At 39.0% G+C, this 72089-nt stretch overlaps 2 pseudogenes; one reads left to right on the top strand and one right to left on the bottom strand.

Moving 5' to 3' along the window:
* Positions 1-21471: 21471 nt before the first annotated feature.
* LOC138847550 (DDB1- and CUL4-associated factor 12 pseudogene) lies at positions 21472-42177 on the bottom strand (annotated as a pseudogene).
* LOC127485077 (U2 spliceosomal RNA) lies at positions 31830-31943 on the top strand (annotated as a pseudogene).
* Positions 42178-72089: the final 29912 nt, after the last annotated feature.

The raw sequence follows: 72089 nt of genomic DNA, 5'->3' as shown, positions 1-72089 counted from the left end.
TCATGTCCAGAATGTCTCTACGAAGAGTAATTGTTAGGAAAATTCATACTTTTAAGAACATTTTGTCCCCCAAGGAATTCTGCATATTTTACTCTCTATATTCAGAACAAGTAAGTTTAAACATCATTTGAGGATACCTTTGTTTCTCCTTACAAGAAAGGAGGTTCATAAAATGAGTTTATTGTGAAGGTGGACTGAAGAATGAGGGAGACGTGCTTTGAGCTCTTCATTAAAATATACAAATACAGGTTTAAAGCACTTAGGTTGTTGGCACACTTATTACAAACCTGGACAGGCTGTTCAGTTCAAGTGGTGAAAAAATACACTGCCCTAAAAATGTGGTGACAAGTATTCTTTGGGTTGAGTCCTAAGCTTATTAAACTGTCAGTGCTGAATTATCAGTAAATCAAGAAAGATGTTAATGAGCATCTGTGCTTCAGCTTTCAATGCCATTTGGCAAACAGTAGCACAAAAAGAAAATGGTAATTAGCAATAAAGGTGTGTTTATTGGTTTGTGCAATTGACAGAGGCTGTATGTCTTGCGCACAGTATGTGTCCTTTATAAAACCTGCCAAAGAATGGATGCAAAACCTATTCTTTTTTCCCTTGAGCTAGAGCTTCATGACCTTGAAGTGCCACTAAAGGAAAACTGATTAATGTGAGAATGAGAGTTCATTCTTTTCATAGAGAAATAAAACAAAGAAATCTAAGAGTAAAATCTGATCTGGGTAATCTTCAATAACTATTTCCTCCAAGGGCCTTCTACAAAGTCTTTTTTTCTCACATGCATACTCCATATTGAATTCTGTGATCTTTCCAAAGGGAAAATTTGATCATGACATTGTATTTATGAAGACCCTTCAATAGGCACTCAAGATAGAATCAAAGTACCCTAGTATGTTCTGCAAATCACTGACTGGTCAAACCCTCACCCACTCTCTAACCTTTTCTTAGCTCTCTATCCACAATGCTTTCATGAACAACACTCTAATGTTTTAAAGTATTGGTAAGGATAGGGAGAAACAGGAATATTTATACACATCAGGAGACAGTACACATTATTGGGATTGAGAACAATGTAGCAATCTGTAGTAAAATATGAGTTGAAAATGTTCATTTCATATAATCCTACTTTTGGGTATACCATTGAAAAGTTTCATATTGCATGTACCTTTAGAGATGTACTGATATTTTCATTACAATATTGCTTAAGACTGTAAAAATTGAGGTGATACGAATGAAAAAATCAGTAAGACAATGCATAAATTAATTGTGGCCTATATCCACATAATGGATATAACTAGTACTCAAACAGTATTTTTCACTTTATGTTTCTGTGTGGGAGCAAACTGTTGAAATCTTTACTTAATGTATGCTAAACTGATCTTCTGTATATAAAGAGAAACGAAAATGAATCTTGATGTGAATGGAAGGGGAGAGGGACTGGGAAAGGGGAGGGTTGCGGGTGGGAGGGACGTTATGGGGGGGGGGAGTCATTGTAATCAATATTCTGTACTTTGGAAATTTATATTCATTAAAGTTTAAAAAATAAAAAAAGAGGTAGTGGTATACTACATGGATAAATATTAAAAGCCAATGCATAATTTAAAAATATGCTAACAACTGATAAATATGTCATTATAAAAAGTTTTTAAATGAATAAAAATGTTATATATTGCAATGAGCACATATATATTTGTGGGGAGCAACTCGGACTAGACTAAGTTACTGGAATTAAGACTTATTCTATGCATCTGCTCTCCCACAATATGGCGCTGGGAGAGGAGGAAACAGCTTCTACGCAGCTGCCTCCAGTTCGACCAATAACCTGCAGGAGCTGATCCTGCTCCTGATTGGAGGAGAGCAGCGTGCTCAGCGTGTGGGTAGCAGAGTTGGGATTGGTGGAAGAGGACTATAAAGGAGGAGAGAGACAACATGCACCAGGAACATACGGATAACATCTGAGCAGCCCCCGAGAGAGCCGGCCAGCGGTGTGCCACTCCCCCGCGGAAGTGGGGAAAGTGGCAGGGGGAACCGCCCCTCCACGGAGGTGGAGGGGTTGCCAGCCAACCTGGGAAGGACCAGCAGCAAACCAGGGAAGGGCCGAGCAGACAAAAGAACAGTGCAGGGTCCTGTGTCGTTCCTCCACGAAGAGGGGGAGCAACATATATTTGCCATTAGGGCCAGCGCCGTGGCTCACTAGGCTAATCCTCCACCTTGCGGCGCCGGCACCCCGGGTTCTAGTCCCAGTTGGGGCCCTGGATTCTGTACCGGTTGCCCCTCTTCCAGGCCAGCTCTCTGCTGTGGCCAGGGAGTGCAGTGGAGGATGGCCCAGGTGCTTGGGCCCTGCACCCCATGGGAGACCAAGATAAGTACCTGGCTCCTGCCATCGGGTCAGTGCAGTGCGCAGACCACAGTGCGCCAGCCGCGGCGGCCATTGGAGGGTGAACCAACGGCAAAGGAAGACCTTTCTCTCTGTCTCTCTCTCTCACTGTCCACTCTGCCTGTCAAAAAAAAAAAAAAACAAAACAAACAAACAAACAAGAAACAAGGAGGATACACAGCAGCTTCAGGAGAGAGATTACTTCCAGGGAGAAAGACTGGAGGATAATGGGATCAGAGAAGATTAAAAGGGTCTTCATTTTTACCTGTAATATTTTTGTAATATTTTATGCCATACATATATGTGTATATATATGATATATTATCATGTTTATGTTTTTCATTCTGAGGCAAAATTTTTATGTGTAAATGATGATTTTAACAAAATTTTCACATAAATTTTACTGCAAAAAAATAGCTTGATTTAATTTTTTTATGACTGAGTAGTGTGCGTATATCACATTTCAACAAAATGGATGCCATGGGAAACCGTTGTATTCAGTGAAATAAGCCAGTCCTAGAAACCAAATATCATATGTTTTCCATGATATATGGTAATTAATATAAAGAGCACAAAAAAGTGTAATGTATATGAGTAGAATTGATATTTTGAGATTTGATTAATATTTACAGCCATGTATATACTTTTGAGGAACAGTGGTTTTTCTACTTACTACTTGTTAAATTCTTTATTTGGTGCAGTGTTAAGCTTGTGATTATATGATAAACTGAAAGTATGTCATTATAAAAATTAAAAGAAAAAATAATCAAGGAAGGACGAGAGATGGTGGGAGCATGGGCAGGAGAGAGAATGGGGTGGAAATATCATTATGCTCTTAAATCTGTATATGTGAAATACATGAAACTGTTTCACCTTCTATAAATAAAAAAACTAAAAACAAAACAAATAAATAAATAACAATGCACAGTTTAAAATAAATTTTGCATTTTTAAAAATCAAATTGGTTACTATTTAATTCAATGTCATTAGTCATAAAGTGGCATAAATTTAACCCTGAACTGGATTATTCAGTTGCCTAAATGTTGCTTGAACATAAATCTCTTTATAAATTGATGCTAATGTACAATTTATTCCAATCTTATTTTTGAACCTTTCATGGCCTCTGGCCTTTGCCTGATGCAAATGGCAATTCATTTTTCCTGTCCACTTATTTACCTGCTGACTGATATAGGTCAACCAGTGTTAAATTATTTACTATATGTCTTTCCAATGAAAATTAAATTGTATTTCTGAATAATTATAAAATTCTATACATTTACATTACAGATATTATATACATATTAAAATTTTATAAATATTTTAAAGTTATAGTTTTTAGTATTATTTCACTCTTTTAGTGAATTCATTTAAAATTTGTTCAAAAAGTAATTTTTGAATGGCAATTAAGAAACACTATGATAGTTCTCACTGTGTGATAGATGAACAGAAATAGAATTCTTGGTTATAAAGAGAATCAGGAGACTTAAAATATAGAATAAGAGTGGAATCTTATTCCTTTTAAAAGATCCCAAAGTACGTGAAACGTTTTGATTTTCTTTTCAAATTTGAACTTGCAAAAAATGCATTTAAGCATGATCTGTTTTACATTAGACAAACATATCAATAAACATGTAGGAAGAGGAAGGTTCATGGGATTGTCAAAAATGTGGAAAAGTGATGTTATTAAGATGAAATTTACCTGGAAGGGAAATTACAGAAAATTCTGGAAAAATAAATTGATGTCTTTAATGCAAAAACAATAAAAAAACAAAAAACAATAGCTAACAAAAATTGAAAGGATTTTGCACGTTTACAGGTATGTACTAGCTTTCTAGTCCTGGCAGAACACCGAGATTAGGAGGGCCTTTCTACCATATATGTACATTGTGTAACTAAAACCAGTTATGTGCTGGCTTAATCTGGATAAGTAATACAGGATCAATATGAAAAGGAAACAGGTTAGTAAGAATGATTGATGAGCTGGAGATTGAGTGAGGAACAAAAATACTTGGGTTAATGAAAGGAAGAAATCTCAAATTATGGGAAATCATCAGCAGGGGAAACCCTAAAAAACAATGGCAACAACAAATATTATTGAAGTGTATGGTATTAACCACTCAGAAGCACATTAGGGTGGAAGACAATCATTGTGCTCTCCTGCCTCTGTTGTTGCTATTTGGAATACCTGCATGAACATTCAGACAAAAATCTGCTATTATTTATTCAATAGTAAAGTTAACTCCAGAGCCTCAGACAATAGGCCCAGTCATCACCTGTTTCTGAGACAGACAAGGCTACGGATAGTATTTTCAGGTCTGGCATACAGGCTTGCATAAAAATCTAAGGGCCAAGTTTGGCAAAATCAAATTCAGTTGTGTTAATTGTCATGCAGCTGGGTTAAAACTGCTTGTTATTGATGCTATTAGCCTTTCAACTAATTATAATTGTTTGAGAAAGGTATAAAGTCATGAAGATACACTAGTGAATCATTAAATTTGACTCATTTAAATTTCAAAATGTAGTTCCTGGCACACAGTAGGCACTCAATAAATGTTTGTTGAACGGAATTTAAAGTAGAAGAGATTTTGCAGCTTCCCAATAGTTATTAAATTGAGTACACCATTTCTCAAGCTGCAAGGAAGCTAAATGAAAGGGAATGAGTTTGATTGTCAGAGACACACAATGAAATGAAATAATATGGAAATTATTCAGCTTATTCATCTCCAGTTCTTTATTATGTTAACAGGTGAGTAAAGCTTTTGTTTATTTAATTTTGCATTACTTGGTGAATACCTTCAATCATCTTTTTCTTTTATAAGTTAAAAAACAAAATGCTCTAAAACAAAGCCTGGATCTGTAAATACAGTTTGCAATCTATTTGGTTATACTTCCTCTGAGAAGGTAAATATGAAATCATTACACAAGACTCGGGAAGGAACTATGACAATCTAAGATGCTAACTGATGTTTCAACACCTGCTCATGTGCCTATTTCTGATTTAGCCAATGATATTCTGGGTATTCTTTAAAAAAAAGAGAGAGACAAAGCTCAGCATTGTTTCCAGCCACTGCACTGTACTTTGGTGGCCCATGTGCTAATTTCCATCAGAATAAAACAAATAAATTGGCCTTATAATTATATTGCTCTATTGCACAGTAAGGAACTATAGATAATGATGATGTACTTATATTTCAAAAACACCAGGAGAAATAAGTTTAAATATTTCAGTCATAAAGAAATATTTATTTATTTATTTATTTATTTTTTGACAGGCAGAGTGGACAGTGAGAGAGAGAGAGACAGAGAGAAAGGTCTTCTTTTGCCGTTGGTTCACCCCCCAATGGCACCTGCGGCTGGTGCACCACGCTGATCCGAAGCCAGGAGCCAGGTGCTTCTCCTGGTCTCCCATGCAGGTGCAGTGCCCAAGCATTTGGGCCATCCTCCACTGCACTCCTGGGCCACAGAAGAGAGCTGGACAGGAAGAGGAGCGACCAGGACAGAATCCGGCGCCCCAACCAGGACTAGAACCTGGTGTGCCGGCGCCACAGACGGAGGATTAGCTTATTGAGCTGCGGCGCCAGCCAAGAAATATTTATTTCAGTATATATATATTTACTCTAATTTGACATATACAATATGTACGTGTATTGAAGCATCACATGGTATTCCATAAGAATGAACAATTTTTATGTCAATATAATTTTTAATATTAAAAATTAAATATTGACCTGAGAAAGTATCATGTCCAGGGTATAAATGGGATTGCCTCACAGTAAATTATTTGAGGAGAAAGGGAAGATAACTAGGCATGGTGTCTTAGAACCATCTGAGATCAAGTGACTACTTCAGCCTCTCAGAGTGTATTTCCCCCAAAACAGCTTGATCCACACGTATCTTGAAGGAATATATGGAAGATGATTGAATACCCAAAATAATTGAATGTGTCTACCAAAATGCTTTTTTTGCAGAAAACTGCTGCTCAAAGTGTATTCTGCTTCTGAATTGAAATGACATAGTTTATCTTCAGTTGCAGATCAGCCATTTGTTTTCACAGGAGTTTTTCAGTATCAAAGGTTTACCTGCATGTAGAGTGTCCATGTTAGGTACATAAGCAAGCACATGCACACACACATCAGAATTCTCATATTCAAGTCATACAACACAAATAAAATTCTCTTCCTGGGGTTGGTGTTTGCCTAGTAGTTAAGGTACTACTTGGATGCCCACAGCTCATATCAGAGTGCTTGGGTTAGAGTCCAGATTGGCTCCTGATTCCAGATTCCCACTTAATGTTCATCCTGGGAAGCATCAGGTTATGGCTCAAGTGGTTAGTTCCCTGCTATCCATATGGATTGGGTTCTTAGCTCCTAGCTTCAAGTTGGCCCAGTTCCAGTCATTGTAGGCATTTGGGGAGTGATCCAGTTGATAAGAGCTCCCTCTCTCTGTCTCTGTCTCTGTCTCTCTGACTCTAAAATAAATAAAATTATCCTCCTTGTGATGAAGAAAAAAATATACACACTTGCAATTAACTTAATATTCCCCAAGATTTGTGGAATACTTACTGTACAACACATTGTATTATTGTATTATAAATTGTGTGCCTTTAAGAAACTTATAATAAAGGCAGGCACACAAATTCAACAAATACAACATGTATGAAATATCAATACCAAAAAGATTTGGGGAAGTTTTAGAGTTTGTGACATATGACCTATATTTTGTGGGTACAGTCAGAAAAAATTTGCTAGTCATCAAAGAGGTACAAGTACATTGTATACAAAGCGCATATGATAGGCAAAAGCATGGGATGACAAAGGGGCATGAAGCCTTCAGAAAGTGGTGGGACACTTACTGCAGATAAATCATTTGATATATGGTAGGGGGAGAAAGAAGGTGAGGCTTGAAGGATAGGTAGGGAACAGATTCTAAAAGGCCTTGAATTTGTAGCTAAGGAGTTAGACTTTATACAATAGGTAGTTGGGAGCCAAAAGAGGTTTATAAACACGGTTTTAATGTTACAAGAGTTGCCCTTTATAAGATGGTCTTGGTTTCAGTATCTCAGCGGTCAGCTGCAGCTACATTTAGAGATCATTGTCAACTTAGGTACCATGGAAGTGTCTAACAGACTTTAGAGTCTATGAGAAACATAAACCTTCTAATTTGTGATAATTATATTTCTGGGCTTATTCCTACACATGTTAAGAGACAAATAGGAGGTATAAAATAAAATTCAAAAATCTTGTTAAATACACAAATTGATCTTGTCTATGTGACCAAAGCCCTCAATTCATTCTCTCTCTTTCTCTCTCTCTCTCTCACTCACTCACTCATTCCAAACCACAGATATCCTGGAAGAATCTGGTCTCAATCAAACAGCAAAAGATAATATAAAGTTAATGTTTTATTTCTTTTTCTACCTGTAACTAATATCCTCAAATTTCATTTTTTATCATCCTGGTTCCTAGGTCTTATTATAGGGATATGTTAGAAGTATGCAGGGATATGAACACACAACAGACTGTAACAGAAACGAAGAGACTTACATGTGAACACCCAGTGTTTGCTTTTGCATCTATCTCTTGCTCTACATGAAATATGGTCAGATTTATGATACAGCAAGATAATAATTGTCAATGTGACTATTCATTAAAAGTGGAAATCACCATCAAAAGACCAGTTGAGAGGTGCCTTTCTTAGTTGAACCAAGAGTTGAGAATGTTTTGGACTATTCTAAGTGGTAGTGGAAATTAAAATCAATGTACACTGAGGGAAATTCCTACCTCTGGGGTAGAATCAGAAGAATTGCATGGATAATCATTTGAAATGGAAAAGGGTTGGAGGAGAAGGAGGAGTCTAATATGACCATTACATTTCATATCGGAGGGTGGACCAAACAGCACTGTCAGTTGAGAACATAAACAACCGAAAGGCTGGTGTGCAAGAAAGACAGGTGTCTAAATTTGGACTGAGTTCAGAGTGCTAGTAGGGCACACAGATGGATATAGTCAATGACAACACAAGGAACTATGTTCCCTTAAAAACCCTATATGGTACATTTTAACACTTCTGAATTTGAAATATGTTTTATAATAAATATGAATTTAATGTTGATTAGCATAGAGTTCTCTCTTGGAAGGCTGGCATCTCAATAGTTCATCTTACCCACAGCTAATATCATACTCCAAGGTGAAAGACTCAAAGTATTTTCTAAAATCAGGAACAAAGCAAGGATTTTCACTTTTACCACACCTATCCAGCCTAGTACCAAACGTTATAGCCAGAGCAATTGCACAATGAAATGAAATGAAAGACATCCAAATTATAAAGGAATAAGCAGAGTAATCTCTATTCAAAAGCTACATGATCTTATAGGCAGAAAAACCCTACACAATACCACCACACATCCCAAAATACACACAAACTATTAAAACTCATAATGGATCAGAGATCTAAACCCAAGACCTGAAACCATAAGATTATTAGAGAAAAACATGGGGGAAACACTGCATGACACTGACATAGGCAAATACTTAGATAAGACCTCAGAATCACAGGAAATAAAAGCAAAAGCAGACATTTGGCATTATATAAAACTAAGCTTCTGTACAGCAATGGAAACACTCAACAAAAAAGAGGCAAGCAAAAGAATGAGAAAAATATTGGCAGGCTATACATCTGATAAAGGATTAATATCCAGGATACATAAGGAGCTCAAAAAACCTCAACAAAATAAGCAATCCACTTAACACATGAGTAAAGGATATAAAAAGGCCATTATCAAAGGATAAAATACAAATTGCCAATAGACACATGAATAAATGCTCAGGATAATTAATCATCAGGAAATTGCAAATAAAAACCACAATGAGGTTTCACCTCAACCCAGTTAGAATGGCTGTCATACAAAAATAAAAAAAAAAAAAAGAAAAACAAATATTAGTGAGGATGTAGGGAAAAGGGTACCTTAATCCACTGTTGGTGGGAATGTAAACTAGTACAACCATTGTGGAAGACAGTATGGAGATTCCTCAAAAATCTGAAAATAGGTCTACCATATGACTCATTCATCCCACACCTGGGAATTTATCCAAAGGAAATGATATCAGCATATAAAAGAGTTATCTGTAACCCCATGTTTATAGAAGTACAACTCACAATAGCTAAGATGTGGGATCCATACAGATGTCCATCAACTGAAGACTGGATAAAGAAATTGTGGCATATACACACAATGGAATACTACTCAGCCATAAAAGAGGATGAAATCTTATCTTTTATAATAAAATAGATGCAATTAGAGAACATTATGCTTAGCGAAATAAGGCAGTCCCCAAATGAGAAATATCACATGTTTTCCCTGATGTGTGGTGGCTTTTCTACAGAGTACAAGAAAATGTAATGTATATGAGTGAAATTAACATCTTGAAATTTGATTATTTTTACATTCCTTGTCTATACTTCTGAGGAATAGTGATTTATTTCTACTTACTATTTGTTGAATTCTTCATTTAGTGGATGATTAAGTTTGTGATTATACAGTACATTAAAAGTATGCAATTGTGAAAGTTAAAATAATAAAAAGGAAGGAGAAGGGGAAGTGAGACTATAATTATGCTCTCAAAACTGTATATATGAAATTTGTTCCTTTTATTTAATAAAATTATTATTGGCAATTGTGACACAAAATCAATACATAAAAATCAATTGTGTTTCTAAACACTAACAATAAATAACCTAATAATAAATGAGGAAAAATAAATTTACAGTATCACCAAAAATAATAAAATATTTAGGTATTAATTTTAACCAAGGAGGTAAAATAACTTATACACTTAAAACTACAAACAACATTGAACAAAATTAAAAGCATAAATAAATGGAAAATTATGTTGTGCTGATGCATTGGAAGACTTAATAAGGCTGAGAAAGCAATACTCTACAAACGGATTTACAGATTCAATACAATCCCTAACAAAGAACTAATGATGGTTTTTGAAGAAATGAAAGAATCTAAACTAAAATTTATATAGATTATCAAGGGACATTGAATATCCCAAACACTCTTGTAAAAGAACAAAGCTTGAGGAGAACCCACATTTCATGATTTTTTAAAAGATTTTATTTATTTATTTGACAGGCAGAGTTACAGACAGTGAGAGAGAGAAACAGAGAGAAAGGTCTTCCTTCTGTTGGTTCACTCCCCAAGTGGCTGCAACGGCCGGAGCCACGTTGATCCGAAGTCAGGAGCTAGGTGTTTCCTCCTGGTCTCCCGTGCGGGTGCAGGGCCCAAGCACTTGGGCCATCCTCCACTGCACTCCCGGGCCACAGCAGAGAGCTGGACTGAAAGAGGAGCAACCGGGACTAGAACCAGTGCCCATATGGGATGCTGGCACCGCAGGCGGAGGATTAACCTAGTGTGCCATGGCGCCGGCCCCTCATGATTTTTTAAAATTATATATTTATTTATTGAAAAGCAGATTTACAGGAGGCAGGGAGAGAGAGAGAGAGAGAGAGAGATCCTCCATCCTCTGGTTCACTCCCCAAATGGCTGCAATGGCCGGAGCTGAGCTGATCCAAAGACAGGAGCCAGGAGCTTCTTCCAGAACTTCCACGTGGGTGCAGGGGCCCAAGGACTTGAGCTGTCTTCTACTGCTTTCCCAGGCGAAGCAGAGAGCTGCATCGGATGTGGAGCAGCCAGGAGTTGAACTGGCACCCATATGGGATGCCGGCACGGCAGGCGGGTGCTTTACCCACTAAGCCACAGCTCTAGCCCTACATTTCTTGATTCAAAACTTAGTGCAAAGCTACAGTAATCCAAAGGGCAAGTTACTGACTTAAAGAAAGACATACAGATCTAATGGAACAGAATACAGCATTCAGAAATAAACCCTCATCTCTATGGTCAAATTATTTTTGATAAGGCTGCCAAGAGCATTCAGTGAGGAAGGACAGTCTTCTCAACAAATGATGATAAGAAAACTAGATATCCACTTGTAAAAGCATAAAGTTTGACCTTTATCTTGCACCACAAAAAGTGTCACAAAAGTATAAAAAACAAATGTAGAAGCAAAAAGTATAAAATACTTAGAAGAAAATGGGGGAAGCTTTATGACATTAGATTAGGCAATGATTTCTTCAGTATGACACCAAAAGTGCAGGCAACAACAACAAAATTTGGATCTCGTTATGGATGCCACTGTTTCCCTCAAAATTCATATGTTGAAATTCTAACACCTAATGTAACTGTATTTAAGGGATAGGACTATGGCATAGTGGGTAAAGCCACCACCTGTAGCACCAGCATCACATATGGGCACCGGTTTGAGTCTCAGCTGCTCCACTTCCAATCCAACTCTCTGCTATGGCCTAGGAAAGCAGAAGATGGCCCAAGCCCTTGGGCCCCTGCACCTCTGTGTATGACCCGGAAGAAGATTCTGGCTCATGGCTTTGGATCAGCCCAGCTCCGGACGTTGCAGCCATCTGGGGAGTGAACTAGCAGATGCAAGAACTCTCTCAGTCTCTGTCTCTGCCTCTCTGTAACTCTGCCTTTCCAATAATAAATAAATTAAAAAAAATGAAATGTCTCTAAAAGTTAAAAAGAGGGCCATTAAGGAAGTAATTCATACTCAGTAAATAATTAATAAGATCTAGTGCTGATACCTGCCATTCATTTTTTAAAAATCAACAAACAAATTCAATTACCCCATCACACAATTTTTGACCAAAATCTCAGAAAATTTTATCTCATTTTTGCCTTGATCTTGTTTCCATTGTTGAGTTCACCTAGAATCCTGATCTGTATTTCTTTCCTGGTTCCATGTATACATTTTCCATTCTGGCTCCCTTGTTTTTTTTTCTCCTTCTTTTCATTTTTTCTGAGTCAATGTGGGTGCTCAGAACCCCATGACACTCTTGCCCTAATTTCCATTGTTGCAACCTTCTGTGAATATGTGAATGTATCAAGTGTTCCTGTTTGGGGGTGCCTGTGAATGTTGTTTCTAATGCCTTATATGTTTGAGTAACTGCCTTCTCCAAAGGGAACACATACTTATTATCAGATCTCAGTTTAAATATAGATTCACAGAAAAGCTTTCCCTGACCTTCCTGGTCTCACTTAGACTGTTAAACGGTCTAAAAGTCATTTTTAAATTTAGAGTACATCACAGTTTGCATAGATGTGCTTCTGTGGTTGTTATAATGTTATCTGGATAATAAAATTTATAAGAGAAAGGCCAGGTCTCTCTTGTGTATCATTGTATCACTGGTCCCAGCACAAACTTAGGCTGAACAAATGAATAAAAAAAAAAAGAATCAATGTCGTTAGCTATCAATTAACTTAGCTGGAATTCTTCCATCTCCTGAGAAGACATGGACAGCCATTCTTTCCCTTGATTGTCCTGAGAGCCAAACACTGAGATAGGTCCTGATACTGCCAGAACGGGGGAGATACCCAGAAAAAGAGACAGTTAGATGATTCCCACTAGCTATTGCTAAAAATATCAGGAGGCTGAGATAGATAGACAGAAACAAATTGATCCAACAACCTTGCTCTGAATACCACCACTAAGGCAAAATGGTGAGACTAGCTTTCCATCTCCATGGTGCTCCTCACCCACTCCCCCAATGTATTCATTTCTTGCTTTATTCTCAAATCTGTATTAATATTAATTTTATTCTCACTTCACTGGCTTCCAGTACATGTTTTAGGGGTGATTGCTTGTAGTGATAAGTATATTTTTTTGTTTAGCATTCCTACATAAAGAACATGAGAGGGCGGTGCCATGGCTCAGTAGGCTAATCTGAGGTGTTTAAATTTAACTGAAAAGTGATCCCTATTAAATATAAGAGTGAGAATAAGAGAGGGAGGAGATGCACAGTTCGACACATGCTCAATCAGACTTGCCCCAAATGGTAGAGTTAGATACGTGCCTGGGGACTCCAATTCTATCCCATCAAGGTGGCATGTACCAATGCCATCTCACTAGTCAAAGTGATCAGTTTCAGTTCATACTTGATCATAATGATAGGATTAAATGTCAAAGGGATCACATAAACAAGACTATTGCCTGCTAATACTAACTGATAGAATTAAAAAGGAGAGAATGATCCAACATAGTAAGCAGGATATTCAGCAGACCCACAGAATGGCAGATATCCTAAACAGCACTCTGGCCTCAGAATCAGCCCTTAAGGTATTTGGATCTGGCTACAAAGCCCGTGAGAGTTTTGCAGGCATGGGAAGCCAAGACACTCTGGCAAAACAAACAAACAAACAAACAAACAAACACACACCTAAATGAAAGGTCTCTGTGAGTGAGATACCAGCAGAAAGAACAGGCCATCCAAGAAGGAGGTACCTTTCTCTAAGGGAGGAGAGAACTTCCACTTTGACTATGACCTTGTCTAAGTAAGATTGGAGTTGGCGAACTCAAAAGGCTTCCATAGCCTTGGCAGCTCATGACAAGAGCCTCGGGTGATTACTGATGCCATAAACAAGAGTGTCAATTGTTAAATCAACAACAGGAGTCACTGTGCACTTACTCCCCATGTAGGATCTCTTTCCTTAATGTGTTGTACTATGTGAATCAATGGTATAACTAGTACTCAAACAGTACTTTACACTTTGTGTTTCTTTGTCAGTGCAAACTGTTGAAATCTTTACTTAGTATATACTAAATTGATCTTCTGTATGTAAAGATAATTGAAAATGAATCTTGATATGAATGGGATGGGAGAGGGAGCAGGAGATGGGCGGGTTGCAGGTGGCAGGGAAGTTATAGGGGGGAAAAAGCCACTGTAATCCAAAAGTTGTACTTTGGACATTTATATTTAATAAATAAAGGTTTAAGAAACAAAAAAATAAATTTAGGTAGCATTCTAAGCCATTTGTCTTTCAATAATGTTCACTGCATCTTCAACAGTAGTGGATTCTATCTCATGAAACTCCTTTGTTTGCATATAAAACTCAAAATTGTGTTCACCAGGCCAGTAAGCTCCAGGAGACTTAATGTCTGTTATGTCCCTAGAACATCGCAGAGTGCTTTTCATATCACATATTAGGTAGTCAGTGAATTTTGGTGACCTGGTTGGATTAATGGGTGGATCAACAGCAGGATGTACTGTTACTGTTTTTTTTTTTTTCTATTGACAATGTAATATATGGTTAGGATATGCGTTCATTGCTATGGTAGTGCCACAATACTGATATTGGCTTATGATAACTTGTACAGTCATGAATTCATTGTCTCAGGAAGCGTTCTTGGGTTTCAAATAAAGGAGATTTTTATTAGTACCCATTAATCATATGTGTCCTGGAGAACCCAGCCAGTATCCTCTCTAAAGTCCAAATGCCCTCATGATCTCTCTCAAGGTCAAGTCACTCTAGGTTTTTTGTATCCTAGCAAAGTCATTTTCTGACAGCTATGGGTCCTCTTCCACATCTGTGCATAGAGTTGTTTTCAATCAAATTTGAAACAAGGCTAGTGACAGCTTAGGGTTTGGTACTTAATTACAGTGTCTAAAATCATCATGAAAATGACTTTGGTATGAAAAACGCCTGAAATTTTATGCTTGTGTTAAAATCAAAATGGTCAGATGTTAGGGCAGCATTATGGCTGGCCACAGGACTTCTGCAGAGCTTACTAAGGAACTGTAGCCTGCTCTGAGGAGTGATTAATTTTGTTCATAGCCCACTGCCACTGAGCATGTGTGTAGCTTTGGGAAAGAGTGAGGGTAAGACTACCATTGCTTTGCTTATATGGATTTTAGGTAGGAGAGAGTTGGGAGTTTGCAAAAGTTGGGGGGCAGTCAGAAATACACTCTTGAAGGAAATAAGTGGACATTTGTTGGACTATATGAGGAAGATGAGCTTTTTAAAGTAATGACAATGATAGCCATGGAAGATAATCTTCTGTGCTAATGGGATCTCAGTATTGCTTGTCCCAGAAAAAGTGTGTCATTGTTATCTCTGTCTCTTCAACTGTAAAATAAAGGGATTGTAGTAGTGGCTATTTACAGTCCCTTGCGGCTCCAATATTCTGCAATTTTATGGTGGAAATGATGGTCCTGGCAAATTATAGATTGCCTGGTTCAAATTACAGATAGGATGGTAGCTTGGAACTTGGCAATCAACACAGCTTACTCACACAATTGAAGCACCATCATATTGTCTAAGATGACCAACTATATAACTGACCCCAAAAATGTAGAGGTGACTGCTTCACAGGGAAGCACCATATTTACAATAAGTTAATTCAGATATTAATGAACAGAACAGAGATTCATTATGAGTATATTTCCCAGAACACTGTTGTTTGAAATAATAGTAAATTTATTCTTGAATTAGTAAAATAAGACTCAAAATTTGAGCTCTTCTGATCTTCTGGTAGGTGAAGGCAAGAAAAGATTTCAGGGTAGTGTTGTGTGGCAGTGGGAAAAGTAGTAACTTTTTTTAACTTTTATTTCACAAATATAAATTTCCAAAGTACAACTTTTGGATTATAGCAGCTTTTCACCCCATAACTTCCCTGCCACCTGCAACCCGCCCATCTCCTGCTCCCTCTCCCATCCCATTCATATCAAGATTCATTTTCAATTATCTTTACATACAGAAGATCAATTTAGTATATACTAAGTAAAGATTTCAACAGTTTGCACTGACAAAGAAACACAAAGTGTAAAGTACTGTTTGAGTACTAGTTATACCATTGATTCACATAGTACAACACATTAAGGAAAGAGATCCTACATGGGGAGTAAGTGCACAGTGACTCCTGTTGTTGATTTAACAATTGACACTCTTGTTTATGGCATCAGTAATCACCCGAGGCTCTTGTCATGAGCTGCCAAGGCTATGGAAGCCTTTTGAGTTCGCCAACTCCAATCTTACTTAGACAAGGTCATAGTCAAAGTGGAAGTTCTCTCCTCCCTTAGAGAAAGGTACCTCCTTCTTGGATGGCCTGTTCTTTCTGCTGGTATCTCACTCACAGAGACCTTTCATTTAGGTGTGTGTGTGTTTGTTTTGCCAGAGTGTCTTGGCTTCCCATGCTTGCAAAACTCTCAAGGGCTTTGTAGCCAGATCTGAATGCCTTAAGGGCTGATTCTGAGGCCAGAGTGCTGTTTAGGATATCTGCCATTCTGTGGGTCTGCTGTGTATCCAACTCCCCATGTAGTATCATTCTCTCCTTTTTAATTCTATCAATTATTATTTACAGACACTGGTTTTATTTATGTAATCCCTTTGACATTTAATCCTATCTTTTGATCAATTATTAATTTAACAAGTAAGGTGGTATTGGTACATGCCACCTTGATGGGATTGAATTGGAATCCCCTGGCATGTATCTAGCTCTACCATTAGCGGTAAGTCTGAGTGAGCATGTGCGGTACTGTACATCTCCTCCCTCTCTTATTCTCACTCTTATATTTAATAGGGATCACTTTTCAGTTAAATTTAAACACCTCAGAATAAATGTGTGTTAATTAAAGAGTTCAACCAATAGTATTAAGTCGAACAAAAAAATACTAAATGGGATAAAGTATTAAGTTGTTCCTCGACAGTCAGGACAAGGGCTGATCAAGACATTGTTTCTCATAGTGTACACTTCACTTCAACAGTTTTCCTTTTTGGTGCTCGGTTAGTTGTCACTGATCAGGGAGAACATATGATATTTGTCCCTTTGGGACTAGCTTATTTTACTCAGCATGATGTTTTCCAGATTCCTCTATTTTGTTGCAAATGACTGGATTTCATTTTTGTTTACTGCTGTATAGTATTCTATAGAGTACATATCCCATAATTTCTTTATCCAGTCTACTGTTGATGGACATTTAGGTTGATTCCAGGTGTTAGCTATTGTAAATTGAGCTGCAATAAACACTAAGGTGCAGACAGCTTTTTTATTTGCCAATTTAATTTCCTTTTGGTAAATTCCAAGGAGTGGAATGGCTGGGTTGTATGGTAGGGTTATATTCAAGTTTCTGAGGAATCTCCAAATTGACTTCCATAGTGGCTTTAACAGTTTGCTTTCCCACCAACAGTGGGTTAGTGTCCCTTTTTCTCCACATCCTCGCCAACATATGTTGTTGGTAGATTTCTTAATGTGAGCCATTCTAACCAGGGTGAGGTGAAACCTCATTGTGGTTTTGATTTGCATTCCCCTGATTGCTAGTGATCCTGAACATTTTTTTCATGTGCCTGTTGGCCATTTGGATTTCCTCTTTTGAAAAATGTGTTTGATAAAGCAGCAGCAGGATTTGAATGGATTAACTCCAATATTGAAAGTAGTTCTACTGTGCATAAATGCTATTAAACACCTCACATACTGCATAGAAATCTTCCATGAAAGAAGAATCAATAGATGTGGCAAACTTCAGTGTTCTTATTTTAAGAAATTGTCATAGCCACCCCAATCTTCAGCAGACACCATTCTAATCTTTCAGCAGCCATCAACATTAAATCAAGGAGATTATAATTCATTGAAGGCTCTGTTGATCATTAGCCGTTTTTAGAAATAAAGTATTTCTTCTTTTTTAAAAATATTCTGTAGGGTTTATGCCTTTTAATTTATTTTAGTTATTAGAAAGGCAGAAAGATATATAGAGAGAATATCCATGATCTTCTGCTTCACTCCCTAAATGGCTGCAATGGGTTTTGGTCAGGCTGGCGCCAGAAGCCAGGAACACCATCCAGGTCCAATCACCTGGACCATCCTCCGCTGCTCTCCCAGGCACATTAGCAGAGTGCTGGATCAGAAGTAGAGCAGCCAAAACTCTAAAAGGTAGTCTGATATGAAATGCCAGCATCTCCAGCAGTGGCTTAACACACTGTGCCACAACACTAGCTCCCAGAAAGTATTTTTAATTAAGGTATGTACATTATTTTTGACACATATGTTATTGCACATGTTATAAACTACTGAATGATCAAACAACTTCATATTCACTGGGAAACCAAAATAATCATGAGAGTTACTTTATTGCAAAATATGATTTACTGTCCTGGTTTTAAACTGAACTCACAATATCTTGAACACATTCCTGCACTTCTGTTCGCACAATTTTCTACGAAAAAAATATAATAAGATAGAAACTTTTAACTGTGGCCTGAAGACTCTGCATTAGATTGGCACTTATTTACCTCAGATGGATGAGGAAACTTTTTCTGCCAAGGGTCATGTGGATATTTATAACACGATTTACAGGCCATACTAAATTATCAACTCAAAACTTAGCCTGCTATAGATTCATTGAATTTTGGGTCCCACCTGTGCTTGTCTTGGCAGGGCTAGACCATATGGTTTTGCAAGTCTTATATGGCCTGTGACCAAGACATTTCTCACCCCTGCAAAATCTCATGGCATTTTATCCTTCTTGAATTACATTCTAGTCATATTGGTCACATTTGTGATTCTTAAAAAGTCATTTTCAATTTCTGGACCTTTATTTACCTCTTATTATCACAATTTTAATTAAGGGAAAATAGTGTTGCATTTGACATAATACTCACATTTACTCCATACTTTAAGAAATAAAACAACAGAAAGTTGAATTGTACTATGTAGTCTGAAACTTAAAAAGTCCCTTCCTCCTTTCATTAATTTGCTTTAATTGCAGCTCATGTTTTCTTAATTTTTTTTAAAAAAAGATTTATTTTATTTATTTGAAAGTTAGAGTTACACAGAGAGAAGGAGAGGCAGAGAGAGAGAGATATATCTGCTGGTTCACTCCCCAACTGACCGCAATGGCCAGAGCTGCCACAATCCAAAGCCAGGAGCCAGGAGCCAGCAGCCAGCAGCTTCTTCTGTGTCTCCCACACGGGTGTAGGGGTCCAAGGACTTGGGCCATCTTCTACTGCTTTCCAAGGCCATAGCAGAGAGCTGGATCAAAAGTGGAACAGCCAGGACTTGAACTGGAGTCCATATGGGATGCCAGCACTGCAGGTGGTGGCTTTACCCACTATACCATAGCACTGGCCCCTGTTTTCTTAGTCTTCAACATGTGTGTGATATGTTCACTTCTAAATTATTAAGAATGATTTCATAGTGTATATGAAGTTCTGGAACTTTCTCTTCTCATGCATTATTAGGGTTATGTTGTTCATGTTTGCAAGTGTAAATTTAGTTCATTCACTTTTACTACTGTATTGCATTCCATTATTTTAATATACCACAATTAATTAATTCTCTAGATCACAAGCATCTGATTTTTCATAATTTAATACCACATTTCAATAAATATACTTGGATAAATTATCTTTAGAACAAGTGCTAGATTTCTCTGCTTCTTTCCTGATATTTACTAGTGACACTGATACCACAGACATTAAAAATAGTTTTTCAAAAACAGCAACACAATATTAAAAATATTGTTATGCTGAGACCAGCTTTGTGGTACAGCTGGTTAAGCCTTGCCCTGTCCCCCACCTCAGGACCCTATGCTTTCCCACTCCCCTGAATCCCAAATTAGTGCTAGTTCAAATCCTGGCTGCTCTGCTTACAATAGAGCTCCCTGCTAATGTGCCTGGGAAGGCAGCAAAAGATGACCTAAGTTCCTGGGTCCCTGTTACCCATGGGGGAGACCCGGATGGAGTTCTTGGCTCCTGGCTTTGGTCTGAACCAAACTTGGCTATTGCAGCCCTTTGGAGTGTGAACCAGCAGATGGAAGATCTCTCTCTCCCCCTTCCCAGTGTCTCTTCATTTCTCTCTCTCCCTCTTTCTCTCTTTGTTCTGTCTTTAAAATAAATAAATACATATTTAATAAAATTTATTTTTGATAATAATTTCTAAAATCTAGATGGAATAGCCAAATACTTAGAATAACATAATGTGTTGATTTACTGAAAATAAAATATTTGTGAATATTGCTATAATTCCACTAAACAAATAAAATTATTAAGTAAAAAAATTCTATACGGATTAACAAAAACAAATCATGGTATGATTTTATGAGGAAGTCATTTGACTTGGAGGTAATATATGATATATTTTAGAATATATGTTTAGAATATAGAAAAGAAAGAAATAATACCAAATAATTTTATGATGCTTACAGAAGCTTAATACCAAAAGCTGACAGGGAGCATATGTGAAAGAGAAATTACCTACAAATCTCATAAGTATACATGCAAAACTTCTAAACAAAACATTAATAAACCAGATTCATCAATGTATAAAGGGGATCATTACTAACGTGAGTTCATTTCCACTGATTTACAATGTCATTTACCAAGTTTTCATATATACATGAATTCTAATTCTTTGATCATAAATTTGACAAATAACACTTAAGAGTTCAATAGAAGGTATGTGAAAAATTATTTTCTTTGTGGCTTTCTGACTTTGTGGCTAAAATTATACCTCTTAATAATTGGTCTCTTATCAATATTCACCATTCTGCTGCAAAGTATTTAGCTATGCCAGTTACAAATGGCACTGTGTTTAGCACTAGAACTGGTTTATCTCAGGACCAGAAGCAGAAACAAATACTAACTCTATACAATACAAGAGAATGTAGAGATGACCATAGTATTTCAGTCATTCCAACTAACTGCCTACATCTGAGAAACAGGTCATCAGGATGTTGAAGAAAAACCTAGAGATATAATGTTGATTCACTTAATGCAATTATATAGTCACAAGCACGGAGTATTCTATCATTATCCAAAGGCATTCCTAGGATGAAACCCTAACATTTTGTTGTGTTACATTGTTCCTAAAAATGGATCTGAAATGGTATCAGTAATTATGCTATACAACATTAATGAATTAATATCAGATCCTATTAAACATATGGATTTATTTTATTCATACTAAGCATTAAAAAATTCTAAGCCATGTTACCTTGATGCTTTGGTTTATTGCTTATTCAGTGTCATCATTGCAAGCAGTACTATTTTCATGTCCAGGATAGAGGACTTCCTGTATATGTAAGTGAAATTATTAGAAGAAATGCTGTAATAGTCAACTGTGGTCCAATTGACTGAAGTACTATATTATGATGAGTACTTAATAGTTCAGGTACTTAGTGTTACACTGCATTCTTTTTAGTGTTAATTTTTGCATTTTAGGAAAATTAGTTGTCATTAATCATTAACTCCAGAGCCCAGCATAGTTTCCATGGATCCCTGAGGAGAAGGAAGCTCCTGTCACAAAGAGTTTTATTCCAGTTGTACAGAGTTTTGTCCCAGTGAGCGTACAGAGTATTAGGGAAGAAATAGTGTCCAAAAAAGTAATTCTTCCAGGTTTCATCATGATTCAGGCTGCCTTTGGCAGTGGTTAATTTCAGATTTTCCCCTGCTAGTCTGGGCTTGGAGCCATAACAAGCTGAGAGCCTCTCTTCCAGAAATCTCTGAGCTCGGATGTCATAGAACAGGGAGCCCTGCCCTCTGCCCACAATGATGATATGTTTGTTGAAGCTCACTGACCAGACTGGTGACCTGGAACAGACTTGATGTATGATGGTTGCAGCAGTTCCAAGGAGACATGGGCTTGGGAGCCCACTGCATAGACTGACCATTCACTCTTATAGGCTAGACCCACATTCTCATCACAATATGGCAGTTTGGTGGAGAGGTGCCTAGATGGTGTATTTTCAATATTGCAGAGATGAAAATAGACACCCAGAGATATTGCTCCCAATTCCTAATTCTTTTCACTGCAGGTCAAGGTCAGAACATGCACCTTGCAGTTGTCAGAGTTTGTGTTCTCCTTGGGGATGCCCTCTAAGGCTTTGTGAGTGATGTGAGCATACAAAAGGACTTGTGACACTTGTGCCTTGCATCACTTTTTGTCAACACATCATCTGTCACCTCCCAGAGTCCCATAGAACTCCTGATTCATGCAATGGTAAAGATCCGGCCCATCATCCCTCCCTCCAAAAACAGTATCTGCTGTGATAGTCTGAACAGTTGATAGATGGCAAGACAGTTGGGGTTGCCTGCAGTGGCTAATAGTATTCTACAGTAGGATTCAGCTGGATGTCCCTGCTGGGTCACATTTCCAGCCTCCTGGTCTTTCAGAATGGGGAATCTCAGGGATTTGGCTTGTCTGGACATCCACTACAAACAGGGTGTTGCATTTTGTGCTGCACACCACTTGCCTATGATTCATCCACTGAAATGCACAGCACTTTATTAAGCGTCTCAAAGTGAAACTCCCCTCAAGGAGGCTGGAAGTCACTGTGCTGTATTACCCATACAACATGACAGTCGTTGGTTTCATTCTGTAGCCTGACTTCTGAGTTCTTCAGGTAACATACTAAGGACATCTTCCTAAGGGGAGTCTTACTCTTTTGTGAAGCCAGTAGTCTTAGCTAAACTTCGGACACTGAGTGTTGCTCCTAGCCCCAGGCAGTGAGACAGCCGCTTTCCACTTCTTGCTAACTGCTTTCGTGGCCCTTAGTTGGCTGCCCTGATTAGACCCTACAGCCACAACAAGGCGGTGGTAGAGGGGATAGCTGGACCACGACGCTGAGTGTATCTGGCTGCAAAATGGCCATGAATCTGGGGCAACAGCAATGAAAAGGGAGAAGGTCTGAAAGGAAGGAGTGGAGAGGTTGGGGGCAGTACACAGAACGGGAAAGGGCAAACTGCATTCTTGATGTCAAGAGTCTTCATTATTCTGCTGTGGCCAGGGAGTGCAGTGGAGGATGGCCCAGGTGCTTGGGCCCTGCACCCCATGGGAGACCAGGAAAAGCACCTGGCTCCTGGCTCCTGCCATCGGATCAGCGCGGTGCGCCGGCCGCAGCGTGCCGGCCGCGGCGGCCATTGGAGGGTGAACCAACGGCAAAGGAAGACCTTTCTCTCTGTCTCTCTCTCTCACTGTCCACTCTGCCTGTCAAAAAAAAAATAAATAAAAGAGTCTTCATTATTGAGATCTGCGTTGTGGCCTATGCAGCAAACTGCTACCTGCAACACCAGGAGTTCGTATCCCAGCTGCTCCACTTGGATTCAGTTCCCTATTAACTGCCTGAGAAGAGCAGTGGAAGATGGCCCAGTTGTTTGGATTCCTGCTCCAGATTGGGAGACCATGTGTGGCCCAGTCTTGGCTGTAGCAACCATCTGAGAGTGAACCAGGGGTTAGAATATTGATCTCTGTCTCTGTCTCTCTCTCTTTCTGTAACTCTGCCTTCCAGGAAAATAAATAAATCTTAAAAAAAGAAGCTTTATCAGTTGAGCCACTATTTTTAAAAAAGATTTGCTTTATTTGAAGGGTAGAGTTACACACACACACACACAGAGAGAGAGAGAGAGAGAGAGAGATCTTCCATCCACTGGTTCACTCTCCAAATGGCCACAACAGCCAGGGCTGGCCCAGGCTGAATCTAGGAGCCAGCAACTCCATCCAGGTTTCTTTTGTGGGTCCAGAGCCCCAACCACTTGGGCCATCCTCTGCTACTTTTTCAGATACATTAGCTGGGAGCTGGATCAGAAGTGAGGCATCTGGATCTCAAACCAGTGATATATGCTGTAGCTTTACCTGCTAAGCCACAGCACTGGCCCTAGTTGAGCCACTTGTAATTAGTGCTCCCCAGAACCTAACCCCATGAAAGCAGACTTCTGGCCAGACCTACTGACACACTGTGGGACTATTATGTGAAGTTATTTGAGCCAATGTGAAGCATGTTGAAAGAAAAGCATAAATTCACAACCAAAGTATCCCTTAGGCCACCTAAATCAGTAAATTATATACTAGAATCAGCCTGAAGTTGCTCCAGCTCTGAGTAATCATACTGATACAGTAAAGTGTTTCATTAGGTAATTCAATTTTATCTAAATAAAACCATCTAAACCTTTGTTATTTCTCTTCCCACTTCAATGGCTATTATTTATCATACACTTGCATGTTATTGTGAATAAAATTCCATTAAATTGTTCATTTTGTCATTCATTCTTTAAACATTTTATGGATGATTTATGCATTGCAAAAATGAAGATAAATAGGATGGTTACCCTTCCTCCAGTGATAAAAACAGTGATGTAAACAGACAGATGTTCTATAACATGTTGCACATTAGATATATGTAAGCACCAGGTGCTGTAGTAGTTTGGGAAAAGGAAACCAATTCTATCTTTGTGGTACATTGACTAGGTCTTAAAACACTATTAAGAATTATTCAGTTCAATAATTAAGGATACCACAGACAGTGGGAATAAAAAAAGACTAAAAGCCAAAAACTATATGAAATATGCATAGAGCTATGAGCAAGACTGTGTAACTGTGTTGACATGAAGTGTCGAGGCAGTCAGGACATAAACAACAGTGTAAGTTGTGCTAAGACCTTTGGACTTTTATCACCCCAGGAGAGAGAGTCACCTAATGATTTAAAAACAGGCCATTACATTGTGAGAAATGTACTTTAATGCCATATTTGAATGCTATGTAATGAATGCAGCTGAAAGAAGGAGTTGACACAAGTAGAACAGTTATGGAGTGAATACAAAGTAAGTAGTTTGTTCTGGGGTGGTAGCAGATGGTAGGGGGTAATAGAGTAAAGTAGATGGGTTTAAGACACATTTAGAAGGTAAAAGTAGCTAGGCTAGGTGACTGAACTTAGAAATGAGGTAAATGAAGAAGAAAAGGAAAAAATATTCTATGAATGTTGGTGCCATTAATTAAATAACAAATACTGAATAACAAGCAGATCATGAGGACTTGGGATACAAGGGAAATGAGTGAAGATGAGGCTGCTCAAAGGGGTGATGTTCTCCCTTAGGCAGTACCAATGCATCCTAATTCAATTTTCTAAATTGAAAATAACCCACTATGAACCTAGGGAATCAGTACTGAGCCAGCAGCGCTTTGAAATTTGCTACTCAAAGACAAAGGACAATATTCTTTTGAGGACTGTTTTGCCAAATACAACCTTTGGTCCACAGAGAAGCTGAAGCCAGAATATTATAAAGGTTTAATTCAATTGACAGGAAGAGAAAAAATTACTTTGTGGAAGGCCAGAACTGCTTCAGGAAATGTTGAGGATATATGGGGGTGGTTCAAAAAGTCTGTGAAGGAGCTGGCATGAGCATAGTGGTTAAGGTGTCATTTGGGATGACTGCCTTCTATATGGAAATGCCTGAGTACAAGTCTTGGCTCTACTTCCAATCCAGCTGCCTGCTAATATGTACTGTGGGAGGCTTGGCTTCCTGGATCTCAGCTTCACAAGCTATTTATTTATTTATTTAATGAAATGAGACTCCTTTTAATTTTATTTTTTGAAGATTTTATTTAATTTAAAGGCAGAGCAACAGAGAAAGAGGAAGAGACAGATTGTCAATGAGAGAGCAATTATCCACCCTCTAATTCACTTCCTAAATGACCACAGAAGACAGGGCTGGGACAGTTTGAAGCCAGGATTCAGGAACTCTATCTGGGTCTCCCAGGTGGTGGCAGGAACCCAAACACTTGGGCCATGATCAGCTTCTTTCCCAGGTGCATCAGAGGAAGCTAAATCTGAAGCAGAGTGTCCGGGGCTTGAACTGGTACTCAGATATGAAATGTGGGTGTCCCAAGTCATGGCTTAACCTGCTGAGCAACAATACCTACCCCCCCCCCAAATAGACTTCTGCTTGTTTGAAATGCAGAGAGATGGAGAGAGACACGAATAGACAGAAATATCTCCCATCTGCTTGCTCACTCCCCAGTTGTCCACAATGGCTGGAGCTGGGCCAGAGCAAATGTCAAAAGTTGAGAACTCAATTCATGTCTCCCATGTACTTTGGCTACCACCTACTGCCTTCCAGGGTGTTCATTAGCAGGCAGCTGGAATTGAAAACAGAGTCAGGACTAGAACACAGATACTACAAAATGGGATGGGGGGATCACAAGGGGTGATTAAACCACTGGGCCAAATGCCACTCCTTCATAAACTTTTTAAGAACCTTTATATTCTACCCCATTACATCTTTGGACCTCAATTTCAGCAACAGAAGTAGTAAGTGGAAAACATTTATTTTTTAAAAAGATTGATTTTATTTCTTAGAGAGAGAGAGAGAGAGAATCTTCCATTTGCTGGTTCATCCCCCAAATGGCTGCAAATGGCTGTAATGGCTGCAAGGACGGAACCAGAAGCCTTGTACACCATCTGGGTCTACCATGTAGATGGCAAGGGGCCCAGGTACTTGGGCCACCGTGTTCTGTCTTCATAGCCACCTAAGCAGGAAGCTGGATTGGAAGTAGAACAGCTGGGACTTGAACTGGCACTCTGGTATGGGATGACAGCATTGCAGGCTGCAGTGTCACAATGTTAGCCCCAAGCATATTTCTTTTAGCATATTAAAGAATATATTATTTAATTTATAGAGACAATAGAAAGTTGAGCAATCAAAGAATGGAGCAGAAAAGAATGAATTCAGACCACAGACACAATGGTGGCATAAGCGGTGTAATATAATGCAATGCATACTGTACTACACAGGCTCAGGACTCAAAGTACCTTGGTTCATGTTTTGGTGCATGTATATATAACATTGAATGAATTACTTTACTTACTTGGGTCACAGTTTTGCTTTCTCTTATTTCATGCATGATTTTCATAGTTATCTAGTATTACTACATAATAGTTTATGAACTAAAATAATGTTAACTTCATGGTATTGTAGTGAAATATTTTTATTGCACCCAGGTATGTATTTTTAAAAAAGAAATGTATTATATGAATACAATTGCCAATTCAATTGGCATCCAAGGGAAGAATATGGGCCTCACAAAGATTAAAACCAGAAAGTTCAAAATTCAAATAAATTTACATCTCTCAGAGGCCATAGGATGTCTCTTCTTTTTTGTAATTTTTTCTGACTTGATTTGTTTTTAAATATTTTATTTATTTATTTATTTATTTATTTATGTAAAATGGAAAGAGAGTGGCCGGCATTGTGATGTGGCAGGTAAAGTCACTTCTTGTCACGCCGGCACTCAACATGTGTACCAGATCATGTCCTGGTTGTTCTACTTCCAATCCACTTCCCTGATAATGACCTGGGAAAGGCAGCAGAGGATGGTTCAAGTGTTTGATCCCCTGCCAGCCATGTGAGAGAACCCATATGAAGCTCCTGGCTCCTGGCTTTGGCCTGGCTCAGCCTTTGCCACAGCTGCGCCACAGTGCTGGCCCCCTTGATATTTATAATTTTCAGCAATGCCTCACCCAAAACTCTAGTACATTAGTTAGCCACCAAGTCCAATATTGTATACATTCTCTCACAAATTACTGACCCCCAATCCATTGTGTGGTAAGCAGAATAATCGCCCACCAAAGATGTTCATGTCCTAACCTCTGAGATCTGTGAGCCTGTTAGGTTACATAGCAAAAGGGCCTTTGCAGATGTAATCATATCAGAGAATTTAAAATGCCAAGACTATCTGAGATTATCTGAGTGGCTCAATCTAAAAGCTGGAACCCTTTACCAGCTGCAGAGAAGGATTAGAGAGTAGTCAGAGAAATGCTAGCCTGAGAAGGATTTGTTGCTCCACTACGAATTTGGAGGAAGTCATGGACAATGTATAACAATCAGAAGAATACCTCAGTATCTGGCCCTTGGCAGAAAGAATGGTTTCCTAATGGACACTATGAGAAACAATGACTTGATCAGCTCTTGTCCTGACTGTCGAGGAACAACTTACTACTTTATTCCTTTCAGTATTTTTTTGTTCTACTTAATTCTATTGATTGAACTCTCTAATTAACACACATTTATTCTGAGGTGTTTAAATTTAACTGAAAAGTGATCCCTGTTAAATATAAGAGTGGGAATAAGAGAGGGAGGAGATGTAGAGTTTGGCACATGCTCAATTGGACTTACACCTAATGGTAAGAGTTAGAAACGTGCCAGGGGATTCCAATTCAATCCCATCAAGGTCGCATGTACCAATGCCATCTCACTAGTCAAAGTGATCAGTTTCAATTCATAACTGATCAGAATGAGAGGATTAAGAGTCAAACGGATCACATAAATAAGATTAGTGCCTGCTAATATTAACTGATAGAATTAAAAAGGAGAGAACGATCCAACATAGGAAGTGGAATACACAGTAGACCCATAGAATGGCAGATGTCCTAAACAGCATTCTGGCCTCAGAATCAGCCCTTAAGGCATTCGGACCCGGCTACAAAGCCCATGAGAGTATTTCACGCATGGAAAGCCAAGACACTCTGAAAAAAAAAAATGACCTAAATGAAAGGTCTCTGTGAGACAGACCCCAGTGGAAAGAATGTGCCATCAAAGAAGGAGGTACCTTTCTCTGAAGTGAGGAGAGAACTTCCACTTTGACTATGGCCTTGTCTAAATAAGATTGGAGTTGGCGAACTCAAAAGGCTTCCATAACCTTGGCAGCTCATGACAAGAGCCTCGGGTGATTACTGACGCCATAAACAAGAGTGTCAATTTGTTAAGTCAACAACAGGAGTCACTGTGCACTTACTCCCCATGTAGGATCTTTGTTCATAATGTGTTTTCCTATGTGAAATAACGGTATAACTAGTACTCAAACAGTACTTTACATTTTGTGTTTCTTTGTCAGTGCAAACTGTTGAAATCTATACTTAGTATATACTAAATTGATCTTTTGTATGTAAAGATAATTGAAAATGAATCTTGATATGAATGGGATGGGAGAGGGAGTGGGACATGGGATGGTTGCAGGTGGGAGGGAGGTTATGGGGGGGAAAAGCCACTACGATCCAAAAGTTGTACTTTGGAAATTTATATTTATTAAATAAAAGTTAAAAAAAGAAATAATGGTTCCCTATCCCTGCCCTACATGAAAGTCATCAAGGAAACAGAGATATCAGTTCTATGACATAGAATTAAGGTTTTAAGAACCTGACTTCTAATTTATGAAAATGTTACAAACTTGAATTTCTTTTACTCCAACACACTGAAATACTTATTTATAAATGTCTTGAATAACTAGACATTGGGAGTGTGTTATGGGAAAGAAGGTCACTACCCTTAGAAAATTGATATTCAAGTGTAATTGGGAAACATTCTATAGAAATGGGCTATTGGAAATCAGAGGAGAGAGCAAGCAATTCTGAGTCTGAGAGCAGGATTTGTGAGCATTACAGAAGTTATAACATTTGATATAGACACTGAAAAATGAGAAAAAGTGTGCCAGTGTTGTGGCACAGCAGGCTCAGCTGCTGCCTGTGATGCTAGCATCCCCCGTGAGTGCTGATTTGAGTCCCAGCTGCTTCACTTTCTATCCAGCTTCCTGCTGATATGCCTGGGAAAGTAGCAGAAGATGGCCCAGGGCCTTGTGCCACTGTCACACACATGGGAAGTGGAATGGAGATCTAAGCTTCTGGCTTCAACCTGGACCAGCCTGGGCCCTTGTGGCTATTTGGGGAATGAACCAGTGCCTCATAGATTATCTTTTTCCTGTCTGTAACTCAGACTTTCCCATAAATGTTAAAAAAAAAAGGAAAATGAGAAAAAGTATCCATGTGGGCAGGTATTTCAAGCAAACAGAGTGAAATGAGCCAGGGCCTGGATATGTCAAAGTATACGGCACTTTTAAGTTTTTCTCTGGTGAAAACAGTTTGCCGGCACCAATTATTTACAGAGTGCCTATATATTCCAGACCATGTTCTAGACACCAGAGTCATATAAGTAAATGAACCTGACAAACAAGATCTCTGTTCTGCTTTATAAGGCTTTCATTCTAGTATGAAAAAATGATACGAGATGGACATAAAAAGGCAGACTGGGGTCAAATTATAAAGGTTTTCAATGTTCAGCTAAAAACCTTGGATACTGTCCTGTTAGCAGTAGGACATCATTAAAGACTTTTGTCAAGAGGATCTGCTTGTTCAAATGTATTTTATAAATTTTACTTTGGCTTCAAAGTGGATAGTGCTTTTAGGTTAGGGGGAGGGGTAGTGGTATGTTGGTAGCAGAGTCTAGAGCAGGGGTGGGCAACATCTAGCTGGCAGGCAGTATAAGGGCCACAAAATTTTTTGGTTCAATCCTGCCTAGGCAACCACAGGCAGAACTTGAAATTCAATAAATCTAGAGCAGGATGATTTTTAAGTCAATAATTCTGTATGACCCACGAATAATGTGACTAATATGTAAATGACCCTCACTGGAAATAGTGCCCTACCCCTGGTCAAGAGGCATAGACACTAATCAGGAAGCTATTTTGGTGCATCGTGTTAGAATAAGGCTCTGAAGTAGGGAAGGGGCAGTGGGAATGGAAAAGGTAGGCCAGGAGAGGTTCATCATAAGGACTTTGTAACTGATTGGATATAGAAGTCAGAGAGAATAATCACAAGTGACTTTTAGGTTTCAGATTTTTCATAGAAAAATCTTAAAAAAAAAGGAATTTTGAAGAGTTAATGAATTCCATTTGGAACAAGTTGTGGTATCTCCAGATTGAAATATGCAGGTCTGGAGATGTGCCTAGAGATGCAGCATTTACAAGTTAAATGGGGCAAGGGAGATGAAACCATTTACAGAGAAAGTACAGGGTGAGAAGAGGAGAGGGTTGAAAAATATTGAAGGATATAAATATAGAAAGAGGTTAAAAGGAAGAGGAATCAGAAGGAGAAACTGAAACTGAGCTAGTAGAGTATAAGAGACCTTGGAAAGAGAAGCAGATCCACAGTCCCGAGGAGAGTTCCGAGAAGAAAAAAACTGGTGAGCCTTCTGATGGAACTGCTATTTGGTCAGATTTCTTAGCGCTGAGTACTGTCACAATATATTCCCTCAGGATATACACCCACCATCACGGAAACACCAGCAAAATGTGCATCCTTGAATGCTAGTTAGATAAAAAAATCATCTCCATTCTATTTTCCATCGCCAACTATGCTCAATTCAATTACATAACCTAGCTTACCAGAGTAAGTGATAATAAAATGTTTATTAGATAAAAGCAGCAAATACAACAAATAACAGAAAATGTCCAGCACTTCTCTCCCTATAAAATTGATCACTATAGAGTCCAATTGATTTCCAATCTTTTCTTTCCAGAGATAAATTAAACTTCTGAAAAACTCCATCTCTATTTCCTTGCTTTCACAGTTTGAGGAAAGTCTCCTGCTTCATGTATAGCACATCTCTCTCATCTTTTTAAGACGAATTTTCTTATTCTACTCAGGCCCAGGAGGAAGAATACCTAGTTAGAACAGGTGTCATTGATCTCTGCAGCACTATTGCAACAGCTGCAAAGCAGCAACTTAGATTACCTTTCGGGAAAACTGATGGAGCTCCTTCAGCATTCTCCAGACTACAGGAAAACAGGCATTCTCATAATGCGATACTTTTGGGAATGTAAGATGATTTAATGCCTACAGAGAGGAATTTAGTAACACCAACCAAAATAAAAATGTTTTACCTGTTGACCAGGAATCCTATTTCAGGAAACTTATTCAATAAATAATCCTGCACAAATAAGAAATGCTGTCTGTATAAGGTTATCCTATGAAGTATTCTTTATAATAAGCAAGTACTATCGCTTCTCGGCCTTTTGGCTAAGATCAAGTGTAGTATTTGTTCTTATCAGTTTAATAATAAGCAAGTACTGGAAATAACTAGTGTTCAACAGTAGAAATTGACATAGCCACATGATTGAATATTATACAGCTGAAAGAGGAAGATTTTTTGGAACTGAAATGGAAGAACCTCCTCTACGTATTAAATGGAAACACAAAGTACATTTTAGACTGTACGGATGCTACCGTTTGTGTAAGAAATGGTAGGATGGTAGGAATAAGGACATGTGTTTGTATTTGATTGTATTTGCAAAAATAACAGTAGAAGGATTCACAAAACAGAAAGGTGCTTAACTGTAGGGCCTGAAGGGTGCAGTAAGGAAGGAGTAGAGAAGGACAGAGGGAGAGAGACTTCGCCATGTTATCATGTTACCTATCTGTATAACTTTGTTCTTAGAAACACATTAAAACAATCTACTTAAAATAGCATTATTTGAATGAAAATTCATACTATTATAGGATACTAAATGATGGTAAGCCTTTAAAAAAGATTTTATTTTAAAGATAAAGAGAAACAAGAGACAAAGAAAGAGAGCAAGTTTTCCATCCTCTGGTTCACTCTCCAAATGGCCGAAAAAGCCAGGGCTGGTCCAGGCAAAAGCCAGAAGCCCAGAATTCCACCCTGCTTTCCTACATGGGAGGCAGGGGTCCAGGTACTTGGCGGCATCTTTCACTGCTTCCCCAGGTGCATTAGTAGGGAGTTGGATCTGAAGCAGAGTAGTTGGATTCCAAACTGGTATTCCGACATGGGATGCTGGCATTCCAGGTAACAGCTTAGCTCACAGTCCCTCATTATGAGACCCCCTGGTAAACTTACAAATTTATTTTATGCAGTTTTCATTGCCTTTACATCAGTACATCACATGGGTATTCAAAGAGAAAGAAAATGGGAGCCGGTGCTGTGGCATAGTGGGTAAAACCACCACCTGCAGTGCCAGCATCCCATATGGATGCCGGGGCGAGTCCTGGCTGCTCCACTTCCAATCCAACTCTCTGCTGTGGCCTGGGAAAGCAGTAGAAGATGGCCCAAGTCCTTGGGCCCGTGTGCCCACGTGGGAGACCCAGAAGAAGCTCCTGGATCCTGGCTTCAGATCAGCAGAGCTCCAGCCATTTCGGCCATCTGGGGAGTGAACCAGTGGATGGAAGACCTCTCTCTCTGCCTCTGCCTTTCAAGTAAACAAATAAAATCTTAAAAAAAAAAAAAAAAGAAAATGAAAAACTATCTGACTTTCAAAAACAGTTGAAAAAATCATTAGCAAAACTATAAAATCAAGTTAACAGTGCATCAAAGGATAAATTATGAACAAATAGTTGTTTTGGAATACAGAATTAAACTTTAGTAAAATCTATTAACAAATTAAACGACAAAATGTGATTAGTCCAGGAAAGGTAATTTGAAAAGTTTAACACTCTGTTTTTGCTGGATAAAACAAAAAAAAAAAAACCTCTGTAAGTAAAATAGAAATATCATGAAATGACTTGCTCACTATCCACCAAAACTCAACAGGAAATAATTAGTGAGTATGGGTAAAGTATTAATAGGAATTACTTATATTGTTTCTGTAAATAATTTTTTTTTAATTTTTATTTTTTGACAGGCAGAGTGGACAGTGAGAGAGAGAAACAGAGAGAAAGGTCTTCCTTTGCCGTTGGTTCACCCTCCAATGGCCGCCGCGGCCAGCGTGCTGCGGCTGGCGCACCACGATGATCCAATGGCAGGAGCCGGGTACTTATCCTGGTCTCCCATGCTGTGCAGGGCCCAAGCACTTGGGCCATCCTCCACTGCATTTCCGGGCCACAGCAGAGAGCTGGTCTGGAAGAGGGGCAACTGGGACAGAATCGGGCACCCCGATCGGGACTAGAACCCGGTGTGCCGGTGCCGAAATGCGGAGGATTAGCCTACTGAGCCACGGTGTGGCCTCTGTAAATAATTTTTAAAAAGAGAGATTGAGTCCATCAACTGATTCACTCCCCAAATGGCTACAATGGCCAGGCCTGGTCCAGGCTGAAGCCAGGAGCCAGGAACTGCATCCTTGTCTTACACATGGAAGGCAGGGGTCCCAGCATTTGGGCCATCTTCTGCTGCTTTCCCAGGCCTATTAACAGGGAGCTAGATTGGAAGTGGAGCAGCTGGGACTTCAACTGGCACCCATACGGAATGGCAGCATTGCAGGAGGTGGCTTACTGCACTGTGCCACAATGGTGGCCCCTGTACTTGTAAACTTTTATAAAATTTGTGGCTGATGTTGGGGGTTAGCAGGTAAAGCCACGCCCTGTGATGCCAGCATTCCATATGAGTACTGGTTTGAATCCCAGCTAGCTGCCCCACTTCCAATCCAGCTCCCCATTAATGGCCTGGGAAAGGCAGAAGATGGCCCAAGTTTTCAGGTCCCTGAAACCCACAAGTGAGACCCAGTGAGACCCAGATGAAGCTCCTGGTTCCTGGCTTTGGTCTGGCCCAGTGCTGGCCATTACAGGCATCTGGGGAGTGAACCAGTGTATGGAAGATCTCTCTCTTTCTCTCTCTGTATCTCTCTCTCTCTCTCACTCTCTCTCTCTATCTCTCCCTCTCTCCCTGTAACTCTGACATTCAAAATAAATAAATCTTAAAAAACAATTTTGTAAAAATTGAAATCATATTGAAAGAAAGATATCAGAAAGAATCAAACTTTAAAAAAATAGATGAGTGGGACACAACAGAATGTCCAGAAAAAAATACATGATTAGTAATTAATAAAAGCTATTTTGAGCTATGGAGAATGGGAGATAATAGATCCTGGTACATTTGATTATCCATTTGATAGCAAAAAAACAAAGTTAGATACCAATGTCACACCATAAGAAAAAATAAATCCCAGATCAGACATTTAACTGTAAAAGAAAAAAAAAAAAAAAAAAAAGAAAGGGACTTGGAGGTAGAAGACATTCTTAAACTAATAGAAAATTTAAAGATATAAAAGAATTATTATGTTTGATTCATAAAAAATAAAGATTTCTATTCGATAAAACATAAACAACCTGAAAAGACAAGCTCTTGTTTGAGGAAAGATATTTTGACACAAGTTCAGACAGAGCCTTAATTATACAAAAAACTCCTATAATTTGGCTGGCGCCGCGGCTCAGTAGGCTAATCCTCCGCCTTGCGGCGCCGGCACACCAGGTTCTAGTCCCGGTCGGGGCACCAGATTCTGTCCCGGTTGCTCCTCTTCCAGGCCAGCTCTCTGCTGTGGCCAGGGAGTGCAGTGGAGGATGGCCCAAGTGCTTGGGTCCTGCACCCCATGGGAGACCAGGATAAGCACCTGGCTCCTGCCTTTGGATAGGCGCGGCTGCGGCGGCCATTGGAGGGTGAACCAATGGCAAAGGAAGACCTTTCTCTCTGTCTCTCTCTCACACTGTCCACTCTGCCTGTCAAACAAACAAACAAACAAACAAAACCTATAATTTGATGAGTAAAAAGGCAAAGAATTCCTATAAAATGTGCTAAGAATAGAACATGACATTTCACGGGAAATGAAATTCAAATAGCAAACAAATTTACAAAATGATAGTTAACTCCTCAAGCATTCAGTTAAATGCAAAATACATTCTGAAAATGGGGTAGCAGATTGGTGATATATCAGAAAGTCCTGTCTATACATTATAAAGCTACTTTTCCAAAACTTGACATATTCTTTTTTTAAAAAAGATTTATTTATTTACCTGAAAGAGTTACACAGAGAGAGGAGAGAGAGAGAGGGGGGTCTTCCATCTGCTGGTTCACTCCCTAGATGGCTGCAACGGTCGGAGCTGTGCGGATCCAAAGCCAGGGGCCAGGAGCTTCTTCTGGGTCTCCCATGTGGGAGCAGGGGCCCAATGATTTGGGCCATCTTCTACTGCTTTCCCAGGCCATAGCAGAGAGCTGGATCAGAAGAGGAGCAGCCGGGACTCGAACCGGCGAACACATGGGATGGCGGCACTGCAGGCGGCAGCTTTACCCGCTATACCACAGCGCAAACTTCTTGTCATTATTCTTGTATGTACAAGTGAGTCAAATTGGATGTACAACAGGGCTTCTTAAATACTTTATGAAGTTATATTTGATATTGTTCCTAGCAGTCACCCAAAAATATAAAGATGAATTTCAATTATATTTACCTCTATAGATGTCATTCTATATTCTTTGTCAAGAAGTTAACCATTAGTCCACGTTCTATGTCAAATTACAAGATATATTGCCTAATCAAAATTATTGAATAATACAAGAATCTATATGATACACAGCTGACAATACCCCAAACTGTTATCATTCTCTATAAAACTACGCTCCTAGTAACCATTATCAGTGAGATTTCATGTTCTCTCAGCAAAAGAAACATCAGAAAGAATATCCTCCCCAATATTTCCTAAAGCCTGTTAAGTCTCATTATATATTCAAAGGCACAGTACCTGATCTGTTTTATTCTAATGCAACATGAATTCAGCCACAGAATTTCACTCAGGTGAATCAAGTTTGGCTTTCTCTTTTCATCATCTGTCTCTGGTGGCATTTTCTCCTGAGAATGATTTTGCTCCTTCTTAAGCATATCTAAAGTTGACTATTCCTAACCCCAAGTCAATTATCTAATAATCTGTCTAAATGCTATAATTACTAGGAAGCAAATACATCCCAACACCAACCACATATTTCCAAATTATGGACAAACTAGTTAATTCCCCATGACAACAGGGTGTTCTTCAATAAATTTACAACTTATCAATCAATTCCCACAATTTCTCAAGATAAATTAGTGATTTTAGAATCCAACACATATTCTAATCTTGATCCTTCTTACTATTTTCAACCACAAGCCAAAGAAGCAATTAATGCTCTTTGAGGGAAGGAATAGGCAGAGAAAATTATTTCCTGGATGTTTTGCTTTTAAGAGAAATAATGTTGTAAAAAAAATACATTGACCCTATCATGTTCTAACATTTCTTTCCACGTGGCAAGAATAATACACAGGACACAGTAAGGTAATGTGGATTCACAATAACTGGTTTATTTATGTTAGCTATGGTCACACCAGCTATATGAACTTCAGATAAAAGTGACAATACTGAAGACACATGAGCATGCAAGCTCAATACAGGGTCACAATGATGGAAAAATCTGGTATCTGTCTTATTACATGTATCTTCACATATTTCAATGACCGAGAAATATTGTTAAATCCACTAATTTATAACATTTTGTTTCTAGTAATATACAAACTTTTTAAAGATTTTATCTATTTATTTGAGAGGTAGAATTACAAGCAGAGAGCAGGATACAGGAAGTTCTTCCATCTGCTGATTCTATCCCAAAATGGCTGCAACTGCTGGAGCTGTGCTGATCCGAAGTCAGCAGCCAAGAGCTTCTTTCAGGTCTCTCATGTGTGTGCAGGGGCTTGGGCACTTGGTCATCTTCTACTGCTTTCCCAGTACATGGCAGACAGCTAGATCCTAAGAGGAGCAGTCAGAACACGAACTGGTGCCCATATGGGATGCTGTTGTCACAGGCAGAGTCTTAGCCCACTATGCCACAGTGCCAGCCTCCATACAAACTGCTTTAAAGCTTTTACAAACTCTCCTAACCAACAGTCTCAAGTTCCAAACCACATTTTTATTCACACTCGTTGTATATGTCTTTCAATATTTATCTCCTTACAAAAATCTCACCTCCTTATACAAATCCTCACCAGTTGTTTTATCATCTTAATTGAAAAAAAGGGCTGAGTATAAGAGTTGTATAAATTGGGTCTGTCAATATATAGCATTTTTAGAAGTAATATTGGAAATTCCTGTATGTGTTATGAATCTTCTAGCATACTTTATATTTATACTTTTAGTATCATAATTGATGTAATATTTGAAATAGAATCTACTTCTCAATTAAGTACAATTTTTGCTCCTTTTCCCTTTTCTTTTGGTTTCTTTCCTTTCTCCTTTATTTTTTCTTAGCTCCTCAATTTTCCCACTTAGCTCAGTGAGAAGCTTCTTTACATGGGCTTCTTTTTTCAATACTCATTTTGTCACTGTTTGCCCTATGAGTGCCTTCTTCAGGCCTGCTCATTCTTTTTATCCAGTCAGTATTCTCACTTTCCATAGATAGCAAGATGTTCCAGGCTCATCTTACTTTCTCAGTCCCAAAATTTGGTACCAGCTACTCTCTAAGGAGCCCTGGATCCTTTTCATGGAGAGTAGTTTAAGGAGCCAAAATCTGGGCACTGGCATACTGCATAGACTTTTCCACAACACAACTGGAATCGGTTAAGGTGACTAGAGACTATTTGTGCTATAGCAACAACAGAGCAAGCAATTTCAAGGGAAGAGCTCATATTTCCAATATATAAAATCTGCTTTTGCCAAATATTTTTTCACTGATCTCAATGTGTCATTCTATGCTATATATTATCATACCCAATTCATGCATTCAGATTTCATTATTGACAATGTGTAGAAGCTTTTGTCCTTTGTCTATTTGGTTCTTCATCTATGGATCCTGAGATTTGTTCCAACTTGTAAAAGTTTGAAATAAGCCAGACACAGGAATACAAATACTGCATCATCTCATGTGAATCTAAAAATGTCAAACTCAAAGAAGCAGGGAGTAGAATGTTGGTTACCAGAGGCTGGGATTTAGGAAAAAGTGGAGATGCTGGCCAAAGGACATAGTTTCAGTTACATAGAGGAGGAATAAATTATTGAAATTTATTACACAACATGGTGACTATATTTAATAATAATTTAGTATTATGTATTTCAACATTTCTAAAAAGGTAGATTTTAAATGTTCTCACCAAAAAATAATGTTAAGTATGTGAAGTGATAGACACACAAATTATCTTGACTTTTATCATTTTATAATGTGTACATATCTATATGGAAACACTGCATTGTGTGTATATATATATGTACACACACACACACAATCATTATTTGCCAATTAAATACAAAAATTTTAGAAAGTAAACATCCAAATATTCCTTTCCTCTAAGAATCACCTATATTATTTTTACTTGAGAAAGAAAATAAGTGACAATTTCCCTTCTGGTAAAGTTGTTAGATTTAACAAAATAAAAGGACATGCAATATTTGGAATATATTAATACTAAAAATTCTTATGTTTATCTCAAAATCCAAATGTAACTGGGCATCCCTATTATCTTATCTGTAAACCTTACCTCCTGAGGAATAGTAATAAATCTGAAAATATAGGTCACCAATATCACAGATAAGAGTCCCCCAACATTGTTCAATAGGTATGAATTGAAAGGAAAATATCAAAAAAAATACTAACTCTAAAGGCTCTGTCTAAAAATTTCTGAATTTTAATTCTCATGGGTCCAAATGCAGACTTTTTTTTTAATTGGAGCTTCTACTTTTGAGCGTGCGTCTTTTATCTGTCATAACCATTTTATTAGTACTACTCAAATTATTTCTACTACAGACAATTTTGAGCTGTGAACATTAATGTTTCAGTAGTTCTCAGATATGTACAGATTTGATCCAATGCCACAGTATTTTATTACCACAAAATCTCTCAAAGCAACCTAAAATGTCAAAAAATACAGTAAAAGTCATATCAAGTATCAATAGACAAATGTTTTTACTATGACAAATTTAAACTTCCCCCGTAGCTAGTTCTTGTGGATTAATTTCTACATGTTCTTATAAATTGTCACAATTTTGATGTCACAACATACACACATTGAACTGCTGTATATGAAAGTTGTAATTATATGCTCATCTTACATTCAATTCTAACTAAAAACAACACAGTAGTTATACATATTTTATATACTTCAAAAGTTTATCTTCCATATTAAATTAAACACACAAAATTCTTAACACAGAAAAATTCGTGCAAGTGTCCTAATCTTTGCATGGATTAAAATATCCATGCCAGTTCTCGCAATTTTGTAGTCTGTGGTAATTGCACAGCCACCACTGAATTGAAATGTAGTCATTTTTTAAAATTGTCACAGAATTTGGCCAAAGAAATTCACCAAATAAAATTCCCTCCTCCTCAATTTTTACCATTTTAATTAAAGCAGATTAGAATTCCAGAAAAGAGAAAAATACACATACACACACACACATACATACACACTCACACAATACATCCATACTTTTTATGGGATAAAGATCAAGATGTACTTGGTAGAAATTACTCACCTTTAATTATTACAAAAAACACACTCACACAATACATCCATACTTTTTATGGGATAAAGATCAAGATGTACTTGGTAGAAATTACTCACCTTTAATTATTACAAAAAAAAAACAAAACTAAACTAAATTGTGCGTAAAATCAAGAATTTAAGAATATAAACAAAAATAAAAACAAAAACTTAAGAAAGCAAAAAGAATTTGAAAAGAATGAATATGGCAGTATATAATAATAGAAATGATAAATAAAATCCAGCTCTGTTGTTTTCAAATGGATAAAAAAAAACTAAGTAAAACAAACAGAACAACAAAAATTAATCTATGTCAAAAGCATTCAAGTAACAAATATCCAAACCTATTAAATAGTATCAAAAATAAGACTGAGCATAATGCTAAGTTTAGTGTTGTGCTTATAAATATATGTATATGTATATATTCATATACAAATATAAATAAAAATTTTGCTAAAATAATATCAATAAACTAATGATGGTTCTCTGAAAAATATTATATAAGCAACATCTTTTCTTCTTTTTGCTTCCCCATTGTTCCTAACCGTCAGCCTTTTACTTTAGAAATAAGAAAAAAACAGTTAGTTATAATATAAAAATTTATACATACAGAGGTGGAAGGAAAGTATATCCATGGAGATATATAGATTGTCTATAGGTGGCTGAATTAGCATTTTGAATGTATACGTATGTACCTGAATTTTTCAAATTCGAATCAATGCAATTTAAGAAAAACATCTCCAACATATACACAGTTTGGTCTCGTTATAGAAATGAAAATATGAATGAGCAAGAGGATTCCGCTATTCTAAGGGGTAACTGAGTTTCTGCAAGCGTTTGTGTGCACATGTCTGCACAGCAAAAGGAGATTGGTAAAATGGGATTGTTTCTGGGTGACAGAATTGTATGCAATTTTTAGTCTCCCGTTTATATTTTTGTTTGTATTCTTCAAATGTTTTCAAACCAACAAAAGAAAAATTTTAAGCAATATATAATTTTCAAAACTCAGAATGCTATTTAATATAACTATTGTGCTTCAAGTATGTAGTTATACTCAAAGCTGGAAGTATGTAAATTGTTAACAGTTTCTGAGTGGCAAGGTTAAAGATTATCTTTCTGTCTTATTCTTTTTTGTTGCTCTGTTTTTTAATATAATATCTAGTCGAGAACATAATTTTATCCCACTTATAATCAAACACGAATCTCAGGAAATGAAGTTGTTAGAATTCAGTGTGATCCCTACTTGGGGACAGAGCCTCCGCTTTATACTGAGTACTGGCATTTACCACATTTAAAACATTCAGTTCGCCATGAGAAATTCATCCAGAAACACTGATCGCAGTCCCAATCCCCTACTCTACGCTTGATGATACATTTTTCAAAGCAAGACAAGACAGACGCTGGCTTAAACCTTTCTGTCCAGAACTTCCTCGTGGGGAGCTGCTTACCCTTCCAGCTAGCTCCAGAATTCACAGGAGGAACTGTTGCAGTTTGTCCTGCTACTCCCGGAAAAAAAATTTTTGGTACGAAGGAACCAGAGGATTCAGAGCCAGTAAGGGGTGGTGCTGGTTTAGCCTGTAACCACTTCCCCAGGACATCAGAATTAAAAGAAAAGGCTACCCCCTGGTAATTTCCCCACATGTTTTCCTCTGCCTTTGCTTCTGCTACTGCAGGAGCAGCAGCGGGTGCAGCAGCCAGCGCAGCAAAGGGCGCCTCCGCGGGCGCCTCAGCGGGCGCCAGAGCGGGCGCCGCAGCGGGCGCCGCAACCCACTCCTCAGCAGGCTCCTCTGCCAGCTCAGCAGCAGCTGGCGCAGGCACAGTCACAACCACCGTGGCAGCAGCAGTATCTTGGCCTGATTCTGTCACTGTTCTCTCCCTTGTCCAGTAACTTTCTCTAGCTTTATCAACTGCGAACGTGTCTAACGGCTGTGCCTCTTTTGTCTTCCCCACCCGCTCCTGAACTCTGTCCTGCTTCTGGAACTGCACAGATAGCACCTTAAGAAGCTCATCTCTGAATAAATTTCGCTTCTCCTCTACTCTCTGAAGGCTTGAGAGACTTTCTTGTCGTTCCAACTCAGCCTTTTGCTTTTCCCTCTCCTGTATATTCCTGAGTCTGTCCACCATTCCTATCAAGACATTGGTAAAAAGCTTCTGCTCATACAGCTTATCTTCTAACTTCTTTACCTTTTCTTTATACTCCTGCTTCTGCCTCTTAGCGAAACGCACTGCGAGGGCCAAGGCACTCCAGGTGTAAGACCTCTTAATGGCTCTAGGGACTGCTGAGTCATTCAATGTTCCTCAGCTTCTTCTCCAAATCACTCCACGACTTGCACATCTGTATCGTGTTGAAGTCGGGATTAACGGAATTTCGAAGTATTTGCTCATTTATGAAATCTACAACCTCCTTCTGATAAAAACCACAGGCGGGATCTCTAAAATTTACAGCCATTTTGAAAGAGCTCCCGGACCAGATTTACCTCAGGGAAGGAAATAACAGGAAGTGGCCTTGGAACTTTGAACTCTGACCCTCTTTGCTTTACTGCCAAGAGTTCCTTATGGAAAGTTGATCGCTCCCTTGTGCAGTTAGTCGCCCCCTTGTGCAGTGAGGGTTTGGCTCACAGGCAAAGGCAATATAGTTACTTCTGAGCTGTAGGAGAAAGCTTGATAGAGTCCTAGGCTCTCCCTGTTCTCAGGTGGATACAACTTTAAAAAAAAAAAAAGGAAAAGTGTCAGACTGTCCAGCCTGGTAGTAAATAAATAAATACTTAACAAATATCATCAAAAAATAAACACAATATTAATAAAGTATGTTGTATTACCATGCTGCAGCTATTAGATAAAATTTTTGGGAGAAATCACCAGCCTTACCTTCTTTTAAAAATATTTATTTGAAAGCAGAGTGACACACACACACACACACACACACACACACACGGGGAGAGGGAGAGGGAGAGAGAGGGAGAAGGAGCTGGAGGAGGGGGAGGAGGGGGATGAGGGGGGAGGGGGAGGTGGAGAGGGAGCGATTGAGATTGAATCTCTGCTATCTGCTGGCTCATTCCCCAAATGGCTGAAACAGCCAGGGCTAGGGCTGGGCCAGGAACTCCATCTAGGTCTCCTACATGGGTGGAAGGGGCGCAAGTACTTGGGCCATCCTCTGCTGCTTTCTCAGTCACAGTAGCAGAGAGCTGGATTGGAAGCAAAGCAGCCAGGACTTGAGCTGGCACCCATATGGGATGCTGTTATCACAAGAGGCAGCTTAACCCACTGCACCACAATGTCAGCCCCCATTACCTTCTATGTACAGGAGATGTACAATAACTGTTTTAAACTAAAGTATTTCATAGTTTACACAAACTTGCTCAGGTTATATAAATCCATATTTTACAAATTGAGAGTTCATTCATGAAAAATAAGATCTGCACTTGATAATACATAACAATCTAATACATATTTAACTGTCTTTTCAGAGCTAGGCATTGTGTTAGGTGGCAAAGCGATACAAAGAGTAGTAAGACATCACCTTTAAATTATAGAGAACTATTTTCCCCTGTCACTTTGTACAATAGATTGGAGCTATGCTTGTTGCAAACAAAAAGTTAAATACTCTGAGAAGAGCTGTTCAACATTATTATTTTTTTTTCAAAATCTATTTTACTTGAAAGTCACAGTTACACAGAGAGAGAGGAGAGGCAGAGAGAGAGAGAGAGAGAGAGAGAGAGAGAGAGGTCTTCCATCGCTGGTTCACTCCCCAGATGGCTGCAACAGCCAAAGCTGTGCTGATCTGAAGCCAGGAGCCAGGAGCTTCTTCCAGGTCTCCCACACGGCTGCAGGGGCCCAAGGACTTAGGCCATCTTCTACTGCTTTCCCAGGCCACAGCAGAGAGCTGGATTGGAAGTGGAGCAGCCGGGTCTCAAACCGGCACCCATATGGGATGCCAGCACTGAAGGTGGTGGCTTTACCCACTACGCCACAGCGCCTGCCCCTACAATTATTATTAAGAGTGGTTATTTCTTTGATTCTTGATTGTTCTGTTTTATATATGAAATACATAAAATTGCTTATCCCCTGGTTACATAAATAAAGCAGGGAATTCCGTATATCAATGAGGTACTTTAAACTAAGTGGAGAACTGAATCAGACTCCAAGCAGCATAGTTTTCTCCTGAAGAAACATTTTTTCATATGAATCTAGATTTTAACTAAACTTTTTACACTTTTTCTAACACAAAGGTCTCTAAAGTGCTAAATAGCATAGAGAAAAATAAAGATGCAGAATTTAAAATATGTTATCACTGGAGAACCATTCCAGAAAACTATGTTTAAACTTAATTGCGGGGGCAAGTGCTGTGGCTCATCAGTGGTTGAACAAGGACATAAGCCCCAGCCATTTTAGCTCCTTGCCTGAAAGCAGATAAAATTCCCTTTAACCTTGCCTTCTTTCAAGAGACCAGTTCAGTCTCACGCCCTGTATTTTTCCCCACCCCACCCTCTGCATTCTTTTCCAACTTTGAAGGCCTGTGAAAAACCTGCATGAACTAACTCAGCTCCTCCCACTGCCCTCCCTTTCGGACCCTTAGCCCTCCCTAAGGTACATAAGACCCAACCTGCTGGAAGGCTATGCTGTTTGCCATGTGTTCAGCCTGTGCATACGCCAGCAGTTGGCCACCTCTACAAATTTATTTTTCTTCTTGAATAAATTCGTTTTGGCTGTGAGCTTGTACCCTGTCTCCTCTTTGTTTTGTCCCCCTTTCCCTTACAATCAGCTACCATGTGTGACGCTCATATCCCACACTGTAGCACCAGTTGGAGTCCTGGCTACTCCAGGCTTCTGATTCTGTTTCCTGCTAATGCACCTCTGAGGCAGCAGATGATGGCTCAAGTGTTTGGGTTCCTGCCACCCATGTGGTAGACCCACACAGAGTTACTGGCTCCAGGGTTCAGCAAGAATAATATTCCAAGGTATAGAATATGCTTTCTCCAGAACTCAAAGAGGCATTGTACTCCCTTTTATGTTTTAGGAGATAAATGTTACAAGACTATGTATGTTATTTTGGAAGGGATATATTGCCACATCACTGATCAAGGAATTTTAAAAAATTGTATAGATGTGGCAAGTCTCTAAACTTTTTGCAAATTTATCTCCCACAAATTTATTTCTCACCATGTGAAGAACATGTGTGTCTCATCAAACCCTCTAGCATGCTAACCATCACTTGTTCATTAAGGCTGAACAATGTAATAGCATAAATGTAATGGATCATACGATATTGTTATGAGATTTTAAAATTGCCCAAAACTCTTCATATATATATATGACTATATATAAATATATAAATGACTATATATAACTATAAAGGTATATTTTTCCATTCAAGGAGAAAATGGACACTTTGTGATTGTGATAACAAAGAGGATAGTCCTCCAAGTCATGTCATGTCAATAAGGTAGTATTAATCTGCTTTAGCAAAGTATCATATGCTGCACGGCAGCTATAATTGGAACTGTTTACTGGATTGAGTGTGTGGTAGTTTATTACCATTATCAAAGATTCAGACTGTCTTGAAAGGAAATGAAAAAATCAGCTGGTAACATCTAGTGGTGTCAAACTAGGGAAATTACCAAAATTTAATGCAGTCATGTGAAAGTATACATGGGAGTAATTAAAAGGGCTCCCACTAACTAAAGATGGAAAATTTTAATATCAATAATGCCTAAATTGATTAAAATACATCAAATTTTTTAAAAATGTGCTGATAGTGATATTTAAAAAGTAAAATCTCAATTGGTCAACACTGGGTGTTGTTATAGTATCAACTCATCATTCTAAATATTGATAAGTAAGGTTTTAAAAATTTATTATCTTGTGTTCCTGTATAAACTATATTTCAGAGTAATCAAATAGTCAAAGAAGAGAAATTCTGGTTTATATAAGAAGTTAAGCTAATATGTGTAGAAAGAATGACAGGCTTACAAAATCACCAATTTGCATCTCAATGAAATAATCAACATAGGCAACATTGATCAACAGATACTAGGACTGTAGGTAAAAGTTGGATGAGGAAAATTTGTATTGAAGAGCCCAGATTGATACCATCTGAATAAAATGATCAAAGCCCAAATCACTAAATGTGAGACATAAGGACACCGTGTGCTTCAAAATATGATGTAATAAGGAGTACAAAACAGTGGCTCTGAAGTGTTTTGCCAAAAATATTGAAATTGAATCAAGTATATTTTAGATATGCAAAGCAATTTACATTAGACAATAAGGATCAAGTTAAATACTAAGACAAGAAGGCAGTCTGCAAACTGCTGATTGTAAGTTATTCTGTAGGTAAACTTCTTTGTTTTTCAAATTAATGGCATAAAAATAAAATGAGGATAGGTCAATTGTAGTATCTTGACCCTGACTTTCTTTGAATCTTAATGTGAATAAATAAAATATAAAAGTAAATTTTGAGGAGCTGTGGAAATATTAATATGAATTCATTACTGGATTTTATTACCCTCAGATAGAGAGGCAAAACACAGAAAGATATTTGGGATTTGCTTTAGATCTTATAGCTGTATACTCCAGGTTTTGAGAGTATAAATAAAAGAAAATAGCCAAGTATTGATAACTGTGGACACCATATGATGAATATGTGTATGTTTTTTAGGGCCATTTATACTTTTAAAATTAGATCCTTATCTCGTGCATGACACAGAGACACATGTTGAAACCAAAACTGCAAAAAGTATAGAATAAAATAGAGGCTATTATAATTATGACACTGGGTAAGAATCTCTTAAATAAAACATAGAAATTATGAGCCATAAAGGAAAAGCTTCATGAACTAGATCCCCCTCACTTCTTCTTCTTACAAGGCCAGTCTTATCAGATAAGGGCCAACCCAGATGTCTTCAAAAGCCTTAAGTACTCCCTAAGGATACAATCAGCAGAGACAGTCACATTGGAAGTTAGAGATTCAACATAAGAATTTGGGAAATACACAGTTCAGTTCATGGTATCAATTATTAGAGACATCTGGAGGAATGGAAACTCTCACTTTGGTAGTTTCTTGAAAGTTAAATATACACTCAGCAAATGATCTAGACATTCTATTATTAGATATTTATGCAATAGTTAGGAAAACATATGGCCATGCAAAACCTTGCACTTAAACATTCATAACAGCTTTGATTGTTATGAGCAGATTCTGGAAATAATCCAAATATCAATTAATAGGTAAACTGATAAATATAAGTACATGTGTACCATACCATGGGATATCAGTAGGCAATAAAATGGAATGAACACACGTTACAGCACACTACACACAGCAACATGGGTGGATATCAAAATAATTTCGCTAAATGAAAGGAGCCAGTCAAGAAAAGAGTTAATACTGTATTATTTAACTTATATAAAATTTTAGAAAATCAAAACTATCCTATAGTGACAGAAGGCAGAGCAGTGGTTGCCTGGGGAGAGGAAAGCAGGGAGGTATCAGAGAATATTACAAAAAGTTTTAATGTTTGGTCCTCAAGACTCTCAACAAAACTCTTCTCAAAAGAGAAATGCTAACTCCATTTCTTGAGGGACAGAAAAATGTCCCTGACTGGGAGGAAGAATAGCAGCTCAAGCAGGCTAAAGACTGGCACCCAGTGCCCAGGGCTTCTTCCCATACTTACAAAGTGCTGGAACAGCTGCCCTGGTGCCTTGAAAATCAGACCTGTACTGAAGGGTCTGGAGACAGGCACACTTGAGGGAATCCAACCCAGGTCCTGGAGAAGGTCCCAGCTTTGTAGACCTCAGCAGCACCCCTGACTTTGGGCCAACACTCATCTTGACCCCATGCACAAGAACAGCATATGTGTACAAGCAAAAGACACACAAAGAACCCACTGTAACAATGAGCAATCAAAGCCTTCACACAAAACAGGGGCTTCTGGGCCACCCCCAGTACTTGTGGAAACTGAATCAAACTTTCTGTGAGGTGATAGGATAGCTGTTTCTTTCTCTTTCTTGCTGTGTGTCACTGAAGGGCAGGGAGCCCAGGTGTGGGGTCAGAATCACGGGGTCATCTTGCCACCAAGACCCTGCCAGATATCTTCCACAAACTTGTATTTCTTCTCCTGAAGAAAAGTAGTTGCAAAGTAAGCAACTGATTAAGGATTAATATCCAAAATCTTTAAAGAGCTCAAGAAACTCAACAACAACTAAACAACCAGTCCAGTTAAGAAATGGGCAAAAGATTTCCACAGGCATTTTTCAAGAGAATTCAAATGACCAACAGACACTTGAAAAAATGCTCAGGATCACTATCCCTCAGGGAAATGAAAATTAAATCCACAATGAGGTTTCAACTCACCCCAGTTAGAATGGCTCTCGTACCAAAATCAATAAACCATGAGTGCTGGTCAGGATGTGGGGAAAAAGGTACAATAATCCATTGCTAGTGGGAATGTAAACTGGTGCAGCCACTGTGGAAAACAGTATGGAGATAGCTCAGAAATCTGAGTATATACCTACCCTATGACCCAGCCATCCCACTCCTGGGAATTTATCCAGATGAAAAGAAATCAGCATATGAAAGAGTGATCTGTACCCCAATGTTTATTGCAGCTCAATTCACAATAGCTAAGACATGGAATCAACCTAGATGTTCATCAACTGAAGAGTGGTTAAAGAAACCACGGTAGGGGCCCGAGCTGAGGCATACCAGGTAAAGCCGCCACCTGCAGTGCCGGCATTCCATATGGGCACCAGTTCTAGTGTGGGCTGCTCCACTTCCAATCCAGCTCTCTGCTATGGCCTGGGAAAGCAGTAGAAGATGGCCCTTGCGCCCACATGGGAGACCCAGAAGTTCCTATCTCCTGGCTTTGGATGCGTGCAGCTCTGGCTGTTGTGGTCAGTTGAGGGGTGAATCAGCTGGTAGAAGACCTCTCTTCCTCTCTTCTCTCTCTGCCTCTCCTTCTCTGTATAACTCTCTCAAATAAATAAATCTTTTAAAAAAAGAAATCATGGTATATATATGTGACATATATATGGTATATGTATGTATGCACACACACACACACACTATGGAATACTACACAGTGGTAAAAAATGAAATTTGTCATTTGAAACAAAATGGATGCAACTGGAAAGCATTATACTTAGTGAAATGTGGGGAGCAACTCGGACTAGACTAAGTTACTGGAATTAAGACTTATTCTATGCATCTGCTCTCCCACAATATGGCGCTGAGAAGGGAAACAGCTTCTACACAGCTGCCTCCAGTTCAACCAATAAACTGTAGGACCTGCTCCTGATTGGAGGAGAGCAGTGTACTCGGCGTGTGGGTAGCAGAGTTGGGATTGGCGGAGGAGGACTATAAAGGAGGAGAGAGACAACATGCAGGAGGAACATCTAAGGGGAACATCTATCTGAAGGAACACCTGTGCAGCCCCCGAGAGAGCCGGCTGGCGGTGTGCTGCTCCCCCACGGAAGTGGGGAAAGTGGCTAGGGGGAACCGCCCTTCCACGGAGGTTGAAGGGACGGTAGCCAACCCGGGAAGAACCAGCAGCAAACCCGGGGAGGACCAAGCAGACAAAAGAACAGCGCAGGGTCCTGTGTCGCTCCTCCACGAAGACGGGGAGCAACAGTGAAATAAGCCAATCCCTAAAACACAAATACCATATATTCTCTCTGATCTGTGGTAACTAAGAGTACCTAAAAGGTCATCTATAGGAATGAAATTGACACGTTGAGATGTGATGATTTGAATAGCCCTTGTCTGGACTGTAGAGGAACAGTTTTTCTTTCCTTCCTATTATTTGTTGAACTCTTTACTTAATGTAGGGTTAATCTTCTGAGTATAAAGTTAACTGAAAATAGATCTTTTTAAAAAGTAAGAATAGGAATTGGAGAGGGAGGAGAAAGAAGTGTGGGAGTGCAGGCAGGAGGGAGGGTAGGTTGGGAAGAATCACTATGTTCTTCAATTTGTATACGTGAAATGCATGAAGTTTGTATAACATAAATTTTTTTAAAAAGGAGAGAGCAAGCAAACACACAGAGAGACATGTATGCTCCTTTTTTCTTGCTAAGTGACACCAAGTACCACCTCAAGACTCTGCCAACATGGAAGTGGACATCAGCTGTGAGTCCTGAACCTCCAGAACTGTGAGCTAAATAAACGACTTTTCTTTTTGTGAAAAAAGCAGGTCTTGGGGACCAGCGTTATGGCATAGTGGGTTAAGCCCTGTGACGCTGGCATTCCAAATTAGGCACCCATTGTCCCGGCTTCTCCATTTCCTATCCAGCTCCCTGATAATATACCTGAAAAAGCAACAAAAGGTGGCCTGAGTACTTGGGCCCCTGCCACCCACAAGGGAGACCCTGGCTCCTGGCTTCCACCTGGTCCAGCTCCAGTCATTCAGAAAATGAACCAGAGGATAGAAAATCTCTCTCTCTCTCACTCTCTCTCTCTGTCGCTCCCTCCATCCCTCTCATTCTCCCCCTGCCCTGTAATTCTGCTTTCCAACTAAATAAATCTTAAGAAAAAACAGAGGTGTTGGTACCGTTTGTCGTCCTCCACTGGCACCAGACTGCCACTTTGCATGTCTTCATAGATGTATTCAATGGCCAGCACCTTCCAGCCACAAATCTTTCTGTGGGTGACTGTGTAGCCAGGAGTGCAGGTGGCATCTGTTTCACACATGGTCAGATCTATGGACAGGTGCCCTGTGTTTGGTTCATAATGATTATCCTGTTGGTCATGATTAAGATGTGGTTGTCCTACTGAGCTGGGATCACATAATCCACCATGTCCCAGATGCAGAATTGCAGTTTATAAATGTTAGTCATAGCTATGTCCTTGGCTATTGGTAGTAACTGAGAGGACAACAGAGTCCATTTCTTGGCAGCCCTGTCCTACTCACTCACATGATGATGTAGACCAGGACAAGCATCTGCATGCTACAGTCCATGAACCCTACTTTACAGCTGCAGATGAGCACAATGAGGGGCATGTCATTCTTGAACAGGAAGTTGGCCAGCGCAGCAAAGCTACCAGCCAAGGCTTGAGTCTGCCACTTTACCTTTTGGCTCTGTGCTGTGGATGCATCTGCCTGGCCACTGCCTTGGCCCTGCAGCACGGGAGCCCTGCCCCAGCCACTGGACCACCTGTGGCCCAGCCATTGTGTATGTGTGTGGGGGGGGGGTCTTTGCCTATTTTTTAGTGACTAATATTATTTCAGAGGCATGTACTGTGCAGCTGTGGAGCTGGGGTCTATGGCATGGGCACATAAGGAGTTAAAATGGCCCCAAGATACACAGAGTGGAGAGTTTGCTGTGACTTTGGCTAAGATGTCACAGGTGTGGGCACTCATGGAGCAGCTGTGGAGCAGGAATCTGTAATTCAGGTACAGTCAGAGTGTGGTTCTAGGATCTGAGACGAGGCTAGCTCACAGCTGCCGTAGTGCTGATGTTTGAGTCATGGGTGTGCATATTTAGCTCACAGAGGTAGGTTCTGAAACACAGGAAAGCGAGGAGAAGCTGTGCAGATGGTATTTGGAGTTTGGGCATGCACCAAGTAGCCATGCCCCAGAGTCAGATATGCACACAGGGTTGGAAGGGGTGGTGGCTTAAGCCTTGTGGCTGTACAATAGCTGGTCCTTCTTGGGAGAGTGAGGTACACCCAGCTCTCTCTCTCTCTCTCTTTGGAAATCCTTGGCAGGGATTGTTATTGGCTACTTAAGGGGCAAAAGATGCCAATAACTTCTGCACAGCAGGTCATTAGGGACCAAAGTGCTGCCTGCTGTATGACTGATGCTGATAACCTCCAGCCATTTTCTTTGTTCCTGCCATCTCCAGACATCTCAGTGGTCCTTGATGTGCAGTTATCCCCCATTTGCTTTGGTTCACAGTGTTACTGCAGATTTTTAAATGGGCCCCTGAGTCCTCCAAAGGCTATTGTCATTCATGGGTAACTGTCTATTTGTTGTGTGGTTTTTGGTGTGTATGTTGGGGGGGAGCATCAGAAGTCTTGTATTTGCTACTTTACCATCTTGCTAATGTCACTGACTCAATTAAGCTTTTTTTTTTTTTTTTGACAGGCAGAGTTAGTGAGAGAGAGAGAGAGAGAGAGACAGAGAGACAGAGAGAAACGTCTTCCTTTGCATTGGTTCACCCCCCCTCAAGTAGCCGCTATGACCAGCTCGCTGCGCCAGTCCGAAGCCAGGAGCCAGGTGCTTCCTCCTGGTCTCCCATGCAGGTGCAGGGCCCAAGGACCTGGGCCATCCTCCACTGCCTTCTCGGGCCACAGCAGAGAGCTGGACTGGAAGAGGAGCAACCAGGACAGAATCCCGTGCCCCAACTGGGACTAGAACCTGGGGTGCCGGCGCCGCAGGTGGAGGATTAACCTAGTGAGCCATGGCGCCGGCTCAATTAAGTTTTTAAATTTGTAAAACTCACAAAAAGTGATAAATGCTATTGAAACCCAAGTAGTTTTCTGATTTTCTAGAATCTATATTTAGACACTGGTGTAGAAAACATTTGTGGTTAAAGTAGCCTGAATGTACATATGAACATACAAAGCTTAAAAGACTAGGTGTATAACATTTATATCAAAAATTAGTTAGGGAAGAATTCATGATTATGTAAAAAATTTCACTTCTAAAAAGGAGATGAGTCTAAACCAAGCAGGAAGGAGGAGGAGGGGAGTGAGTAGAGAACAGAGGAGAGCAAAAGAATTAAAAGAAAATAAGTATTTCTAATAAGCATCTTATAGCTCCCACAGTAATCCCAGGTGGAGAGAAACCCCAGGTAAGTTAAAGGCATTTTCTAAAGCAAGGGGAATCTTTGTCTGGTTGCTCAGGTTGTTAACTGAGGATATTGCAAGGCACACATTCAGTATGGTGCTGGAACACTCAAATGGCAATGGTTGAATGAAAGCCAAAGCAGTTGGTGCCGGGGCTAGATTTGGTGAATTCTATTTATCTCAATGCAGAAATTTTCAAAATCCTTAGGCCTCAGGTGGTCGCAGAGGAAACTTCAGTAAGGAAGGCCAAGTAGATAAAGACTAGGAGTTGAAATATGGAGGAAACATAGAACCCAGACTATCAACTAAAGGCCACAGTGGGACCCAGGTCATCACAGCAAATGCTAGTTAGCTATAAGATTAATTAAGTATACTTTAATTTAATGCTAGCAGAGGATATAGAAGAAGCATGCCAAGAGAATTTGAAATCCTCTGAACGCTCCCATGCTTTCTGTATGGAATATGAATAAAAGAGCAAGTGTTCAGATGTAATGCAATTTAAACAACAAAAGGAAAAGGTACAAACAACTTCCAAATCTTGTAATATTGTGGATCTGTTGGTGTTGGATAACTTGTGTTATTTGTTTATGTATTTAATTATTAAAAATTATTTAGAAAGAAGTTAGACTTACAGAAATTTACATACATAGTACAGGGAGTTCCCATGTACCCCTCAAGCAGTTTCTCCTAATGTTAACATCTTATATAACCATGGTGAATTTATAAAACTTAAGAAATTAAGATTTATACAATACTATTAAATAAATAACAGACTTCAACAGCATTTCACCAATTTTTCTACTAATGCCCTTTTGCTGTTTCAGGATACAATCCTGAACACCACATTGCATTGAGTTGTGTGTTTTCCTAGTCTACTTTGAAATGCGAAAATTCTTCAATCTTCCCTTGTCTTTCATGTACAAATACTTTTGGAATGTACTGGTCAGTTAAATTCTAGAATGTACTTCAATTTGAGTTCCCATAGTATTTTATGATAATTAGTAGTGGTTATACAGTTTTTGGAAGAATACCACAGGGCTGATGGTGGCATCCCCTTATCAGTACATCATATCAGGGTTATGATTATTCAGTTAAGGTGGTGTGACAGCTTTCACCATTATAAATGTGCTATTTTTCTCTTTGTCAGAAGTAAATATTGGCCGGTGCCGCGGCTCAATAGGCTAATCCTCTGCCTGTGGCGCCGGCACACCGGGTTCTAGTCCCAGTCGGGGCACCAGATTCTGTCCCAGTTGCCCCTCTTCCAGGCCAGCTCTCTGCTGTGGCCAGGGAGTGCAGTGGAGGATGGCCCAGGTCCTTGGGCCCTGCACCCGCATGGGAGACCAGGAGAAGTACCTGGCTCCTGGCTTCGGATCAGCGCGGTGCGCCGGCCGCAGCATGCCGGCCGCGGTGGCCATTGGAGGGTGAACCAACGGCAAATGTAGACCTTTCTGTCTGTCTCTCTCTGTCACTGTCCACTCTGCCTGTCAAAAAAAAAAAAAGTAAATATTTTGAGAAAAGTATTTTGAGACTATACATTATTTCTCAAGTTTTGCCCACTAATATCAACATCCTTCAGTAGATCTTGCCAGCAACAAATATTATTGTGGTTTCATAATAGTAATTTTCTATTATTTTCTTCCTATCTATGCTTATCATATTTATTTCCTGCAAGGAAGACCTGTAGTTTAGTTATTTATTTGTATCAATTTGAGCTTGTGGATATTTAGTTTGTTCTATGCCTCATAATCATACTGTTTATATTTTATTGTTCAAATTATTCCATTTGTGGTTAAGGGTTAAAAAGGCCTGATGTGATATGCTGCTTTGACATGTGATGAAATGAGGAGAACCTAAAGAGGCTTAACTACAAGTCCCTATTCCTACAATGCTTCTGCAGATAAGTTTGCTAGCCAACTAATCCTCCTTGTCATGGGGACAAGGCACCATTCCTGTTTATCCCTGGCAGCAGGCTTCAGTTCCTTGCCAGCCCATGGAGTCATTCAGACAAGCTAATCACATATTGCAGGAACCATGATCCAACCCTCTTGATTATACAAAGTCTGCTTTGTTCACTGTGATTGTTCACTATGTTTCCACTACCTCAGACTGTGTGTATATGTGACTAAGAAACTGTTGTCAAGTTCACGTTTAGTGCTGACTGTCTTATGTTCAGCCATCCCCATGACCCTAGTGCAGGAATCTCTCTTCCTCATTATTAGGATAAAGAGGGGATGAAAACCATATCCTAAGTCATTGGGAGTTGCTTATTGTTTGCGTGCTTCATAAATGTGTGTTCAAACCTAATCCTCATTAAGGTTTTAATAAGAAGTAGGGTCTTTAGGGAGATTATTACATCATGAGAGCTCTGCCATCATGAATAAGATTAGTGTACTGATATAAGAGGTTTGAGGGTTCCTTTTACCTCATTCTGCCACCTGAGGATGCAGCAACCATATGTGGTCCTTAAAGCAGAGATCAAGCTTTCACCAGACACTGAATCTGCTGGCACCTTGATCTTGGTCTTCCCAGTCTTCAGAACTATGAGCAATACATTTCTGTCTTTTATGTTACCCAATCTAAGGTACTTTGTTAGAACAGCTTAAACAGACTAAGATAGGAGTTAACTTGGATTGGCATCTTTAACCTTCTGACTTGGAAATGTGGTTGACTATTCAGCTGTAGCAGAGAAAACACAAGATGAGCCTGGAGTATCTTGTGGTGCCAAGAAGTGATGCAATACTCCTTTGTATTTTATGAAAGAAAAACATAATCAACTCTTGTGAGCACTTAGACATAACTGTAACTTATGAGACATAGTATTATCCTCCATTTAATATACTAAGTGGAAGTGATTCTTGAGAGCAAGTTTTACTATTAAGTCTCTCTTTGGGGGACAGAGGTCCTGCATAGAAAGTTAGTGCACAGTGACTCTCATTGTTTATTTAACAATCAACACTCTTATGTATGACATCAGTGATCACCCATGACTCTTGATATAAGCTGCCTCAGCTATGGAAGCCTTTTGGATCTACTGGTTAAATAAGGCAATAAGCAAAGTGAAAGTTCTCTCTTCCCTTCAGAGAAAAGTACATCCTTCTTTGGTGACTGTTTCTTTCCACAGGGGTCTCATTCACAGGGGTCTTTAATGTAGGGCTTTTCTTTTTTTTTACAGAGTGTATGGGTTTTCCATATCTAAAATGCTCCTCCTGAGTTTTCCAGTCAGTAAATTAAAGTTATGTCTAAGAGCTCACAAGAGATGTACCATCCTTGGGTTCTTCTTTAAAGACAATTAAGTTTCTAAAAGGAAAGAAGGGGTAGGAAAAAAGGAAGGGAAATGAGGAAGGGGGAAAAAAAGCGAAATCACCTTTGATAAGCAATGACATAGAAGAGTCCTTGTCTAGACTGTTGAGGAACAATTCTCTTAGGATTTTTTATCCCATTCTTTCTTTTTTTCTTTATTTCTGTTTCTTTTTCTTTCTCAGACTAAACAGGAGAGGGAGGAGAACAGGGGAGGGAGAGGGTGGGAGGATGGGTATAGTGGGAAGAATTAGTATGTCCCTAATGTTGTATTTATGAGATACATACAAATAAAAAAACCATAAAGTTGTTTTTCCTACAGACTACTGCACAGTTTTCAAAAGTTTATCACTAAGAATTCTAGATTCACTGTAATTATTTTCATATCCCTTAACAATAGTTCTCAAAGGAGTTTTATAACATTAAGTCTTAGCTTCCAAGAATGTAGCAGCTTTTTCATTGCATGGCATATACTAGTAATTGTGTTTATAACACAACATTAGGAATTTCCTGAGTGTGTTCCATTACCCTGCCAGATCCTACACATATGTTACTTCCTGCTGGAATGTCCAGTCAGGCTCCTTGGTAAGTCACATGAAGTCACATACAGTAATACTCATTTAACCAGCAACAGACTCCTCAGACAGTGTTACTCCTCAGAGGCTAGAATACAGCAAGAAACAAGAGTCTAAATATTCCTATTTCAAAGGTGCATGTCTGAAACTTTCAAGCCAAAGACAGAAGCTATTTAAAGCATATTGGGGGCCAGCGCCACAGCTCACTAGGCTAATCCTCCACCTGTGGTGCTGGCACCCGGGGGTTCTAGTCCCGGTTGGGGCGCTGAATTCTGTCCCGGTTGCTCCTCTTCCAGTCCAGCTCTCTGCTGTGGCCCGAGAAGGCAGTGGAGGATGGCCCAGGTCTTTGGGCCCTGCACCTGCATGGGAGACCAGGAGGAAGCACCTGGCTCCTGGCTTCGGATTGGCACAGCAAGCCGGCCGTAGCGGCCACTTGGGGGGTGAACCAACGGAAAAGGAAGACTTCTCTCTGTCTCTCTCTCTCTCACTGTCTAACTCTGCCTGTCAAACAAAAAAGCATATTGGGCAATTCAATATTTGCTAATTATATCTAAAAAAGCAGTAAATAACAGACTTTCCATCCTCAGACAAGTAGATTTTTTCATTTGTCTATTTTCTAGCTTTTTTCTCATAAATGAAAAATAGTGCATTCTAAGACATTATTATATAATAGATGTAGCATTAAAATTAATTTTGCTTGATTGGTAGTTATAGGCATTATTTTTCTCTAGTTTCAAAATTGGTCTTAAATATTCTTAAATAAATATGATTGAAAAACACATAGAAAAATATATATCAAATGAAAGTTGTTCCCTTAAGCCTGTCACCTTAGAAAGATACACATAACCAACAACCATTATGCCATAGCTCTCATATTCTTTTGGAGCCCCTTTTTGAAAAATATCTTCAGGGTATCTTTATAAGCCATATAAGAAAAATGTGATCACTATTTCAATAGTCACAACCTCTTTCATAAAATCAAAATCATGTTCCCAGTCTGGATCATTGGCTTTATTCATAACTTTGGCTCCAAATTTTGGCTGTTTCTGAAAATAAAATTGAAGCTCCAAAACTGATATATCACTACTCAGCCTATTCAAATAACCTGCGGTAGACTCCATAGGTAATTTCAGCTATCTTTTAAGATACTGTGAGTTTCCCTTACTTTCTGGCATCTGGAAATTTGCATATTGTTGTCCCCGCATGCATCCAAGATTAGACTATTTCCTTCCTCATGTACAAAAGGTAACAAAGAGATTCATATCCATTATCCAAGAATTTGACTGCATTAAGACTGAGATAGTAATTGATTTCCTCAGAAGCTATCAGTCTTCCCCCAACACTTACCACACTGATTGACACACAGTATTGCAGAATAAATGTTAATCTAAAAGCAATGATTGTGTGAATAGATGAAAATGTCCCCTACTCCCAAGATGCTGATTTCTACCATTTATCAATAACTCAAGGTTCCAGAATATATGGAAGTCTTCCATTTCACCTACTCTTATCCCACTGGCCTTATGACCATTTATCAAAACTGAATGAAAGCTTGTATTATTAATTTTATAGTTTAAAAATTTTCACTCTCATTATTTAATTTTTCTTCATCACACTCCACACAAAAGATAAGAAAACTAAAACATGAGATTATCACTTACACAAAGCCTCATGTTTAAGAACAGTAGAATAAACATTTAAACCAATATATTCTGGTTCCCTAAATTGGTGTTCTTTTCATCCTAACAAACTTCTTTATCCCTACAATCCACTTTCCCCTTTATTCCTAACACTTGACATTTTGGACTATTTTGTTCTGGACTACAAGCAAGACTCTCTGTGAAAGAGATCTCCTCCATTATTCCAACTACTCAAGACAATGAACAATTATTTTCCCTCTCTCCAAAAAATATAAAACAGCTTTAATGCCTTCCTTTATTTTTTTTAAACTTTTATTTAGTAAATATAATTTTTCAAAGTACAGTTTATGGATTATAATGGCTTTTCCCCCCATAACTTCCCCTCCCACCCGCACCCCTCCCATCTCCCGCTCCCTTTAATAAGATAAATTTTTATTTTTGTCACTGAAACTAATATCTATAGGACCTCTACTCACTGTTTTCCTTGAGAAGAAACTAATTTTCAGATTAGAGAGGCCCCTTTATTTGGGTCCTCCTTTCTCCATCTGCACTTATCCTTGCAAGGTTGAATATATAATTCATATCTGTTGGAAACACATAGAAACTTTGCCATTGTTTTTGTTTACATAAAGGATAAGGAAGCAAGAAGATAGACTAATGAGTGTCTCCTGGGAAGACCAGCCACCAGGTTTGCCTAGGACTGATAGGTTTCCCAGACATAGGATTTTCAATCCTAAAACTGAGATAGTCCCAGGCAAACCAGCATCATTGGCAACCACCATCCATAGACAAGAGTACTTCAGAAAGCTCATGGAACATGGATTAAAATAAAGGTAAATAAAAATGAATCGTGATGAAGAATGGGATGGGAGATGGAATAGGAGATGGGATGGTTGTGGGTGGGAGGAGGTTATGGGGGGAAAAGTCGCTTATAATCTAAGGTTGTACTTTCGAAATTTATATTTATTAAAGTTTTTTTTAAGGATAAGTTTAGAGACCAGTGCTGTGGCATAGCGGGTAAAACCACCACTTGCAGTGCTGGCATCCCATGTGGGTGCCGGTTCAAGTCCCAGCTGCTCCACTTCTGAACCCGATCTCTTCTATGGCCTGGGAAAGCACTGGAAGACGGCCCAAGTCCTTGGGCCCCTGCACCCATGTGGGAGACCCAGAAAAAGCTTCTGGCTCCTGGCTTCAGATCAGTGCAGCTCGCCATTGTGGCCAACTGGGGAGTGAACCAGCAGATGGAAGACCTCTCTCTCTCTCTCTCTCTCTGGAACTCTGACTTTCAAATAAATCAATAAATATTTTTTAAAAAATAAAAATATAAGTTTATTTTGGTACCAAAGCTTTTGAAATATGGGCATAGTTTTTTCATAAATACACATTTCTCATGAACTTTCTGAAGACCCTTCATATACATGGATTTCAAATTTGTTCTTACCAAAATAAACTTATCTTTTATTTATTGTTCATTTTTATTTGAGGGGCAGTAAGACACACATGCACACACACACAGAGGGAGGGAGAGAGGGAAGGAGGGAAGGAGAGAGAGAGGGCGAGAGCGAGTGCAAGAGAGAGAGAGAGAGAGAGATCCAGAGAGAGATATACTCAGGGAGCAGAGGAGAGGAGACTAAAGAAGAGTGATCCCATCTGATGAGTCACTCCCCAAATGCCAACAATGGCTGGGCCAGAACAAAGCAGGGATACAGGAACTTAATTCAAGTCTCCTAGGTAGGTGGCAGGAAATTTACTTGAGCCATCACTACTTCCTCCTAGGGTCTGCATTAGCACGATGCTGGAGTCAGAATTTGGAGGCAGCTATGAAAACCAGGAGTTCAAAATGGGATGTGGATATCTTAACCATTAAGCCAATACTCACCTCCAAAATTATTGTTTAATTCTATTTTCCAGTAATTATGAAGCACCCTTGTAGAAACCTAGAGATATGAGACAGTTTCCATAAAGTGATGTCTAGGAAGTTGAGAAACTAATTTTGTTATCTTTTGAACCAGATCGCACATCCTACAAAGTTTGCAAATATTTCCCGTAGGCCTACTTAGGTACTCAATACTTTCTTTGATCAAAAGATTTGATGAACTCAAAATGTTTTTAGAAAACAAACCATTTACCAATGATAAAGGAAAAATTCTTTCAATCTAAGTGATTATCCAGAAGGATGGGTCTGAAACTAAACAGGCCACAGAAGACAGTGCTCAAAATATGTTTTCCCGCAATTTCATTATGGTAAATTGACAAATAAAATTGTATATATTTAAAGTGCATAGCATAATGGGTTGAGATACATACACATTATGAAATTATTACCACAATCATGTTAATTAACACGTCCTTAATCTTGTGTTTTCCTCCAGGAATTTTACAATTGTAATACATTTTGAGTTTTTTTTTTGTACTATATATGATAATTATTTTTTGCATGTATATTCCTAGTTTTCACAGCACAATTATTGAATAAACTGTTCTTTCCCTATTGTGTATACTTAGTGGCCATATCAAAAGATTAGTTAACAATACATACGTGAGTTTATTTTTGTGTGTTCTATTCTGTTCCATTGGTTTGTGTGTCTGTTTTATGTCAGAATGTTTTATTTATTAAAGCTTCCAAGTATAACTTGAAATTAGGAAGTACGCTTGCCTCCACCTTTGCTGTTTTTATTCAAGATTGTTTTGGCTGTTTGGGATATTTTCAGTGACTTCATATGAATCTTGGAATTATTTCTACTTCTGTGAAACATATCATCTGAATTATGATATGGATTGCATGGAATCTATAAATTGCTTGGAGTAGTATGGACATTTTAACAATATTGATTTTTCTACCAATCCATGAATATGAAGTGTCATATAATTTTTCTGTATCTTCTTCAGATTGTTTCATCATTGTTTTTTGGATTTCATTGTACAGATCTTTCACCTTCATGGTTAAATTTATTACTAAGTATTTTACTTTTTGATGCTATTGGAAATGGAATTTTCTTAATTTCTTTTTCTGATAGTTCATCATCAGTATACACAAATGTAACTTACTTTTTATTTTGCAACTCTATAGAATTTATTTATCAGTACTAATGGGTTTTATGTAATCTGGAGAATTTTCTGGATATAAGATTATGTCATGTGCAAATAGAGACAAGTTTTACTTCTTCCTTCCTGATTTGAATGTCTGTTATTTCTTTTTCTTCCCTATTGCTTTAACTAGGACTTCCAGCACTGTAATGAGTAAAAGTTGTGCAAGTGAGCATTCTTATGTTGTTCTTGATCTTAGAGGAAATGCTATTAGCTATTTTCTGTTGAGTATGCTAGCATGGCCTTATCCTATATGCCCTTTACTATGTTAAAATTTTGCAAATTTTAGAAAGTTTTTTTTTTAACCATGGAGTATGTTTTATTTTGTCAAATGCTTAATGCATTTATTGAAATGATCATAGAGCTTGTATCTTTCATTTTGTTAATGTTATATATCAAATTTATTTGCATATGTAAAACAGTTGCATTGCCATCACAAGTGCCCCTGGATGACAGTGTATAATCTTTTGTTGTGTTCAATTCAGTTTCCTAGAAATATTCAGCATTTTACATTTATGTTAATCAGAAATAGTTGCCATATTTTTCTTTTTTTGTGGTACCTTTGTATGGCTTTAGTATATGCTGGTCTCATATAGTGAATTTGGAAGTATTTTCTCTGCTCCTGTTTCTTGCAAGAGTTTTTGAGAAGGATTTGTTTGATTTCTCTAAATGTTTGGTAGAATACAACCATGAAGCCATCCAATTCTAGGCTTTTCTTTGTTGAGAGGTCTTTGGTTACTTTTTTGATCTCTTTACCTATAATTAGTCTGTTTAGATTTTCCATTTTTATTTTTCAAAATTCAGTTTTGGTAGATTGTACAGTTTTATAATTATCCATTTTTTTCTAGGTTATCCAATTTGTGACTTTATAGAGACTCAAAGAAATCTCTTATGATCCTTTTTATTTTGCTGGTAGCAGTGGTAATGTAGTCTCTTTTGTTTCTTATTTAAGTTGGTCTTCTCTTTAGGCTGAAGTTTTGTCTACTTTATCATTTTAAAAAATTAACTCTTAAATTATTTTTTCCCATCATTTTTCTAATCTCAATTTATTTTATTTTTGATCTTTGTTATTTTATTCCTGTTAAATTTGGGCATAGTTTGTACTTCCTTTTCTAATTCTTTAATATATGAGGTTAGATAGGTTATTTGAACTCTTCTTTGTTTATATGGGTGTTTATCAACTTCCTTCTTCTTTTTTTTTTTTTTTTTTTTTTGACAGGCAGAGTTAGACAGTGAGAGAGAGAGACAGAGAAAAAGGTCTTCCATTGGTGTGGGGAGCAGCTCGGACTAGACTGAGTTACTGGAATTAAGACTTATTCTATGCACCTGCTCTCCCACAATATGGCGCTGGGAGAGAAGAAAACAGCTTCTACACAGCTGCCTCCAGTTCAACCAATAAACTGTAGGACTTGCTCCTGATTGGAGGAGAGCAGCGTACTCGGCGTGTGGGCAGCCGAGTTGGGATTGGCAGAGGAGGACTATAAAGGAGGAGAGAGACGGCATGCACCAGGAACATCTAAGGGGAACATCTGAGGGAACACCTGTGCAGCCCCCGAGAGAGCCGGCCGGCGGTGTGCCGCTCCCCTGCGGAAGTGGGGAATGTGGCCAGAGGGAACTGCCCTTCCACGGAGGTGGAAGGGACAGTAGCCAACCCGGGAAGAACCAGCAGCAAACCCGGGAAGGGCCGAGCAGACGAAAGAACAGCGCAGGGTCCAGTGTCGTTCCTCCACGAAGAGGGGGAGCGACACATTGGTTCACTCCCCAAGTGGCTGCTATGGCCAGCACACTGTGCCGATCTGAAGCCAGCAGCCAGGTGCTTCCTCCTGGTCTCCCATGTGGGTGCAGGGACCAAGCACTTGGGCCATCCTCCACTGCCTTCCCGGGCCACAGCAGAGAGCTGGACTAGAAGAGGAGCAACTGGGACAGAATCCAGCGCCCCAACTGGGACTAGAACCTGGGGTGCTGGCGCCACAGGCGGAGGAATTGCCAAGTGAGCCCTGGCACCGGCCTCAGCTTCCTTCTTTGGTTTGTTGTGTTTGTTTGTTGTGTTTCCATTTTCATTTATCAAGATATTTTAAACTATTATTTCATTTACGAGGTTCTTAATGATATTCAGTATTTCATGTATTCTCTCTTTATTCTTTTTAATTTTTTTCTCTTTATTTTTATCTGACTGGGTTATTTCAAAAGTCTTGTCCTTCCGATATGAAATTCTTTACTCCACTTGGTCTATTCTGTTGTTGAAGCTTTCAGTCTTATTTTTTATCTCATTGACTGAAATTTTCATCTCCAAAATTGCTGCTTGATTCTTCTTTTTCTTCTTTTTTATGGGGGGGGGGGGGCTTGGTTCTTTTTAGTCATTTCTATCTCCTTATTGTCCTTATTGAGTTTTTCATTTATGTCTTCTATTATTTTCCTCATTTCTTTAAGGTTTATGTGTACTTTCTTGCATTGCATTACAATCATGATTTTGAATTCTATTTCTGGCATTTCATAGATTTCTTTAAGATCAGGATCTATTTCTGGAGAAACGCTGTGTTCCTTTTTGGGTTTCATGCTACCTCATTCTTCATGTGTCCTGTATTGTTATCTTGATGTCTGCACTTTTGGTGTTGATGTCTGCACATCTTCTTCATAGAGTAGGTTTTATTTGAAAAGAGTTTATGGTTTAGATGGAATGTAGGACATCACTTGGCTTATTGTTTTTGCTTTGGTTCTAGATAACCCCAGAAGTGTAACCTCTAAGTGATTTCTTTTTTTTCTCCTTTTTTGTAATTAATGTCAACTATGCTTTTAAATGACTAATTTGTCTAGACTGCTGCAGTTTGTTGGGAAAAAGGTAGGACTTTCAGGTGAATGTGGGCTTCCTAGGTTATCTTCAGTCTACAGAGAGTTGGGTGTCAGTTACCATAGAGATTATGATAGCCAGGGCCTCGTTCTTGGTGCTGAAGGACATAAACAGAGCTCATTCCCTCAGCCCACTGGCGAACTTGAGTGATGCTGGGGCTTGCAACAATAATAGCTGTGATTGTAGGACTGTGTGATGTGGATGGGTCCTTCCTCAGTCTTGGTGGGAGAATGTGACTTATGGTGCAGCTTCTAACACTGAAAACCTTAGTCTCAGAACCGGGGGATGTAAACTGAACCATGTTCCAATCCTACATATTGACTACAAGATATACAAGAAATTTTCCACCAGCAGATATGGGTACAGAGAGGTGAAACCCTGGCAGCTTCTTCCCTAGGTCCCATCGGGTAGTTTCCAGAGGGTTTGTGGAAACTATTACTGATTGTTACAGTTCTGGTGTTGCAGGATACAGGGAGGTATTCACACAAATTTCCCAGGGTAGAAGCCAGGTGTTGGGGATGGTGGTGGTCACCTTCCTGAAGCAAAGGAGTGCAGATAGAGCACTTTAGATACTGCAAGTGAGTGTGAATTACTCCAAAGACTGTAAAACCAACTTCATCTATCCCTGTTTTGCAAGACAGAGGTGAAATTGTCCCCAGTTCTTATGTGGTATGCAAGGGTGATGCTAGGGCTTGTACCTAGGGCTCCCAGGAAGGAGGTACACATGGAATTTCCTCAGGTTGGGTCTGGATATTTTATGGGCTGCTGCTGGTGCTAGCCCACAAGAAGGTAAGGAGAACCTCCCTGGATCATGTAGAGTGAGTGTGAGCAGCTGCAAGGCTCATGCCTAAAACTCCACAGTGGCAGGATGCAGGAGGTATCTTCTCTAGCCTATAAACTGTCCTGACTCTGGCTTGCATTAATTCTAGTAGCAGCATGATTTATTGGTGCTTGATGAGTAAGTACAGATATCAGCTGGAACTCCATACTGCCAACTGAACCTGGAGGCAGAGGGGGCTCAGGGAGGGAGGAAGGAGACAATGCAGCTTCCTTTTTCCAGTCAAAGTAGTCAGTGTCAGCTCTCCAGACTGGACTTAAAGTGAGGAACGTGGAATTCTCTCTCAGTTAAAGCTGCTGGTGGTGGGGTGTCATGGCAGCTTCTTCCTATCTTGTCTTGGGAAGATGGCGTTTCCCAGCCAGTAGCCAGCTGTGTAGATGAAGCGTTAGTTGGTGGTGTGGCTGGCCATGGCAGCATGGCTGTCCTCTTTCCTCACTGCTCCACAGAGTCCTTTTCTGTTGTCACTTCACCAAAAATTTGTCAGTCAGTTCCCTGGGAACATGGTCCTTCCTTTGTTTTTTGGTTATGTTTCTGTGGCTGAGGTCAGTGTGGCTTTTCACTATACAGCCATTGTGGATTTTCATTTCTTTTTCGCATCATTGGTTGTTCAGGATCATTTTGTTTAATTTTCATTTATTTGTGCATTTTCTAATATTTCTCCTATTATCAATTTCTAGTCACGAGAAAGAGACATGCTAGCTGTTCAGTCTTTTCAGATTTTTGGCGGTGTGGCATAGCTGGTAAACATGCCGACTGCAGTGCTGGCAGCCCATATGGGTGGAGGTTCAAATTCCAGCTGCTCTGCTTCCAATCCAGCTCCTTGCTAATGGCCAAGAAAAGCAGTGGAAGATGGCCCAACTGCTTGGGCCCCTGCATCCACAAGGGAGACCTAGAGGAGGCTCCTGGCTCCTGGCTTTAGCAAATTTAGCCTGACCCAGCCCTGGCCATTTTGGCTCCTTGGGGAGTGAACCAGTGGATGGAAGATTCTCTCTCTCTCTCTCTCTCTCTCACACACACACACACACACACACGTACACTTTCAGTCTTTCAAATAAATAGAATAGACATTTAAAATTATTACTATGAAGAGAACAGATTTCATGTATTTCATAAGCACAGTTACAAGAAGATGACATACGTCCCTTCCTCCCCCTCTGCCTCACTCAACGCCCCTCCCTCCTACCTTTTTTTTTTTTTAGTTTTTGCAAAGGTATAATTTCTTTTTTTTAAAAGATTTATTTATTTATTTGAAAGTCAGAGTTACACAGAGAGAGGAGAGGCAGAGAGAGAGAGAGAGGTCTTCCATCCGATGGTTCACTCCCCAATTGACTGCAACGGCCGGAGCTGCGCCGATCTGAAGCCAGGAGCCAGGAGTTTCTTCCACATCTCCTATACGGGTGCAGGGGCCCTAGGACTTGGGCCATCTTCTACTGCTTTCCCAGGGAATAGCAGAGAGCTGGATTGGAAGTGGGCAACCGGGTCTTGAACCGGTGCCCATATGGGTTGCCGGTGCTTCAGGCCAAGGCATTAATCTGCTGCACCACAGTGCTGGCCCCATCAAAGATATAATTTCAATATACTGTATATGCTTAAATCACCATTAACCAACATATTTAACAAGTTAAAAGTAGGAAAACCACAGTTCCATAGGAGTCTAAACACGGACTAAAAACAACAGTCATATCACAAGATGTCCATTTCATTCCTCTACATATTTTGAATTCTGTATTAAAACTTGTTTTGTGATCTAACACATGATCTATCCTGGAGAATGTTCTGAGCACACTTGAAAAGAATGTGTCTTCTGCTGCAGTTGGATGCAGTATTCTTTATATGCCTTTTAGGTCTGCTTGTTCTGAAATGTAGTTCAAGTTCAATACTTTTTTACTGATTTTCTGCCTAGAACAGCTATTCATTGCTGAAACTGGGAGTACTGAACTCCTATTACACTGTCATCTGTTTCTGAATTCACATCTATTAATATTTGTCTAATATATTTACATTCTTCAATGTTGGGTGAATACATTTAAAATTATTATATTCTCTTGATTAATTAACCCTTTTTTCATTGTATATTGACCTTCTTTATTTCTTGTTACAGTTTTTTACTTAATGGCAATTTTCTCTGATTATCAATATAGCTCCCCCAATCTCTTTTCATTCCCATTTGCCTGGGATATCTTTTTCTGTTCCTTTATTTTCAGACTCTCTATGTCCTTGAAACTATTTTATATGCTATATTCTCTAAAGGCAGCGTATAATTTTAACTTTGTTTCTTTTATCTACACAGTTACTTTATATTTATCAATTATAGAGCACATTGCATTTGTATTTAAATTAATTATAGATAGGTAAAGACTTAGTATTGTCTTCTTATTAATTTTTTTCTGGTTGTTCTTATTGCTCTTGTCTTCCTCTCTTTCTTTCTTCTTTGTGATTTGATTACTTTCCATGGTGGCATGTTTTGATTTCTTCCTCTTTATCTTCTGTGAATCTACAATAGGTTTTTGCTTTCTTGTTACAATGAGGCTCACATAATCATCTTATACTTATGAGTCTTTTTTTTCCTAATTTTTCTTAACCATATTTAAGTGTGTAATTCAGTGGTGTTAAATATATTCATAATGTTGTACAAACACCACCAACATTCATTTCCACAATTTTTCATCTTTTATAACTGAAATATATACCCATTAAATTAACTCCCCATCTTTCTTTCCTCCAAGCTGTGACATCTTCCATTCTACTCCTTGTCCATATGATTTTCACTATCCTAATTATCTCATCCAAGTGGAGTCACATAGCATTTGTCTTTTTGTGACATGCTTATTGCACTTAGGATAATGTTCTCAGAGTTAATCCATGTTGTAGCATATGTCAGAATTTCCTTCCTTTTTAAGTATGAATCGTGTTCAATTATAAGTATATGCTAAATTTTGCTTATTCATTCATTTATCAATAGGTAGTTCCTTGTTTTAACTATTGTTGCTATGAACATGGGTCTACAGTTATATGTTGAGATGTTGTTTTAGATCATTTTGAGCACATACCAAAAGTAAAATTATAAGATGATATAGTAATTTTATTTTTAATGTTTCTTTTTACTTATTTGAAAGATAGGCAAACAGAGAGGGAAGAAGATGGACACTGAGAGATCATCCATCTGCTGGTTCACTCCCAAATGCCCACAACAGTCAGGGCTGGGCCAGGCCAAAGCCAGGACCAGGAGCTCCATACTCCATCTGGGTCTCCCACATAGGTGGCAGGGTAAATATTGGAGCCTCCCAATAGTATATCTGCTGCCTCCCAAGGTTCCAATTAGCAGAAATGTGGATTGGAATTGGAGGTGGAACTCAGTCCTCAGTACTTCAATATGGGATGTGGGTGTTGCAAACAGTGGCTCAACCTGCCGTGTCACAATGCTCACCCTGTATTCAGTTTTTTTGAAGAACTGCTGCACTGTCTTCTACCGTGGCTATATCATTTTACACTCCCAACAATTGTGTACAAGCATACTAATTTCTGTGTATTCTCACTAACACTTGTTATTTTCTATTTTCTTTTTCTTAATGGTAGCTATTCTAATGGGTGTGAAGTGGTATATCATGGTAATTTTTTTTTTTCAGTTGACCGGATTTTATTCATTTTGGTTTTCATTTCCTAGAATACTTGAAATCCATTTTTGGGGAGCCGGTGCAGTGGGGAAGTGAGTTAAAGCCCCGGCCTGCAGTGCTGGCATCCCACAGTCCTGGCTGCTCCACTTCTTTTTTTTTTTTTTTTTTAATCTTTTATTTAATGAATATAAATTTCCAAAGTACGACTCATGTGTTACAATGGCTTCCCCCCCCCATACCGTCCCTCCCACCCACAACCCTCCCCTTTCCCACTCCCTCTCCCCTTCCATTCACATCAAGATTCATTTTCGATTATCTTAATATACAGAAGATCAGCTTAGTATACCTTAAGTAAGTATTTCAACAGTTTGCTCCCACACAGAAACATAAAGTGAAAAATAATAGATGATTTTTTTTAAATGATGCTGAAATCAGATCAGACCTATTGTCATGTTTAATCCCAGTGAGTTTCAAGTTGGGAATTGATAATTTCTTTCTTCTTTTTTTTTTTTTTTTACAGAAGATCAATTTAGTGTACATTAAGTAAAGATTTCAGTCGTTTGCACCCCCATAGAAACACAAAGTGAAATATACTGTTTGAGTACTCGTTATAGCATTAAGCCTCAGTGTACAGCACGTTAAGGACAGAGATCCTACATGAGGAGTAAGTGCACAGTGACTCCTGTTGTTGACTTTACCAATTGACACTCCTGTCTATGGCATCAGTAATCTCCCTATGTACCAGTTATGAGTTTCCAAGGCTATGGAAGCCCCTTGAGTTCTCCGACTCTTATCTTGTTTAGACACGGTCATAGTCAAAGTGGAGGTTCTCTCCTCCCTTCAGAGAAAGGCACCTCCCTCTTTGAAGACCTGTTCTTTCCACTGGGATCTCACTCACAGAGATCTTTTTGCCAGAGTGTCTTGGCTTTCCATGCCTGAAATACTCTCATGGGCTTTTCAGCCAGATCCGAGTGCCTTTAGGGCTGATTCTGAGGCCAGAGTGCTATTTAGGACATCCGCCATTCTATGAGTCTGCTGAGTATCTCACTTCCCATGTTGGATCACTCTCCCCTTTATTTATTCTATCGGTTGGTGTTAGCAGATACTAGACTTGTTTATGTGCTCCCTTTGACTCTTAGTCCTTTCATTATGATCAATTGTGAACTGAAATTGATCACTTGGAGTAGTGAGATGGCATTGGCACATGCCACCTTGATGGGATTGAATTGGAATCCCCTGGTATGTTTCCAACTCTACCATTTGGGGCAAGTCAGCTTGAGCATGCCCCAAATTATACATCTCTTCACTCTCTTATTCCCACTCTTATGTTTAACAGGGATCACATTTCAGTTAATTTTCAACACTTAAGAATAACTGTGTGATAATTACAGAATTAAACCAGTCATATTAAGTAGAACAGACAAAAAAAAATACTATGAGGGATAATGTATTAAGTTGTCCATTAGCAGTCAGGGCTATGCTGATCAAGTCACCATTTCTCATAGTGTCCATTTCACTTCAGGAGGTTTCCTTTTTGGTGTTGAGTCAGTTGTCACCGATCAGGGAGAACATATGGTATTTGTCCCTTTGGGACTGGCTTACTTCACTCAGCATGATGTGTTCCAGATTCCTCCATTTTGTTGCAAATGACTGGATTTCGTTGTTTCTTACTGCGGTATAGTACTCTAAAGAATACATATCCCATAATTTCTTTATCCAGTCTACCGTTGATGGGCATTTAGGTTGGTTCCAGGTCTTGGCTATTGTGAATTGAGCTGCAATAAACATTAGGGTGCAGACCGCTTTTTTGTTTATCAATTTAAACTCCTTTGGGTAAATTCCAAGGAGTGGGATGGCTGGGTCGAACGGTAGGGTTATCTTCAGGTTTCTGAGGAATCTCCAGACTGATTTCCATAGTGGCTTGACCAGTTTGCATTCCCACCAACAGTGGGTTAGTGTCCCTTTTCCCCCACATCCTCGCCAGCATCTGTTGTTGGTAGATTTCTGTATGTGAGCCATTCTAACCGGGGTGAGGTGAAACCTCATTGTGCTTTTGATTTGCATTTCCCTGATTGCTAGTGACCTTGAACATTTTTTCATGTGCCTGTTGGCCATTTGGATTTCCTCTTTTGAAAAATGTCTATTGAAGTCCTTGGCCCATCTCTTAAGTGGGTTGTTGGTTTTGTTTTTGTGGAGTTTCTTGATCTCTTTGTAGATTCTGGTTATTAACCCTTTATCTGTTGCATAGTTTGCAAATATTTTTTCCCATTCTGTCGGTTGTCTCTTCACTCTCCTGACTGTTTCTTTTGCAGTACAGAAACTTCTCAATTTGATGCAATCCCAATAGTTGATTTTGGCTTTGACTGTCTGTGCCTCCCGGGTCTTTTCCAGAAATTCTTTGCCTGTGCCAATATCTTGAAGGGTTTCTCCAATGTTCTCTAATAACTTAATGGTGTCAGGACGTAGATTTAGGTCTTTAATCCACGTTGAGTGGATTTTTGTGTAAGGTGTAAGGTAGGGGTCTTGCTTCATGATTCTGCACATGGAAATCCAGTTTTCCCAGCACCATTTATTGAATAGACTGTCCTTGCTCCAGGAATTAGTTTTAGATCCTTGATCAAATATAAGTTGGCTGTAGATGTTTGGGTTGATTTCTGGTGTTTCAATTCTGTTCCATTGGTCTATCCATCTGTTTCTGTACCAGTACCATGCTGTTTTGATTACAACTGCCCTGTAGTATGTCCTGAAGTCTGGTATTGTGATGCCTCCGGCTTTGTTTTTGTTGTACAAGATTGCTTTAGCTATTCGAGGTCTCATGTGCCTCCATATGAATTTCAGCATCATTTTTTCTAGATCTGCGAAGAATGTCTTTGGTATCTTGATTGGGATTGCATTGAATCTATAAATTGCTTTTGGGAGAATGGACATTTTGATGATGTTGATTCTTCCAATCCATGAGCATGGAAGATTTTTCCATTTTTTGGTATCCTCTTCTATTTCTTTCTTTAAGGTTTTGTAGTTTTCATCGTAGAGATCTTTAACGTCCTTGGTTAAGTTTATTCCAAGGTATTTGATTGTTTTTGTAGCTATTGTGAATGGGATTGATCTTAGCAGCTCTTTCTCAGTCATGGCATTGCTTGTGTATACAAAGGCTGTTGATTTTTGTGCATTGATTTTATATCCTGCCACTTTGCCAAACTCCTCTATGAGTTCCAATAGTCTCTTAGTAGAGTTCTTTGGATCCTCTAAGTACAGAATCATATCGTCTGCAAAGAGGGATAGTTTGACTTCTTCCTTCTTGATTTGTATTCCTTTGATTTCTTTTTCTTGTCTGATGGCTCTGGCTAAAACTT

Source organism: Oryctolagus cuniculus, chromosome X (assembly GCF_964237555.1).
Source record: "Oryctolagus cuniculus chromosome X, mOryCun1.1, whole genome shotgun sequence".
Classification (NCBI taxonomy): Eukaryota; Metazoa; Chordata; class Mammalia; order Lagomorpha; family Leporidae; genus Oryctolagus; species Oryctolagus cuniculus.
This window is presented reverse-complemented; position numbering and strand designations above follow the sequence as displayed.